Source organism: Hevea brasiliensis, chromosome 10, assembly GCF_030052815.1.
Source record: "Hevea brasiliensis isolate MT/VB/25A 57/8 chromosome 10, ASM3005281v1, whole genome shotgun sequence".
NCBI classification, from domain to species: domain Eukaryota; kingdom Viridiplantae; phylum Streptophyta; class Magnoliopsida; order Malpighiales; family Euphorbiaceae; genus Hevea; species Hevea brasiliensis.
The window spans coordinates 89,743,347-89,815,435 of NC_079502.1; the positions used below are offsets into that span (position 1 = coordinate 89,743,347).

General features: G+C 37.1%; 3 protein-coding genes across 5 annotated transcripts; 1 reads left to right on the forward strand and 2 right to left on the reverse strand.

The window, feature by feature from the left end:
- Positions 1-26,700: 26,700 nt before the first annotated feature.
- Positions 26,701-27,651, forward strand: LOC131169401 (uncharacterized mitochondrial protein AtMg00810-like). Its single transcript, XM_058128623.1, has 3 exons — positions 26,701-27,197; positions 27,429-27,552; positions 27,637-27,651. The coding sequence occupies exons 1-3, from the start codon at positions 26,701-26,703 to the stop codon at positions 27,649-27,651; spliced, it is 636 nt and encodes a 211-aa protein (XP_057984606.1).
- A 4,600-nt stretch (positions 27,652-32,251) lies between these two features.
- Positions 32,252-34,816, reverse strand: LOC110662945 (40S ribosomal protein S6). Of its 2 annotated transcripts, XM_021822119.2 has the most exons (6): positions 34,657-34,815; positions 34,496-34,560; positions 33,598-33,655; positions 33,392-33,500; positions 32,932-33,204; positions 32,252-32,766 (listed from the first exon to the last, which is right to left on the reverse strand). In XM_021822119.2, the coding sequence occupies exons 1-6, from the start codon at positions 34,660-34,662 to the stop codon at positions 32,528-32,530; spliced, it is 750 nt and encodes a 249-aa protein (XP_021677811.1). In that variant the 5' UTR covers positions 34,663-34,815; the 3' UTR covers positions 32,252-32,527. The 2 variants fall into 2 exon arrangements, with proteins under 2 accessions (XP_021677811.1, XP_058010333.1); XM_058154350.1 differs by having other exon boundaries at positions 33,392-33,655; positions 34,657-34,816.
- A 26,972-nt stretch (positions 34,817-61,788) lies between these two features.
- On the reverse strand, positions 61,789-64,590 carry LOC110659191 (serine/threonine-protein kinase SAPK1). 2 transcript variants are annotated; one of them, XM_021817055.2, is made up of 9 exons: positions 64,217-64,590; positions 63,843-63,941; positions 63,232-63,333; positions 63,075-63,128; positions 62,891-62,983; positions 62,713-62,805; positions 62,506-62,610; positions 62,330-62,428; positions 61,789-62,244 (listed from the first exon to the last, which is right to left on the reverse strand). In XM_021817055.2, exons 1-9 carry the CDS (start codon positions 64,334-64,336, stop codon positions 61,966-61,968), a joined length of 1,044 nt encoding a protein of 347 aa, XP_021672747.2. In that variant the 5' UTR covers positions 64,337-64,590; the 3' UTR covers positions 61,789-61,965. The 2 variants fall into 2 exon arrangements, with proteins under 2 accessions (XP_021672747.2, XP_021672748.2); XM_021817056.2 differs by having other exon boundaries at positions 63,843-63,917; positions 64,217-64,587.
- Positions 64,591-72,089: the final 7,499 nt, after the last annotated feature.

Sequence of the window (72,089 nt, forward strand, 5' to 3'; positions counted from 1 at the left end):
CGAGATTGTGAGGGGTTCAGGCAAGAAGTCCGGAACTTATTGTCACTCAAGGTTCTGAGATGCCAGACAAGGCTGAAGACGGAAAAAGGAGTGAACACCACTGGATACAGCCAGAACGCTTCTACCTCCAAACCCAGAATCACCTTCTCACCCCTGGTAGCCTCACCGCCGGTAACAGTTATCCAAACTCCACCTCAGCTCCCCATCACCAATACTCACGCTGTCCCTTGGAACTATAACTTCCAAGTTTTCACTCAGGGAGCGTTAAGCAGTACATCCACTCTTAGTCTTGCCTCACCTCCGGCACCACCAAAACCATGTTTCGCTCCTCACGAGCACTTCAGAATGACTTATGCTGGACCTGCTAGCAACATTACTCCCCAAACCAGTTCTCGGCCCGTTATTGCAACAAAATCCTCTCCACCTGAGCAAGAAGTCGAGTTTATAACTCGAAGTGGGAGGTGTTACGGGAACGAAGAAAGAGAGAAGAGAAAAGGGAAAGTAAAAATGGGAGAGTCATCAAGAAACACGGAAGAGGAGGTTGAGAAAGCAGGGGAAGCAGAGCCTATTGAGCACAAGGAAGATGAAGAACTGCTGCTCCAAATAATGAAACAGAGCGAGTATGATGTGGTGGAGCAGTTGAGAAAAACACCCGCCCGGATTTCACTGTTATCACTGATCCTGAGCTCGGAAGTGCACCGACAAGCCTTACAAAGAATCCTGGATCAAGCCTTTGTGAACCCCGACATTACTCCGGGGCAATTTGAGAAGATAGTAGAACAAATCCAGGCATCCAGCTTTGTAGCCTTTTCTGAAGAGGAGGTAGACCCCGCAGGCTTAGGGCACAATAAAGCTCTGCATGTAACCGTGAAATGCAAGGGTTGTATAGTGGCCAAGGTCCTCATCGATAACGGATCAGCCCTCAATGTACTGCCTAGCGCTACCTTGGCCAGGCTGCCGGTTGACCAATCTGATATACGTCAAAGTGCTATGGTGGTGAGAGCCTTCGACGGTACAAGGAGAGAAGTGCTGGGAGACATTGACTTGCCAATCCAAGTCGGTGCATGTACTTTCAACGTCACGTTTCAGGTGATGAACATTGAGCCGGCCTACACTATGTTGTTGGGGAGGCCTTGGATCCATTCTGCGAATGCTGTTCCTTCGACTTTGCACCAGAAGATCAAATACATTAAGGACGGCAAAATCATCACTGTGAGGGGCGAAGAGGCCATACTGGTCACCAAGCCGCAATCACTTCCCTATGTGGAAGCGGCCGAGGAATCGTTGGAGAGTTCTTTCCAGGCCCTTGAACTGCAAGATACCGGGAAGGAGGGGGCTATGGCTATGGTAGCCAAAGTGCTGTCAAAGAACGGGTATGAAGAGGGTAAAGGCCTAGGCGCCACATTACAAGGGATCGTGGAACCCATACCGGCTATTCAGAAGGTGGGCCGTAGTGGTTTGGGATATGAGGAGGATGCCCTCGTGGATGGGCGATTCTGGATGAGGAAAATACTTCGGGATCAGAGGTTTGACCAGAAGATGGGAAAGATGAAAGTAGTCCCGAGAATCACGAAGATCTTCACCAAACCGGTCGTTCAACATCCGGCAAATACAGAAGAATCACCCGATGATCCATCCATCAATGTCATCCAACTGGACTCCTTGTATGAGGCCCTAGTCTCGCCAGTGGTTGAGGGGCAGGAGCTGAACAACTGGACAACGGAGGATATCCCTGTACTCAATCTCGAGTAAAGTACCTCTGGTTATCTACACTTGATCACTTTGTCCATGGTGACAAGTGTAATACTGTAAATGGACCTTTTCTTATGGCATTAATATTATTAATGAATTGATAGCGCATTTTTAAATCCAACACTCTCTTTCTTTCCTTTTTAAATTCCATCCTTATAACATGTTCTATTCTTTATTCATTCAGGACCATTCATCAATTAACACCTAATAATCCAATAGACTCAGAAAATCCTCTGGTTAATTTTAAAATCCCCATAACTGCCATTACTTCAAGTGATTTTGAGGAAGACCTTACAGAAGAAGACGATGAAAAAGATGAACCCTCCCTCATGCCTTGTGAAAACGAAACGCGCACAATAAACTTAGGCACGGAGGAAGTAAAAAGGGAACTTAAGGTAGTGGAGAGTGAGGAATTGGGAGATATGATCGGTCTGCTTAAAGAATTCCTCGATGTGTTTTCCTGGAGCTATGATGATATGGTGGGTTTGGACCCTCAGATAGTAACGCACAAAATTCCCTTAATCCCAGGAACGATTCCGGTGAAGCAGAAACTAAGGAGAATGAATCCCGACACACTGCTCAAAGTTCGGGATGAAGTCAAGAAACAGTATGACGCTGGATTCTTGGAAGTGGTCAAGTATCCCCAATGGGTGGCTAACGTCGTTCCGGTAATGAAGAAAGACGGGAGAGTCAGAGTGTGCGTTGACTACAGGGACCTTAATAAAGCTAGCTTGAAAGACGATTTCCCTCTCCCCCACATTGATGTGTTAGTTGACAATGCTGCGGGATTGGGCAGGTGTTCGTGTATTGATGGGGCATCAGGGTACAATCAGATCCCAATGGACGAAGAAGACAAGGATAAAGCGCTTTCATCACTCAATGGGAGTATTACGCTATCGGGTCATGCCCTTCGGGTTGAAAAATGCAGGCTACTTACGGTAGCGCAATGGTCACATTATTCCATGACATGATGCATAAAGAAGTGGAGGTGTACGTGGATGATATGATCATTAAATCCAGGGAGAAGAGAGCCACGTTCGGTGATGAGGAGGGTATTGAAAGGCTCAGGAAGTACCACTTGAAGCTGAACCCTGCTAAATGCATATTCGGAGCTAAATCGGGAAAGTTGTTGGGATTCATAGTAAGCGAGAAAGGGATAGAAGTAGATCCAGACAAGGTTCGAGCTATTCAAGAAATGCCATCCCCAAAAACAGAAAGGGAGGTGCGCAGTTTTCTGGGAAAGCTGAACTACATTTCGAGGTTTATTTCTAATCTCACTGCCAAAGCTGAGCCTATTTTCAGATTACTCCGGAAAAACAACTCTACTCAATGGGATTCAGTTTGTCAAGAGGCTTTTGAGAAAATCAAGCAGTATCTGTCAAATCCACCAGTATTGGTCCCGCCTGTGGCAGGCAGGCCTCTGATCCTGTACATGGCAGTCCAGCAGAATTCAATGGGATGTGTTTTGGGACAACATGATGATACCGGCCGAAGAGAGAGGGCCATTTATTACCTAAGCAAGAAATTCAACGATTGTGAGTCAAGGTATTCTTCCTTAGAAAAGACTTGCTGCGCGTTAGCCTGGACAGCAAATCGCCTCAAGCACTACATGTTGAATCACAAGACATGGCTCATCTCCAGGATGGATCCTATCAAGTATGTATTTGAAAGCCCATTCGTGCCAGGAAGGATAGCCAAGTGGCAGGTTATACTCTCCCAGTACGACATAGTCTACATGACCCGAAAAGCGGTGAAAGGTAGCGTGATCGCTGACCTCCTAGCGGAAAATCCTATCCAGGATTATGAAGCTCTGGATTTTGAGTTCCCTGACGAGCATATTAATGAAGTAGACTGCGAAGAAGAGGGGCCCGCCGATGTATGGGAAATGTATTTTGATGGAGCAGTCAATTTATCCGGAAACGGAATCGGAGTATCTTGGTATCCGGACGGAAAGCACTTCCGATAGTTTGTCAAGTTGAGGTTTGACTGTACCAACAATGTCGCAGAGTATGAAGCTTGTGTGATGGGTCTACAAGCTGCTATCAAAATGAAAATCAGAAAGTTGGAGGTGTACGGAGACTCGGCTCTGATAATTTATCAAGTCAAGGGAGAATGGCAAACTAAGGATCCCAAGTTGATCCCATATCAGAAGTACTTACTGGAGCTGATCAAGGAATTCGAGGAAATCTCTTTCACTCATCTTAGCAGGGACAAGAATCAATTTGCTGATGCTTTAGCTACTCTGGCCGTTATGGCTCAAATGGAAGAAGGGCAGACAACTCAAGCATTGAGGGTTAAAGCAAGGGATGAGCCAGCTTATTGCTTTATGATTGAAGAAGAGCCCGATGGAAAGCCCTGGTATCATGACATCCTGGTCTACTGTAAAACCAGAGAATTCCCTTTGGGGGCAAGCAGAAATGAAAAGAAGATGATTCGGAGATTAGCATTGGGATACTTCCCCAGTGGAGAAACCCTATACAAGAGGAGCTCCAACGGCGAATTACTGAGATGTGTAGATGCAAAAGAAGCAAAGAGAATCCTCTTTGAGACACATGAGGGAAATTGTGCGACCCATGCCAATGGACACATGATGGCTAAGCAAATCATGCGACGTGGGTATTTTTGGACCACAATGGAGAGGGATAGCATCGAGTATTTCCGGAAGTGCCATAAGTGTCAGATTTATGCGGATCCAATAAATGTGCCACCTCACAAGTTATTCAACCTCGTCTCACCTTGGCCTTTCGCAATGTGGGGCATCGATGTGATTGGTCCCATCAATCCCAAGGCATCCAATGGGCATAGATTCATCCTTGTGGCCATCGACTATTTCTCCAAGTGGGTCGAAGCAATGTCATACGCCCACATCACACAGAACACTTTTCTCAAATTCTTCAGAAGCAATATCATCTGCCGGCATGGTCTCCCGAATGAAATTGTTACTGATAACGCCAAGAACTTGAATGGTCCAAAGATTCAGGAATTATGTGATCGGTACAAAATCCGGCATCTCAATTCCTCCCCGTACCGTCCCCAGATGAATGGAGCAGTGGAAGCTGCAAACAAAAATTTAAAGAGGATAATTCGGAAGATGACGGTCACATATAGGGATTGGCATGATATGCTCCCTTACGCTCTTCACGCATACCGGACTTCCGTGAGGACTTCAACCGGGGCAACTCCATACTCGCTGGTCTATGGTATGGAGGCAGTATTGCCCATTGAAGTTGAAATCCCTTCCCTAAGAATCCTGAAGGAGTCAGGAATTGATGAGTCAGAATGGATTCAGTCAAGGTTGGATCAGTTAAACTTGCTTGATGAGAAAAGGTTAGCAGCGGCATGTCATGGGCAATTATATCAGAGGAGAATGGCTAGGGCATTTGATAAAAGCGTTCGCCCACGCGAATTCCAACCCGGGGACTTAGTTCTGAAGAAAGTGCTGTCGAACCAAAACGATCCACGGGGCAAATGGTCACCAACATACGAGGGACCCTATGTGGTTAAAAGGGCATTTTCCGGAGGAGCCTTGATCTTGACCCAAATGGACGGCGAAGAGTTTCAGAGACCTGTGAATGCCGACACTGTCAAGAGGTATTATGCATAAACGAGTGAAGGATGAAAACCCGAAAGGGCGTCCAAAAAAAAAAAAAAAAAAAAAAAAAAAAAAAAAACTTGGGGTGAAAACCCGAAAGGGCATCCCAAGAACCAAAACGGAGAAATAAGGAAGGGGGTATGAAACCAAGGATGGAGACCGTTACGACAGGAGGCTTCAGAGAACCTGAAATAATGGCAGTTAAAAGACTTCAAAACCAACTATAAGGATTATGTGAAATCTATCCTTGTACCTTCCCTTTCAAAGTCTATCCATGTTTCTCTTGAAGCCATAATAAAGTCATACTTTATTCCTTCTGCTTTTGTTTTCCTATTTACTCACCTTTTAATACTATCCTTGTTTAATGTGCTATTAATTAGTTAAATTTTTGCCATAAGATTTGAATTCAAAAATTGATAACCTCACGTACTTTATTATGAGATTTGCAGGGAATGGCCGTTCAAAAAAAAAAAAAAAAAAACTAGAGGTGAAAACCCGAAAGGGCGCTACAGTTAAATGGACGGAAGAAAGTGAAAACCAGCGCTTTCCATAGAATAAGAAGAAAATCGGGAACAGAAGAGGGGCATTTGAAGAAAATGGGGTTATAGGTCAAGTCTTGCAACTTCTTTTCCGTTAATCATCGGCCTTCGGTATCTTGTTAAGTACACTTCGTCAGGGAAAGAACTTCATGTGTCAGGGTTAGACTTGCCTTGTAAGTTGATTTTGATTTCCTGCAATTTTAATTTCCAGCAATTTATATTTCCACCATCAACCTCTGGTTCCTTGATCTAAGTTGATTTTAATTTCTTGCAATTCACATTTCCACCATCAACCTCTGGTTCCTTGATCTAAGTTGATTTTAATTTCATGCAATTTACGTTTCTGCTATCAACCTCTGGTTCCTTGATCTAAGTTGATTTTAATTTCATGCAATTTACATTTCTGCTATCAACCTCTGGTTCCTTGATCTAAGTTGATTTTAATTTCATGCAATTTACATTTCTGCTATCAACCTCTGGTTCCTTGATCTAAGTTGATTTTAATTTCATGCTATCAACCTCTGGTTCCTTGATCTAAGTTGATTTTAATTTCATGCAATTTACGTTTTTGCTATCAACCTCTGGTTCCTTGATCTAAGTTGATTTTAATTTCATGCAATTTACATTTCTGCTATCAACCTCTGGTTCCTTGATCTAAGTTGATTTTAATTTCATGCAATTTACATTTCTGCTATCAACCTCTGGTTCCTTGATCTAAGTTGATTTTAATTTCATGCAATTTACATTTCTGCTATCAACCTCTGGTTCCTTGATCTAAGTTGATTTTAATTTCATGCAATTTACATTTCTGCTATCAACCTCTGGTTCCTTGATCTAAGTTGATTTTAATTTTCTGTCATCAACCTCTGGTTCCTTGATCTAAGTTGATTTTAATTTCATGCAATTTACATTTCTGTTATCAACCTCTGGTTCCTTGATCTAAGTTGATTTTAATTTCATGCAATTTACATTTCTGCTATCAACCTCTGGTTCCTTGATCTAAGTTGATTTTAATTTCTTGCAATTCACATTTCCACCATCAACCTCTGGTTCCTTGATCTAAGTTGATTTTAATTTCATGCAATTTACATTTCTGCTATCAACCTCTGGTTCCTTGATCTAAGTTGATTTTAATTTCTTGCAATTCACATTTCCACCATCAACCTCTGGTTCCTTGATCTAAGTTGATTTTAATTTCATGCAATTTACATTTCTGTTATCAACCTCTGGTTCCTTGATCTAAGTTGATTTTAATTTCTTGCAATTCACATTTCCACCATCAACCTCTGGTTCCTTGATCTAAGTTGATTTTAATTTCATGCAATTTACATTTCTGTTATCAACCTCTGGTTCCTTGATCTAAGTTGATTTTAATTTCCTGTTATCAACCTCTGGTTCCTTGATCTAAGTTGATTTTAATTTCATGCAATCTACATTATCTGGTTTTAAATTTCATGCAATTTACATTTCTGTTATCAACCTCTGGTTCCTCGATCTAAGTTGATTTTAATTTCCTGCAATTTACGTTTTCTGTCATCAACCTCTGGATCCTTGATCTAAGTTGATTTTAATTTTTATTCCCCGATTCTTTGATCCAAGTTAATTTGGGTCTAACTTCTGTTGCCTATTTCTAGGTCATTAACTTAGGTGTGCTTTAGTTCCTTAACTTCAAACACCTAATCGTCCAAAATATGAGTCGGAATCTTTACATAATTCCTATACGGAAAATTTTCCTTTAATAGAAATTATGTAAAGAGGGCAAATCGACACCATATTTTGGCCGACCCTAGAATCAATAAAAATTCTTCTTTGAACAGCTAATCACGTTTCCGATCCCTCTTTGATAGGCGGTCACATTTCCGATCTCTCCTCACAAAGGATTGAATCAATGCTAAGTCCTCATATTCATTAAAGCCTTGCCGATCTCTCAAATCATTTACCGACCTCTCAAACCCGTTGTCGAACTTCCGGACCTGTCAAGTATATTCGATCTCTGTTGATAAATAAAATGAACCGGCACTAGATCTTTTCCTACCGCTTTAGTGCCGACCTCCTTTCCGAAGGTTTAAGAGCTAAAGTTTTAGTTCGATTTAATGAGGATTCCGATCTTAAGTGTTCGAGTTAAATTTTCAATCAAGTTCCGTTCAGCATTTCTTCCCTACCGATCTCATGCTTAAAGTGCTTTCCGATCTCTCATACTTAGATTAATAATCACATTTAGTTTTTGTTTCTTGTGCTCATACAATCAAATACTCGGACAAACAATGGTTTAAAATTTTCCGATCACAATCATTCATTGAACAAAGAGGCATTCCATTTCATGTCATAATCAGTACAAGTTATTGGTGGGGATCACCCCACTGATCTACATTTGGATCACTCTCCCTCTCTCCCTCACCTTGGCTTCCTCCTCACTATCTTCGCAGTCGCCCTCGGAGCCAGTCATCCATCCAGAGAAGTCCTCTTGGTAGTGCTTTTGGAGTTCGGCCAAGAGATCCTTATGAGCATTCACATAGGCTCCGGCTATTCCTGACACCATCTCTTCATCTTTTTCCTTAAGCTCTTTGCCTTTCTCTGTAAGCTCCTTATCCTTCGCGTTAAGCTCCTCTATAAGTTGAGCGACTGAGCGGCCGTTGGCTGAAGTGCTGGACTTCTCCGAGCCCGTTCTCTTTCGGCCAGTCACGAGACTTCTCGGCGGTGGTCTTCATGGTACTTCCGTCCCTCGACTTGAGATATATAATCCCGGCGGATGAGAGTTGGGATCGGAGGAAGCCAATTCTGATTTTTCTTCCCGACCTCCTTACAGACGTTGAATCTTTTCCGAACCATGGTCCGGTTCACGGACACTCCACATTCAAGCTCATGGTTCGAGTCAAGATATCATCGAGACCATTCCGGATAGCCTGTCCGATCCTCTTGAAAGAAGATGGTAGATCCGGGACTTTGGCAAAATCGGAGTTCTCCTAAGATCAGGTTATTCTTCAAGCGATCGATCGATGTCGGCGCCACGAGAAGAGGTCCTCGAGAAGATTGAGAAGGCTCCTTTCGCGCTTGGAATAGCGAGAGAGGCGGGCTGCTCTTCCGATCTAGGAGGAGATCGACAACCGATGGTCGGCGGACCGAAGGTTGAGGCGGGTCTCTTTGTATCTCCCAGTTCGTGGCCAGGGTGTTTGAAGTCGTTCAACGCTTCATCTCTTTTATCTTCCGAGATCTCTCTTTCTTTCTTTCGTTTCCTAGAACCTTCACCACCCGCCATACCGCAGTAAAAGAGGTTAGTGAGATCGCTAAGGTCCCGAATCGAGATATAGAAAATACCAATGCCGAGTCGAGAGCGGAAGTTCGCGATCTCGGCCGGTGATCGATTGCATGGTCCAATGGTGCGATTCGGCGATCACGCATTTGGACAGAATATTTTAGAGTGGCGGCGACTTTTCAGCTCCATCACTATTAAGCTTTCCTCTTGACTCGTGGTAATGTGCTTGAGCGAGGGCCCTGGTACCACCAAATACGAGGAAAGTCCTCAAAGCGGCTCGGATCTTTACTCCTCGGAATGAAGAACCGGTTCTTCCAATTCTTAAGGGATGAGGCAGATCGGAAAAGAGTCCGCAATGAGGCTTCACTGAAAAGAACCAGTGTTCGTCATCCTTTCGTGAGTTAGTGCATGCGGCTCGGCGAACACCTTAGCCGTAGGTCCGATTCCCTTAGCTCGGCATAGACCTCGGAAAGCTACCAAGATCCGCCACGAGTTGGGGTGGATTTGAACAATGGATGCTCGGTGAAGTTTTAGGACCTCCTTATAGAAATCGGCTAGAGGGAACCTCAGACCGGCCTTTAACTGTTCCTCGTACACCATGACCATGTCATTCTCTTCAAAAGAGTGATCGACACGAAGATCGCCATGGCACTTGATCAGCTCATATGAATCAGGACAAATATTGTATTCTTGAACAAACGATTGCAGATCGGATTCTCGAAGAACCGACGGAAGCTCGTCTATAGGAAGGGTCTCTCTCCTTGAAGAAGGTGCGAGCCTCGAGGGTATGACCCGCCCCCGAGTTGGAGCGGAGGCCCTGGGAGGTTCTTGTTGAACGCTTGGCCCGACTGCCTCTTCTTCAGACGATGACCACGAGAACTGAATCGAAGGAGGGCTCGCCGCTCTCTGACCTTCGGCACCGTTCATTTTCAAAAGAAACAAAGAATTTAAATTAAAAGAGGATCAAAGCCCTTACCGGAGTCTGATCGGCGGCTAAGAACTTGAGAAAACGAGAGAACTTGAAGTTGTGAGCAGGGATTGAAAATGGAATGAGAGAACAACCGCTAACCCTCCCACCCCTATTTATACTAGTCCGAGCATTTAATGCTCGCGAGGTTCTAGGCAGCGCATCGATTGGTGGAACTCGACAGCTGTTCTGACACTTCTCTCAAATATCTGAATGTTCAGAGATCGGTTAATTAGAGATCGGCATAATGAGCTAAATATTTTGAATAAAGGATCAGTTAAGTGTCATTCAGGTAAAGAACCAGATCGGATAACCACATTAGAGATCGGAAAATAATCAATGCAAAAATAATAAGATGATAACCGACAAAATAAAGTCTTTATTTTCAAAAGTTCGGATTACATCATTTGGGCGATCTCTAGGATCGGATTACACTAACATTGGATCACATCATTTCTGTGATCTCTAGAGATCGGATTGCATTGAAAATAAAATACATCATTTGGGCGATCTCTAGGGATCGGACTACAATAAAGGTCTAACTACATCATTTGGGCAATCTCTAGAGATCTGATTACATTTCAGGATTACATCATTTGGGCGATCTCTAGAGACCGGTGGAACATCCTATCTAAAAGGCCTATGTCAAAGCCTAGTCTTGTGGCTGAATCAAAAGATGTGTTTGACCAGGAGACCGGCTGTTGGCATCGGATAGATGTGCAGCTCAGATGGGGTGACTATGACTCCCATGAAGATGAGAGACATCGTCACCGAACATCCTATCTAAAAGGCCTATGTCAAAGCCTAGTCTTGTGGCTGAATCAAAAGATGTGTTTGACCAGGAGACCGGCTGTTGGCATCGGATAGATGTGCAACTCAGATGGGGTGACTATGACTCCCATGAAGATGAGAGACATCGTCACCGATGTTACCACTCGAAACCGACCCGCTGTCGGAACACCCAATGTGGAGGAAAGACGCTGTCGGAACACCCAATGCGATGAGAAGCCGAATGAACTCAGTTGAGCGACTCGAGATCGGTACAACCAAAGTCCGCAATACAGATCGGTCAAATCCAGTCCTCTCACCATCATCAGTAAAGGTCATTCGATCACCGGGATCGTAAATTTTCAGTCGGTAAGTAAAGAAGTTCATCGGAAAAAGATCAAAGCCACAGTTATAGCCAAAACTTCCACCGGAGCAGCTAGAACAGGGAAAGTAAGAAAAGAAGAGAGGAAAGTCAGATGAAGAAAATGTCTCCGTCAGCGGTATATATAGGAAATGGGCATTTAATGCTGGCGGAAAGCAGCGGGACGCTTGAGAATCGAGATGTAATTAATGCTTGACTGAATCGGTCGATTAAGGGATAATAAAGATCGGAGATAGGAGATCGCATGAGAGATCGGAATAGGAGCTAGGGGAGGATCGGAAGACAAAAAGAATAAGACAAATCCCAATAACCGTCGCCGAATCGTGAGAGGTAGTTAAAGCGTGGCAGACGAGATCTCCACCGCACGCCTAAGAATCGCCCGCAATGCTGACAGGTGCCAGGGTATGTCATGACAGTCCTGTACATCCCAATCTCCACCGTTGATCCCACTTGTAAGGACAAACCCGGAACCCTTAGATCAAGAGAGAAGACGACAATACCAGCGTCTTTCACTCTTAGCCCTCGGATCGTTCCGGACAAGGAAATTTGGGACCGTCAGATGGAAAGAAGAAAAGGACAAATATTATGAAGAGTGATCTCAACCATTCATTTTGATTCTCTTTAATTCCTGAACCTCCGATCATGTCCTTCGAGATCTTGACCCTCCATCTCCCTCAAATAAATCCTGACCCTTCACGAAGAGCACCCGATTCCTATAAATACCGGCATAAAAACTGTTCAAGGGACGGACGGAAAAATAGACGAGAGGCTGTTATTATAGCAAGAGGAACTCTGAAAGTTCATTTAGTTTGTTACTCTGCTATTTAGAAGTGTTGATTAAAAGACTTTGGAAACTAGTTTTCTGAAGTGTTTTCTTGAAGAGATTTTGAATACTGGAACTCTATATTTCCAGTTTGTTCATTATCTGGTCATACTCTCACTTCATCTTTTATCATCTCTGTTTTCACTGCCCAAGATCAACTTCATATCACTCATTTCTTTAGCTAAGTACCCTCCAGTTCACGAAGAACACCACCCTCAGGTTAATCAGTCTACTGTCTCATCCCTGTTTGCCACCCCGTAACTATTTTAGTAGACCCGGCTCCTCACAGGTAAGAGTTCATACTGCTGTTTACGTTTATTTTCTGCACTTCCTTTGTTCTTCATACATCTGCAACTTTCTTCAAGATTATTTTGTACGAGAGAACCCAAGAAAAAATGTTGTTGTAAGAGTTCATGCTACTGTTTTATTAAGTGTCTACGTTTATTTCCCGCATTTTCCTTGTTCTTCTTACATCTGCGATTTTCTTCAAGATCATTTCTGCACAAGCAATCCCAAAGAAAGTCAATCTCAAATCATCTTTTTAGTGATCAGTTCATTTTATTGATCTCCGTCATTTCTGAAAACAAGAAAAATGTTGTTGTAAGAGTTCATGCTACTGTTTTATTAAGTGTCTACGTTTATTTCCCGCATTTTCCTTGTTCTTCTTACATCTGCGATTTTCTTCAAGATCATTTCTGCACAAGCAATCCCAAAGAAAGTCAATCTCAAATCATCTTTTTAGTGATCAGTTCATTTTATTGATCTCCGTCATTTCTGAAAACAAGTTTTTCTAACTCCTAGTAGTATGTAAATGGTTGGGCAAACGTAGGTAGCTGCAACTTAGGGGTTTCTTTTAAAAGAGAGAACATGAATAACACGTCAGGAAGATAGCCAAACTGTTAGGCTGACGTAAACAGCAATTCGGCAAGATGTCATAAAGCGAAATAAAACCAAAGTAAACGAAACAGAATAGGTCGGGCATCAATAGATACTGGTAAAATGAATACATGGGAGGTCGGTAAATCAAGTCTAGTTTTCCCCATCTAGCCAAAAGGTATTGAGAAATCTTATCCTCAACATCTTTGAACTTCAGGACCCTTATTTTTAGGTTCTTAGGACACCAAAATTCGGGACATCGGAAAAATCCCTTTCAGGCTCCTTTCTAATTTAAAAGAGATCGGAGGAGAGTTCTTATCCGGTCTCAATCCAAAATTTTAATAACTATTAAATAGAGATCGGAGGAGAGTTCTTATCCGGTCTCAACTCAAAACTCTAATAAATATTAAATAGGGATCGGAGGAGAGTTCTTATCCGGTCTCAATTCGGAACATTAATAAATAACTCTAAAGGAGATCGGAGGAGGGTTCTTATCCGGTCTCCCCTCAAAATTTTAATAAATAACTTAAAAGAGATCGGAGGAGGGTTCTTATCCGGTCTCCCCTCAAAATTTTAATAAATAACTTAAAAGAGATTGGAGGAGAGTTCTTATCCGATTCTCACACCCGTTCACTAAGGTTGTCTCATTTACTTATGTATCTGGGTGATCCAAATTTAGTGAAAAATCAAATATTCCTTCTACCAAAAGGATTAACATAGCCGTCTAAGCCCTCCTAACTAATTTATAAAGGACGCAGAATTAAATCTACTTACCCTTATTAAGGGACGAGGTGGGGTGCCTAACACCTTCCCCACCCGTTTACGGACCCCGAACTTAGAATCTCTGTTTTGAAGTGGTTTCATTTTTAATTTAACTTCTCAAATGGTTTTCTTTAGTTTCCCTCAAAACTAAGGTGGCGACTCCTCACTTTTTCCCACTTCGGTGAGTGATCGTCCAGGCGACCGCAAAATCCCATTGCGACAAATGGGGACCTACTACCAAAGGTAAATAATCATTAACTTATTGTATTTGACCTAGTAATCATTGGTACCTGTGTTTGTCCTGCTTTAGGTGTTTTGAACAAGCCAAATAAACAGAGGAAGGCACAGTCTACTTCAAAATATACTCCTTCAGTACGCCTTTGATACCAGCAAAATAGAGGAGATTTTCGATTTCATATTGAAGGAGAAGTTCATTAATCTTTCCCTTGACCATAAATAGCCGACTATAGAAGAGATGAAAGGAAGATATTACTATAAATACTACAATTCTTGGAACCATAACACTAACAGTTGCTAAGCTCTTAGGGAAGTGATCTAGGATCATATCAATAAGGGAATTCTAAAGTTTCTTGAGAAGAAAGAAGCAATGTTAATTGATGAAGACCTGTTCCCTCTTTTGGCTCCCATCGATACAGCCACTGTGGATTTAAGGGGTCATTAATGAATTGAGAAGATTGCAGCTTCAGACTGAGGTAGTCGAGAAATCCAGAGGTTCCTATCGTAGATATTCAACATATGGCACTCTCCCAAAGGTTGCTAGGGGCTCAGTCAAGAGATGTCTTCAATATGAATCACCATCCAGGAAGTGGCTAGGGGATAAGTATTGGATGACAGGTACCTAAGTGATAGGTACTAATACCGAAGTTCTAGCAAATACTTAGGTTCCAGGGGAGCTAATAGGAGAGCTGGTCACCAACTAGATCACGTTCCTTAAAAAGTCAAAAATCCCACACCTGCCACACCTGCATTAAAATTTCAAAAGAACCAGCTCAGGTTTGTGGCACCATCTCTGATATAACTAAGCAAAAAATGGCAAGTGATACGCCATCCTAAATTCCCACAGCCACTAAGCCGAACACAAAAGAGAAGACTTCAGAGGCAGAGAGCAGCAGAAAGAAGATAAGAAGAATATGAAAAAGAAAAGCCTCTGCTAAAAAGCAAATTCAATAGAAAGGCAACAAAGGATTTAGAGTCAGTGGGTAGCTCAGAAGAGGTACCAGACTAAGAAAAGCAAGGTAAGAAACTACCTATGATTGTGATGTTACTTGCTTACTATTACTATTGCTTTCTAGAAGGTGATGATAGAGGTACTTGAGGAGGTTCCAGAGAAACCAGTAGATCCTTTGGAAGCTGAAGTGTGTAGTATAGTTACCATATAATAAACCAACCCAGGGAAACCAAAGAAAATCATAATTGATAAGCCATTTGAAAGGATGACCAAGCACCTACGTCCCCTGTACATCATGGCTCATCTCAATGGCCGTCCACTTTCAGGGTGTTGATTGACAATGGGTCGGCAGTTAACATTATGCCACTCAGGATGTTGCTGGCCTTGGGGAAGACAAAGGAGGACCTGATCACAACGGATGTCTCAGTATCTGCCTTCATTAGGCTTTTATCTAAAAAACTTAGTGTCTTCCTAGTAGAGGTAACTGTAGGGAGTAAGTCCTCTAATACTACATATTTTATTGTACGTTCTACTATAACTTATCAAGCTTTCTTAGGGAGGGATTGGATACATGCCAATTGGTGCATTCCTTCTTCTCTTCACTAATTTTTATTGTTTTGGAATGGAAATGATATGGAGGTGGCATGGGCAGATGCTAAGCCTTTTGTGACTAATTTAAAAGAAATTGAAGCCTAATACTATAGCGTTGATATTAGTCCCGTCCAGTTTCTTAAGAAGAAAGCTCGAGGGGCACCAGCTCATAATGCCCCTAGAAAAAGTCATATGGTGTATGCTAAGACTACAACAGCTTCCTCACCTGAAGAAAAGAAGTAGGAGGAGGAATCAGAGGAGCTAATAGAAAAAGATGAAAAGTCACTTGCAATGGCACCTTACCATTAGCCGATCAAGGAGCCCTTAATTGAAGAGCTCTAGGATGAGTAGCAAACACACTCAGGGGGGGTTGGCAATAACTATAACTACCATATCTAGAACACAAATGCAGTAGCTTTTTAACAGGATGGAGATGGAAGGGATCCTGGAGGTTAAAAGAGCCGAGTTTATATATGAAGAAGAACCAAAGGAGGAGGAATTTGGAGAACTGCAACTTCAGGACTTGGACCCAGCACCTACAAAGCTGGATGACATATTGACTGCTGCACAAGATCCTTTAGAGGAGGTAAATCTCAGCTCATCTAAAGAACTAAGGGTAACTTATATCAATTCTTTGTTAAGGGAAGACTTAAAACAAAAAATAATTTCTTTACTTCATGAATACAAAGACTATTTTGCCTCGGATTACCATGAGATGCCAGGTCTTCAGAGGAGCTTGGTGGAGCATAGGTTATGAATTAAGCCTAAGTACAAACCTCACCATTAGGTACCTAGGAGAATATCAAGGGAGGTAATTCTAAAGGTGAAAGAAGAGATAGAAAAATGTTTTAAAAAGGGATTCATCAAACCAACCAGGTATCTAACATTATACCTATAGTTAAGAAGAATGGAAAATTAAGGGGGACCTAAATGTTGCAACACGAAAGGATATGTATGTAATGCTAATTGAAAACATGCTCATTTATGCTGCAGCCAAGAATTAACTACTATCTTTTTTGGATGGCTGCTCAAGCTACAATCAAATCTTGATTGCGTCAGAAGATGTGTCTAAGATCTCCTTCAGGTATCCTGGCTTTATTGGGACATTTGAATGGCTGGTCATGCCTTTTAGTCTAAAGAACGCAGGTACAACACACTAGAGGGTGATGAATGCAATATTCCATGACATACTGGGACACTTCATTAAGTCTACATTGATGACATGGTGGAGAAGTCTAAGAGGTCTAATGAACACGTAGAGCACTTGAAGAAAAGCTTCCAGAGGATGAGGTAGCATCAACTAAAGATAAATCCCCTCAAGTGTGCATTTAGTGTCAAAGCTGAAACTTCTTAGGTTTCTTGGTACATCAAAGGGGAATAGAAGTGGATCAGAACAAAGCCAAAGCCATACAGGAGGCAAAACTACCCCAAAATAAGAAACAGTTACAGAGATTCCTAGGGCAGATAAATTACTTAAGAATATTCACATCTAATCTTATAGGTAAAGCAAAAGAATTCTCTGACCTGTTGAGGCTTAAACAGGAGAGTGAGTTCAAATGGGAGGATAAGCACCAGTAGGCCTTTGATAAGATCAAGAAGTACCTCACTAACTATCGGTACTTGTTCCTCCAAGGTATAGTGATCCACTGAAGGTTTATCTATCTACAGCATTTGATTCGGTTGGGTGTCTACTAGCAGAAGACAATCAAATGGGACATGAGCAAGCAGTGTACTACTTGAGCCAAAACCTAACAAACATAGAGACAAGGTACTCTCTAATTGAGAAGCTCTGCTTGGCTTTGTATTTTTCCTGCACAAAATTAAGACATTATTTAATAGGTTCCCGGATATATGTAGTTTCACAAACAAATTTAATGAAATACATGTTGTCTAGACCACTGATTACTGGGAGAGTTTGAAAATGTTTATTAGCTTTGTCAGAATTCACCTTGATTCATTTTCCCTAGAAAGCTATGAAGGGATAGGTACTAGCAAACTTCTTGGTTAATCACTCATGTCTAGAAGCAATAGACTCACTAAAGCAAAGGCTCAATGTTTACAACACAAAGAAGGTACCATGGTCCCTATGGTTTGATGGCTCTAGTACAGAGGCTTTAGCAGGTGTGGGAATCATCATTATGTCACCTGCTGGTATAGGATAATCCTTCCCTCAGTCTAGAATTTCAATATACTAACAACCAAGCTAAATACGAGGCATTAATCATCGGCATAGAGATCCTCAAAGAATTAAGAGCAGAGGAGGTACACATTATGAGGGATTCCCAACTGGTCATCAAGCAACTTATTAGAGAGTTCAAATGAGGTAGCTTCTCCCTTGCCCCTTATTTTACTACTATTGTACAAATTTTGGATTGCTTTAGGAGAGTTTCTTTCACACATGTGCTAAGGGAAGCCAACTGGGAAGCTGATGAGTTGGCTCAGCTTGCTTCTGGCCTGAGAATGTGCTTCTGGGAAGCTGACATACAAGATGATTATAGTAAGAAAGAGGAAGCATCCTTCCATAAAAGAAAGAGGTATACCCATTGATATATTTGATACAGACTTGGTTGTTATAAATGACTAGAGATCTCTATTGAAGAGGTACCTGGAGTCTCCATCAGTTAAATTACCCTAGCACATACCCCATCACATCAAAGTCAAAGCTATGAACTATTTTTTTCTTAAAGGAGAACTCTTCTGGAAGGGCTTTGATGGCTTATTACTCAGGTGCCTTAGTTCCCCTGAGGCTATGAAAGTTATGCAGCAGGTGCATATAGGGATTTGTTGTGAGCACTAGGCAAGTATTAAGATGAGATGACTCATTAGGAGACAAGGCTATTATTAGCTGAAGATCCTCAAAGACTGCATCACTTATGCAAAAGGTTGCCAGCAATAGTAAATGTATGGTGCAGTGAAAAGGAGACCAGCTGAAGAGATGCACCATATCCTGAAACCATTTCCATTCAGAGGTTTGGCTATCAACCTCATAGGTAAAATTCATCCACCATCAACTTTTATTATTATTGCTATAGACTATTTCACCAATTGGGTGGAAGCAGTACCTGCAAAGGAATGGAACAGAGCGACATGATTCAGTTCATCAAAGAACACATCATCCATAGATTTTGAATCCTTTAGACCTTCATGACTAACCAGGGAACAATGTTCATTGGTTAAGATATGAAGGACTTTGCAGAGGATTATGGCATAAAACTGCTCACCTCAACTCCATACTATGCCCAGGCTAAAGGGTAAGCAGAAGCATCTAACAAGGTTTTGATTGGTATCCTGGAGAAGATGATAGATCAAAACCCAACAGAATGGCACTTGCTCTTATCAAAGACCTTGTGGGCATACAGAACCTCTAAGCAGGATGCAACATAGATAAGCCCTTTTGCCTTGACTAATGGGTATAATGCAATGCTCCTAATGGACTCAGTAGTTCCTTCACTCAGAGTCTCTCTACAAAATGGCCTCACTCTAGATAAGTACATTCAAGCTATGGCCATGGAGTTGGAAGACTTGGATGAAAGTTCAAATGTAGGCATTCAATCACATGGCTGTATAGAAGAAGAAAGTGTCAAGGATCTACAACAAGAAGACCTAATTTGGAAAACCATACAACTTGGTGGAGCTAAAGATAGACAGTTTGGCAAATGGTCTCCAAACTGGGAAGGTCATTTTAGGGTGCATCAGTTACTCAGAGGTAATGCTTATTGGTTCACAAGTCTTGTAGGAGAGCCACACAAGAAATGGCAGGTACTTGAAAAAAATATTTTCCCACTATGTGAGAAATGCAAGACAAATAAACAGAAGATAATAATTAGGGCCTGACCCATGGTCTCATTAAAGCCGACCCCACGGCTAACATAAGATTCCTATAAAAATAATGTAATTGAGGGCCAACATAACGACTAGACAATCAATGTAATCACATGTAAAAAGTCAAATTTTGTAATCAAGGTTGGCTTTTAACCACCTGCAGCACATATAAATAAATAAAGCCAAATACATGGCTTATCATTCAGAGCATAATTATTAAAATCAATGATGTCATAAAATGAAATAATTGTAATAAAACTATAATTAGTATGCTTGTTCATAAAACCAGAAATCAAATTTATAGATGAGAAAGAATAGAGTCATAGGGGACAGCTCAACAGCTCTGACAAGAAGATAGGAAGTCTGAGTAGGACTGATGCTTCCGAATCTTAGGCTCTGTATGCGCAGTTAGCTCCCTCAGAGCCTCCCCCTTGAATAGAATCACACCCCTATCTATGATGTGCTCGACCAATAGGTCATCCTCTAGCCACATAAGAGAGACCTATTTGGCCTTCAACTCTGAGATTTCTGCTTGCAAGCAAGATATCTATCCCTCTAAGTCAGCCACCTTATCCCTGATGGCTTTCACTCTGTCCTTTCTCTCTCTCTGGCCTAGACTATATAAGATTGAGCCTTCTGAATAAGATATTTCTACTCATGATGCCTGGTGGTGAAGGTGGCAATAGAAGCAGAAAGAGATATAGAAGACCAGACCTTCTTAGCATAGGCAAAAAAGATCTCAGTAGTCTATGTTTAGGCATCTTGGAGTGATGTGCCTACTGCAATCAGGGAGGATAGAGCAAAAAGAAATGAAGAACTCTACTTCTCACTACGAGAACCACACTCAATGGATAGCAAATAGCATAGCTAGTTTTTAGCCACTGTGACTGTGGTGTCAGATGGCCTAATTGTAAGGTGAGCACTAGAGTTGCAAGAGAATTGGGCCAAAAAAGAAGTTAAGATCCTGGAAAGGAACAACCACATCAGCTAAAGGGGCAACTCTCTGGCCTAAAACAATAGAGGTACTCAGGGTGGAAGAAGTTGCAGGAGCTAGAACTGAGATAATGGGTACTTATAGAAAAGAAAGTAAGCACCAGCTCAAATTATAAAAGTTATAGTAAGTGTATACCTCAGGAGAAGTGGGCGAAGGAATATCTCTTTGAGGATCATCATCATCTCTAATATTCGCTACCTCCTAGGTAGCATGGTCACTCTAAGTGGCTAGGCCCTATGCCTCCTCACCAACTCCAGAATATCTTTTAGAAGAGGTACTGCCCGTAAAAGATGTGTCTGCACCTGAAGGAGTCTCTAGGTCAGTATCACTAGCATCTGAGACCTTTATTGGAACTGCAGGAGAAGCCTGAGGCTTCTTAGCCTTAGGAACATGGCGACTAAAATGCCTAACTGGAGGAAGAGAAGAACTGCCCTACCTTTTCTTCTGAGGTGGAGGGGACTTCCTGATTTTGGGCTTATACCTCTTAGATGGTGCTTTGGCCTTTTTGGGTGGAGGATTTATGTCTGGGAAGGAGCACTCTCCCGCTTCCTAGAGGGAGGAGTAAGTCTAGAAGAAACTGCTTTCAAGGCTATAGCAACAAAGGGGGTAGTAGGAGTGCGTGGTAGAAAACCTAGAGAAACTAGCAGAAGTTAGTAAAATCACAAGTATAACAGAATATAAATAGTAAAATAGTAGATACCGATAGCTAGAGGTTTGAAAATAGCTTCATGAAACCTAAAAGACCACCAACTTTGAAAGGTGTAGCAAAAAGAATTAACATCCTCCATAGGAATCATCTGGCATACATCCTATAGCTACTCAGGCTTGTAACTATATTTACCCATATCTGTTGGGGAGGATAGGCTAATCTTACTTCCAGTAACTAGGTTGGCACAAATAAGGATGCCAGAAGGAACACCTTGAATGAAACCCAGTTGGCAGTACCAGAGGAAAGGGATGTATAGCTCTAGTTCTGGCTTCACTATGCCTAGAAAAGTACCAAAAGTGGTACTAGTATATAGGTTCCAAATAGCTGTAATGACTGACAACATCATCTATGAAGGTAGCTTTGGAGCGTATAAGCTAAGTGGGGAGTCCAACAGATTCAAAAGCCTCTGTGTCATCAAAAGGAGTGAAGCTGGAGAAGTCCAGTGTGGGAAACTAGAACAAGTGCCTTAGTACCCAACTTTCATCTTAAGTGCAAGCTAGAAGGGCAACACTTATGCCAAAGACACTATTAATAGAGACTAGTAAAGTGTCTACCATCTTAGGGAAGTAAGAGAGTAGCTACAACTAAATAATCCAAAAGGCGCCACTCACCTTGCTCAGTGGCGCATCTGATACCATAGTGGATAAGGCTCGAAAAATAGAATTCACCAACATCGTACCAAGAGCACTAGGTTGGCCCAGGGCAAGAGAGCAGGCTAATAGCAAGTACTCAGTAGAAGGTGCCTCGAAGAAGGGCGAAAGATGAATCTACAAATCAAACACTAAATAAACAAAGTATGATCAAATTGACCGATGCCTGTGCTATGTTAAATAAGGGCATTGTAGGAGGTGAATTTGTCTAATTTTTTATATCTTGAGGGCAACTCTGTAAAGGAACTGGGAATCTTATTACCGATGATAGGCAGGCCTGTTAATGTCCTTTAGTGTAATAGACATAGGCCCCATTAGCAAGATGAAAGAGTTGCAGGACTTGAACCATAATCTCAAGGAGCCGACCAGCAACCCAGGGCAAAAAGGTGGACCGTATCTACTCAACTTGATGAAATCATATATGCCCAATAGCTTCAAAGTGTGAGAGAAGTGGGGCTAGAGTCGGTCTATCCATGCCTTCTAGTTGGATGAATGCTTCGGCCAAGACTTAATGTCACATGAATGAGAGAGGGTTGCAGTTCACAACTAAGTAACAACTCCTAGTAGCTTCACAGAGGGAAAGGAGGTAGTGGGATGTCATATGGCAAAGCAAAAGGGCCAATGGTAGTAGCCCCTGCTATAAGACCCTGCAAGAAAGGGGTAAGTAATGTCAGGTACCTAGACAAAGAATTTGTGTTAGATAAAGCAAACGAATAGAGAAGCATAAGACTCATTGAAAGAACCCTACTAGAGATGGCTTCTATAGGTCCCGAAGTGTTGACACCTATTGGGTCAAAAGAGCTGGTACCTGGTAAGATAAAAATTAGACAGAGTTTATTCTATAAAATGAACGGACAATTCTTCAAATTCAATATATAGTCAAAAACAATGATCAAACTTAACCTGCAAAAAGCTCACATGTACAGTAAGCTTAGAAATTACCTACAGCAGCTCGAGAAAACAAGTTAGCACTAGGCAGGGGAAAGCCAGTGGACTATAAACTCATAAGGTAGTGGATTATAAACTCGTAAGGCAGTGGAGGTAGCACTCAATCCAGGAACGCCACTGCTAATGGGGAAAACCTATGGTACCTCTGGAGCCGCTAGTACCTGCGAGGTGGTAGGTACTTGGGTCAGTACCTGGGTAGATACCTGAATACCAGTCGTTACCTGTGAACTAGAAGAAGGGTCTGATGCCATCTCTATGGATACAAGGGAGATAATGAGTATTCACCAGCAACAATAGCCGACCAAGAAAATGCAAGTACTAACATACAAATACAACATTCATATTTAAAAGATACAAGCAAATTATAGGTACCATCTTTAGATACCAACCAACATAAAGCAAGTACCTCAATAGGTACCTACGAAATCCCTAAATCCAGGAACAATTGACAACACCCATTCATATTCTTAACCATTACATAGCAAATTAACATCAAAAAGTGGTAGGAACCTCAAAATTACCAATTAAAGCAAAGAATAAGAATGGCTAGAAAGAAGAACACGTGAATTTGTTGCAAAGTAGTTCAAGTTGGCAATAATGGAGAACGCTTAGTTGAGGTCAACATCAAAATGAACTGGCAAAGGAATCGATGAACGATGACTTAAAGGAATGATGGCCGATGAGCAAGGGCCAATGGAACCGAAGATCATGATGGTAGAAAGCTTGATTCGGGTCATATGGCCGTGAATGGAGGACTGAAGGAGAGTCAGTCGATGAAGGAAATCAGTGATGATAATCGCACCGATGAGGAAGAAGAAAGAAGAGAGAAAGAGGGAAGGAGAGAGAAAGAAAGTGAGTAAATGGGTTTCTTTCGATTGATGGTGGTGGTAGTGAGTCTTAAGTGTCCTTGGGAAAGTAAATTTGTGGTAATTAAAAGCTTACAGTGATTAGACTTCTATCTGAAATGGAACTCTGACTGGACAGAGTTAGCTTGAATTTCAAATTTCCAAAAAGATAACATGGATTTTTTTTTTTTTTAATTTTGAACAGCAGAAGGTGAGTTAGAATTAGTTATTGTCCATCTAGAATGGCTTAAATAGCCAATCCAATAGGAGGAGGGGGGCACAATTGTTTACACTAAAAATAATTAAATTATTTATTAATTATTTTTAGGCCTAAAGAATTAATTAAATTAATTTTTGTGAAATTAATTAAATTTTATTAATTTAATTAATTTGTGGCCTAAGATAATTAATAATTTAATTAAAGGTGATTATTGGAGATAAGGAGGTTGACAGCAGTTGCAAGCAGTTCTAAGCGATTTCAGGGAGTGATCAAGTGATTGCAGGTAACTGTAGAACGTGGTAGAATGGGTTCCATAGTCTTTCAGGAGTCTTCCAGATACCAATAGACAAAACTATAAAAATTAGATACACTGCAACGTGAAAACCCTCGACACCCAACAACATTAACAACACAACTCAACTTGCAGTCTTTTGTCTTTACTTTTATCAGTCATTTATTTTTTCAAAGTTCTTACATTTAATTTCAAGCATTGTATTCTCTTTCCAATTAATTTGAACATCCTTTTGATTTCCGAATTACGTGCCTTTTTAATTTTTGGAGTGAGATTGATGAAACTATGTTCAGTATAGTCAGTTTCCACGATCGCTTGGTTTAGAAGTCAAAGTACAATCCAGGTGATATACTCAGTATTTGGCACGCCTGCACAATACTAAACTGTGTGATAGCCAAATCATTTTCTAAGGAAACACACTCACTAAAGGGCGTGGAGGAAAAAGGATGGGCCTTACTAGACAACAAGCTAATGTATCTGAGGCTGTGAATCTGTCTGAAGATACTACCACTACTGAGATGTTTTCCAATGAAGAGGCACAGACTCTAAGGCGTTTGCTATCACAACTTGAATCACAATCCACCACAGTTGCCTCTTCTAACTTCGTCAACTCAGGTAATGCTTTTCTTGCTAATCTTGTAAATTCTTTTTGAGTTATAGATTCTGGAGCAAATAAGTATATGACAGGCTCTTCAAATAAATTTATATCCTATTCTCCATGTTTAGGAAAAGAAAAAGTCCGCACTGCGGATAGATCCTTATCTAGTGTTTCTAGAACAAGTTCTATTAAATGCACCCCTAATATAAGTCTAAGTTTTGTTTTACATGTGCTTAGCTTTCCTATTAACCTCTTGTCTATCAGTTCAATCATAAAAGCTCTAAACTGCAAAATTGAATTTTTCCCAACTCACTGTGTATTTCAGGAATTTACGACAGGGAGAACGATTGGCAGTGATGGACTGCAAGATGGGCTATATCTCTTGAATGATTATGTTAGCTAGGCCATGTTGGGGCAATCTATGGGTGCTAAGGAACAAATTATCATGTGGCATAGGAGACTAGGACATCCTTCATTTATTGTGTTAGAAAAACTTTATCCTTTTCTGTTTAAACAATGCAAAACTGACTTGTTAGTATGTGATGCTTGTGAGTTAGCTAAACATACTAGATAATCTTATCATGTAATAAATAATAAGGTTTCAGTTCCTTTTATGACTATCAATTCTGATGTATGGGGGCCTACTCAAACTGTGTCTTTATCGGGTTATAGATGGTTTGTGAACCTTATTGATTGTTGCAGTAGGTTAACTTGGGTATATGTGATGAAAGAGAAAAATGAAGTTTTCTCTTGTTTCTAGCAATTCCATAAAATGATTAGTACACAGTTTAATGCTCATGTTAAAATATTGAGAACTGATAATGGTACATAATATATGAATGGAGTCTTTCAGGAGTATTTGAAGGCACATGGGATTTTACATCAGACTTGTTGTGTTAATACTAGTTCACAAAATGGGGTATCTGAGAGAAAAAATAGACACTTACTTGAGGTTGCTAGGTCTCTTATATTTACCATGAATGTTTCTAAACCTTACTGCGGGGATGCTATTCTTTCTGCTGCATATCTTGTTAATAGGATGCCTCTTCGGACATTGGAGTTTAAGAGTCCTTTAGAGGATTTGCAGGGTAAAAATTCATATACCGTTCCTCCAAAGGTATTTGGTTGTGTTTGCTTTGTTCATAAGCTTAATAGTGAGAAATTAGAACCCCGAGCCCTGAAATGTGTTTTTGTTGGTTATTTTAGCACTCAGAAGGGATATAGGTGTTATCATCCTCCTTCACGAAAATATTTTGTGAGTATGAACGTTACCTTCAGGGAATATGAATCTTATTTCCATCCACCTCTTCAGGAGGAGCATAGGAAGGAAGAAGTGTATTTTCCTTCATCCTCATCCTCTCCCAACCTTCAATTTTAGAAGGAGAATCTGGGTTTAGAGCCTATACCTAACAATGAAACTCAGGGAGAGTCACCTAAATCTCGAGAAAGACTGAAAAAGCAAGATTTGAGAACATATACTCGACAAAACAAAACAGATATAGCCATCGAGCAGGAGACTGCTGATCAACCGGAATCCATGGATTCAATTCCTAGACATCTTGAGGTATGTGATGAGTCTCCTTGGGCTCCTGATGAGTCTAATCTTCTTTCTTCTGATAATGATCTTGATATTCCTATTGCTCTCCAAAAAGGTATTAGGACCTGTACTAAACATCCCATTTCTAATTTCATCTCCTATAATTCTCGGTCTCCATCCTACAGAGTCTTTCTACTCTCTGTTTCCTCTATCTCTATCCCACAGCATTAGAAGAAAGCTTGCCTCGATCCAAAATCGAGGGCAACTATGGTGGAGGAGATGAAAGCTTTGGCAAAGAATGAGACATGGGAACGGGTTACTCTCCCACTGGAAAAGAAGCCAGTTGGATGCAAGTGGGTGTTCACTGTGAAGCACAGAGCAGATAGTTCAATTGAGAGGTATAAGGCCAAACTGGTAGCAAAAAGCTTTACACAGACATATGGAGTAGATTATCAAGAGACCTTTTCTCCTGTTGCTAAAATGAATATCATCAAAATTCTGTTGTCATGTGCAGCGAATCTTGAGTGGGACTTGCAGTAGTTTGATGTTAAAAATGCCTTTTTACATGGTGACCTAGAAGAAGAAGTGTATATGAAAATTCCTCCAGGGTTTGAGGATGAGAAGACCATAAGGAAAGTTTGCAAATTGAAAAAGGCTTTGTATGGTCTAAAACAGTCACCTAGAGTATGGTTTGATAGGTTCAGTAAAACGATGATCTCCTTTGGATACTGCCAAAGCAATGCTAATTATACCTTGTTTATGAGGCATCGTAGAGGCAAAATCACTCTACTTACTGTCTACGTGGATGATATTGTGGTAACTGGTGACAATAAAGAAGAAATGGCTCTTTTAAAGGAGCGCCTAGCACAGGAGTTTGAAATCAAAGATTTGGGAATGCTCAAGTACTTTCTTGGAATAGAGGTTGCCAGATCAGATAAGGGAATCTTTATTTCTCAAAGAAAGTATATCTTGGATCTGTTGGAAGAAACAGGAATGCTGGGCTGTAAACTGGCAGAGTCTCCTATTGAGGCCAATCATAAAGTGCAAGCTGGAGTTGGAAAATCAGTGAATTTAAGGAGATATCAGAGGTTGGTTAGCAAATTAATTTATCTTTCGCACACTAGACCGGACATAGCATATGCGGTTGGTCTAGTGAGCCAGTATATGCATAATCCTCGTGAATCTCATTTGGAGGTTGTTTTCCGCATCTTGTGATACCTAAAATCTACACCTGGGAAAGAACTTTTTTTCTCAAAGCATGGTCACCTTCATATTAAAGCCTTTACAGATGTAGATTGGGTTGGGTCTCTTGATAATAGGAGATCAACATCAGGATACTGTACCTTTGTTGGTGGTAATCTAATCACCTGGAGAAGTAAGAAGCAAAATGTGACGGCTAGATCCAGTACAAAGCGGAATTTAAGGCAATGGCTCAAGGCATCTGTGAGTTATTGTGGTTACAAAAGTTGATGGAAGAATTAAAATTGTTTGATGCTAATGGTTTGTTTTTGTTTTGTGATAACAAAGCTGCAATCAGTATAGTTCATAATCCAGTTCAACATTATCAGACCAAGCATATAGAGATCGATAAACACTTCATTAAAGAACAAATTATGAATAGTTCCTTAAGTGTCTCTTACGTAGATTCGAAAGATCAGTTAGCTGATGTAGGGGTGGCCACGGTTCAGGAACCGCCGGTTACGGTTCCTGAACCGCCGGTTTAGGTTTAGAGAAATATTGAACCTGAACCGAACCGCTAAGAGACGGTTTGAAGGGCGGTTCGTGAACCGCCGGTTTCGGTTCGAGCCCCGGTTTAAAACGGTTTAATAGGCGGTTTGGAGTTGGGCGGTTTGGAGCGGTTCAAGAGGCGGTTTAGGGCGGTTTGGGGGATGGTTTATGACGGTTTGATCAAAAAATGGGAGAAAAAAATTTGGTAAAATAAATATTTCAAAAAAAAAAAGAAGAAAATGATATTATTTGTATTTGTAATAAAAATTAATAAGAAATGTATAGAGTTAATTTAAAAAAATGATAGAAATTAAAAGAGATTAAATTAATTTTAGTTAAAAAAAAAAAAAAGGAAAAAGGGCTTGAACTTAATTTTGTAGAAATTAAGTTGCCTACGTATCCTCTTGGGGTTTAGAGGAATCAAAGCCCACGTAGTTCTCTTACCTTCTATTTAGAGTTAGATAACCCCCTTACCCTAATCACTTCCACAACCGCTCGATTCCGTTGTTGTTCCATCGGTTCCTATGTCATATAAATCTTCATTTCCTTCACGTGTGATCTCTTGTTGCCTTAAGGCTGCCTTAATCCAATCATCTAAACATGTTTGAGCTTCTAATGATTCAGGAACCATATTAGATCGTGTCTCATCTAATATACTACCACCTGCACTAAAAGCTTGTTCAACTGCAACTGTGGAGACTGGTGCTGCTAAAATTTGTTTAGCAATTAGTGCAAGGGTGGGAAAAGTATTTGCATGTCGACGCCACCAATCAAGTACTGGAAATTCTTTACCTGCACTATTATCACCAAACTCGAAAATAGTGGTTAAATAAATATCAAATTCAGAATTATTACCAAGGGATCCTCTAGGCCTTTTTTGCCTTTGTAATAAGGCACGATCACCCATGCTTATTCTAGAGGTTGGCTCATTCTGAACTTGACTAGAAGGCTGAGATTGAGAAACTAATTGTTGACTAGAAGAACAAAATTCACTATATAAATCAAAAATTAATTTTCTAATTTCAACAATTATTGCATGAATATCAAAATCAATCTCATCATCAAGATTTAAACATGAATAATAAAGAGACAAATAATCATTTAAACCATCTAATTTACATCTAGGATCAAAAACACAAGCAACAAGATAAAGTGGAGGAATATTTTGAAATAATTCAACCATTTTTTTTTCATGCTAGAAATGCAATCTTTTAAATTAACATCATTTTCATGGTCTTGCAATGCACCAATAATATTAAGACATTCAATCATAAATAAATGAGATGTAGGATAATAAACACCACTCAATGTATATGTAGCATCATTAAAAACTTTTAAAATATCCAAAAGTTTTGTACAAATGTCCCAATTTTGTGGATATAGTTGAACTTGTGGCACATTATTGCTAATAAATGTGCACAATAAATTTCTATATCCAAATGACTCATTTATTAATTCATATGTAGAATTCCAACGAGTGAGAACATCTCTTGGAAATCTTTTTAGTCTTCCGTTATTTATTTTATAAAATCTAGCACATTCTTTCATAATTTGTGGATGTCCCCATAAAAATGAAATTGCTTTTTTGATGGGAGAAATAAATTCATCAAGGGTTCTTAAACCATCTTGCATACACAAATTTAAAACATGACACGCACACCTAATATGAAAAAATTTTCCCCTAAAACTGGGTTGAAAAATTTTCTTAAGAACATTAATTGATGCAGAATTTGCAGCAGCATTATCAAATCAATTGAAAAAATTTTATAAACTAATCTATATTCTTCTAAAATATTTTTAATCATCCTATAAATATTATTAGTAGTATGTCTCTCATCAAAAACACGAAATGCAATTATTCTTTTTTGCATGATCCAATCATCACTAATCCAATGACATGTTATGCCCATATATGAATGCATTTGCCAATGATCACTCCAAATATCACTACAAATAGAAACTTGTGCACTCATATTTAAAAAAATTTCTTGTAATTCTTTTTTTCCTTTTTTAAATAAAGAAAAAACACTTCGTTTCAAAGTATTTCTAGGAATACGTTTTGCATTAGGATTTAAAGCATTTTGACAATAATTAATAAAACCAAGTTTTTCACCAAAATTAAATGATAAATGCTCAACACAAATCATTTTTGCTAATTCTTCTTTATTTTTTTGATCAGAATATTGAAATAAAGATTGAGATTTAGAATTTGTGTACCCGGATATTTGAGTTTGAGACTTATCATACCCAATTTTGGTCGGATGCTTTTGCTCCAAATGCCTATTGAATGTGCCATATCCACCTCCCATTTTGAACTTGTAGACTTGACCACAGTAATTGCAAATTACATCAAATGTATTTTCAGATCTTCGTTTTTTTGTAAAGTGGACTTTGAAAATGTCGAACGTGAGTGCTTTTTTTACTTCAACTTTCTCAGCTTGTTGATTTTGGCTTTCTTGAGTGTGGTGGAATAACTCTTGAACTTCAACATCATTATCATCATCCCCAATTTGCTCCATTATGTTGTCTAAATCAACTGCGGTAAGCTCATTTGGATTTGGGTATGTTGATTCACCAACCTTACTTTTCCCTTTGCTACTTGATGAACTTCCAAATCCACTACTTGCCATTTTCTAAAAAAAAAAAAAGGAATGATACTATGATAAAATTTGAAAAAAAAAATAGTATAGAGATAACAAAAAATAGAAGGTACTAGAAATTTGAAAAAAAAAGTGTAGAAGATAAAAAAAAAAATTAAAAATTTGCAAACAAAAAAATAGTGTAAAATTTTAAATTAAAAATTAGAGATAGTGAAAATTTTTATGAGTATATAAAAAAATAGAGTAATAAAGAAAATATTAAATTTTAATGATAGTATAAAAAAATAATAATAGAGTTATGGAATAAAATAATAGGATATAAGAAATTTTAATGAGTGTAAAAAAAAAATAAAGTGTAAAAATTTAGAGAATATTGAAAATTAAAGAGAGATTTGAGAATAATTGTGTAGAAAATTTGAGAGATTTGAGAGATTGGAGAGAATTTAAGAGTAGTGTGAATGAATTAAGTGGATGAATTGAGGTATTTATAGAGTTTTTATAAATTTTTTATTTCCAAAATTATCCCCAAAAAGTAATTATTTTTTTACTGTTATTAGGGACTAAAGGGTAATTTTACAATTAAAATAAAAAAAAAACAGTAACGGTAAAATTATTTACCGTTTGAGATTAAAATAATAAAAATAATTGATTTTTAAATTTAATAAATGATTTTGAAATTTAATAAATGATTAAAAAAAAAAAAAAAAAAAAAAAAAGAAAGAAATGACATTGAATAGACGTTTGCAGGGGTAGGAGGCTGCTGTGGGTGGCTGTGGCAGTGTGGGCAGTTGGCTGCAGTAAGGCACTGCCACTGCCACAGCAGTGTAATTTACTGTGTATGTTCTAATCGAACCGCCGGTTCGATTCGAGTTAAACTGACGGTTTTAATTCGAATCAAACCGACGGTTCAACGGTTTTGTAATATCTTGAACCTGAACCAAACCATGGAGGAACGATTTAGGTTCGATTTTATAACGGTTTCGGTTTTGACCGGTTTCGGTCCGGGTTTGACCGGTCCGGTTTCGGTTCGGTTCCGGTTCCAAACCGGACCGTGGCCACCACTAAGCTGATGTATTCACTGAAGGGTTAAATTGTAAAGGGTTAAATTGTAAGGTGTTTCATACCCTAGTTTGCAAGTTACGTATGTGCAACATATATGAACCAACTTGAAGGGTAATGTTGAAATCCCTTAATTAGAGCATTAACTATAAATTAAAATGTAAATTAGTGATATTAGGAATATTTGTATTTATTAACTTTTATTTTCTTTCCTATTAAGGCTATAGCCTTTGTGTATAAATTTGAATCATTGTAACACTGTGAAATACATCAAGAAATTCTTTAATTCTCTCTGATCTCAACACTTCTCTAGTCTCAACACTTCTTTTACTGGATATAGGCCACTTGGAAGTAGATAATTTTCCTGGGAAGCATCAACAAGTAATAAAATAGAACAGCTATTCTGGTATTCTAATGTTCACATAAAACTCACTCGCAAATATATCATCATTGTCGAATGCCAATGCTGCGAAGCTAGATCATTGATTAGTAAATCTAGTAAAAGTAACCAATTCTGGTAAATATAGAAGCTCAGAAGATAAAAGAGAATAACACATAGGTACAACGTAGACTACAAAAACCACAGCTTCATTAGGTGAGACGTACCTAATGATAAAGGTTCTCCAGAACATAAAGAATTCTTAACCCCAGATGATGATTCAACATTCCAGCTCAAAGAATGAAACAATCAACATCCATTAGCTGAAATTACACTTCGAAAAAGATCTATTTTGCTCAATCACGAGGGGGCAAAGTTGAAAAAGAATAAAAAGAAGAAACCTCGACTGTGCAGCAAATTACGCTGTCAACATGTATAAAACATAATCTACCATGAAACCAGGACTTAAAACAATTGAAAAAGAGACCACAATGAAATGGTTAACAATCCCATGACATATTAAAATGAAACCAAAACTTGCAGATGTTTGAAATTGTTATAAATGCAAGAAACATTTTAAGTTAATTCCCAAATTCTGAAGACCAATCAAACCTATTTAAGAAATAACATTACTCAAAGCAATATGAAAAATCTATGCCACAACAGAAGGCTTTGAGGCAGCAGATAGTCTAGATCTCTTCTTTGCCAAGCTCTCACTGCGGCGGTCACGCTGCTCCTTCAACCTGGTGGCAAGGAGCTTCTGATACTCAGCTGCCTCAGCCTTGGCCTTTGAAATTCTCTTCTTCTTCTCAGCTATTCTAGCACGCTTCCTTTGCAAAGTCAAGGGAGTCACCAACCTCTGAATTTTGGGAGCTTTGCTAACTTTCTTACCTGCCAACCCAGAAAACAGCACCTTATCAAATATATTTTTCAAAACTTCTGGTCTAAAGGAATCCACAATTATTACTTGTTTAATTAAGACAGTACTTTGTTCTCAGAAGAACATATCAAATTTAAATAAAATAATAAAAAGATAATCATGATATAGCTACTAACCAGATTTGGTTGTAAATGTTCGGCGGTAAGTGTTAACGTACTTCCGGACATCGTCCTCCTTTGAGAGGTTAAACAGTTTACGGATCTTTGATGCCCTCTTAGGACCTCTCATCCTAGGCTTCTCAATGTCTGTCAATCCAGGCAGATCATTCTCACCTTTCTTGACAATAACCAAGTTCAAAACTGAGAGATCTTGGCTAACAATGCATCCACGAACAGACTTCCTTCTACGCTCTCCATTTCGCCTGCCATATCCACGAAAGCAAGGGGTACCTGTCCACACAAGCATCATATTCAAATTGGTTCATCAAGTGAAAAACCAGCATCTTCTTCAAGAAAAGGCACACAAAACATGGCAGCATCTAACGATGACAACCACTGCCCCCACCTCCCCCTCCGACACAAAAAAAAAGGACAATAACCGCAAAAATACCACAAAACCAGGTATATAGCCACAAACCTCTGTGAAGCAAAAGTCGAACACGGCCAGGAGTTAGAACTCCTTGTTTCATTGGAAAACCCTGTTTGTCACAACCTCCCATTATCTTAAACACATAACCCTTGAACTCCTGAAAAATACATAAGAATGGATCAATATTGGGAACACACAGAATAGCATCACTATAAAACACTAGCTCAGACAGCAAACTGCTGGCAATATCATACCTCACCCAGGGCATCCCCACTGACTTCTTGTGAGATCCGTTTGTCAAAAAATGCACGGCTGTCATAAAAAACCTTAAACATGAGTTAAACTGAACTAGGCTGCTAAGATTTATGACTACCATTGCTTTTAGTACATAATGAAGTTACTCAAAATAATACGTTATAGAAGTTACAGCCATTTTCTTATTGTTTGTTATAGAAGTTGGAGCCATTTTCTTATTGTTTGCTTTTAGGTAAGATTAGCCAAGTCAGAATACAAAATAAACCATAGATGCACTTCAAGAATGAATTTTAGCATAGACAGAGAATTGAAACGTTTGAAATCCACCAAAACAATATTCTCTTGAACGTCTTATTAATTACTAAGCTAGCACAAATTAACCTGATAACCTCAGAAGCACAAGGGTAGAAATCATCTGTCATGTTACTTTAGGTTACAAATCACATTGGACACAATGCATACATTAATTTCCTAATAATTGACAAGCTTGTTGATTATGTTCTTTCCCTTTGTTTCTTCTAAGTGTACAAAGCAATAAAAATGGAAGTCCAACTGATAACTTTTATATAATTAACAAGAGCTGAGGCACACAATACATATTGAAGTTTTACCATTCCAGTAACCATGTTAAGACTACAATTTGGAAAATACAAGAACCAACAACCCCATTATACAATTCTACTACATTCAATTGGCTCATACAATTAAACTAAACAATGTAAGCATTTAGGCTGAATTAAACAAAGCTAGCTCTTTTCCTGAATCCAAACAACATATTTAAACCCATTCCCTTCCAGATACATAATTTATAAACGTTCTTGATCGCATAACTATTTTACTTCCACCATCTACAAGTGCAAATAACAACAACAATATATCAAAGAAAGAGATCCATACAGTTTCTGGTCATCATCTATCTCGAGCTTCTTCTGACACCCAGTGGTAGGATTTGCAATATTGAACTGTGAAGAGAGGGAAAGAGAAAGCAGATTAGCAAAATTGAGAGTTACAATTTTTGCTTAGGAGACAAAGAAAACTCTTAAGAGCACAAGAAAGACCTTCATTTTTTCAAGCGCAGGTTCTGTGAGGGAAGAGAAATTGTCCTGCTGCTCTAGTAGCTCAAATCCTCCCTGTCCCTGTGTGTAGCAAATTAGGGTTTTGGGTCCTTTATATATAAACAAGCAAAATTATGGTGTGATTCACAAATCTGTTTGAATGTGTGAGTGTTATTAACAAGCTAACACGTGTAATCATGATTGGTCTGTGCGTTCGATGGGGAATAGGAATGGCGCTCAGACTCGGTATTATGATTACGATTCTCGGTATTATGATTACGATTCTAACTGATGTACAGTGGATTGCCTCCCTTTATAGCAAGTGTTCAATGGGCCTTTTTGGGCTCCCATAAGTAAATTTACTTTGCGTTAGAAAGCCTAAATAGAAATTATTAAAGGGTTTGTGTGGTATTATTATTGGATAATTATTAAAAAAATTATATATTAATTAGAGAGTATTAAAAATTAATTTAAAATTAAATTTAATATATTATAATAATAAAAATTTTAAAATAATTGAATAAATTTTTTTGATACTATTTAAAATATATTTTTTCTAAAAAAATATTTTTTTATCAGAATTTTAATGCCAAGCCCTAACCTATATATATTATTATGTTATTTTAACAATTTAAATATGTTATTTCAATATTCTGATTAAGAATTTTATTAATGACCTATGATAACATAAAAATTTTAACAATCAACATTAACTTATTCTATTTCCACCTCGCAGATGGCCTGAAAATGTTTATGGAGTTAAGTTGATTGTGAGTTGTGTTGCTCTTGTTGATTCCGAGGTTGAGACTCATTCCTTGTGCTTCGATCATAGTGATTCTTCCCTGCTCGCTGTTGGCTCGGTGCCTGCTGACAGCAAAAGTTTTTCTTCTACATCGAGTCTCATCTGTAAATCTGGGCCGCCCTGCTCTAGAGCTTCCAACTTGTGGTGCTTATGGGCATTTTGGTTGATGGCCTAGGTAGCTTTTGTAGATCTGTGCTTCCTTGTATATGGGCCAATGGCCTACTATGTGCTACTTTTCAGCCCATCGATGAATTATTATACTTGATAAAAAAAAAAAAAAGAGAATAAATGATGACAAATTATTAAGTATTCTAAGTGCATATGCACTCTCACTCATCGAGTTATAAGTCTTACACTCTTAAATTTAGAAAATAATAATTTTTTTTAATAATAAATATACTATTTTTTAGCACAATGAGTACACCCACTATCTCTCTTTTTCTTTTTCCATCTCTCCCTTCCTTTCACTTCTTCCCCTTCCACTTCTTTGTTCCCTCTCCTTCTCTTTATGCCTAATAACACCACATTCTTTTATTGTTCTTTGGCGTCTCTTCAAATGCACCTCTCTTACGTCTCCCATCTTCGCCTCTGTCATCCTCTTATCCCTATCTCTCTTTCCATTTATGTTTCTCTGTCTCTCTCTCAATCCACATTCATTTCTCTTTCCTCTTCTTCTCATTCAAAATTCTCCCTCATCTCCATCTTTATCACACTTTACCGATAGACATTTAAAATATTTTTTATATTTTTTAGTATTTAGAGTACTCATAAAAATGAATTAATAAAAAATATTTTTCTGATCAAAAGGAAAATTAATTATTTAAAAAAAAATAAAGAAAAAGTCATTTTTTTATTTTTTAAATTTTTATAATTTAAAAAAATATTTTTCATAAAAAATATTTTTTATATATAAATTAGTTTTTTAAAACAAATGAACCCTAAATTAAAAATTAATTATATAATTGAAGAACTTAAAAAAGGCCATTATTATGTAAATTTTTTTTAATCATCTTTCTGGTTTGTTGTGATTTGCGAAGGGTGACTACCACTAAACTTATTTCTCAATTATAGATATTTTCAAATTAATTTATATATATCAAAATAAAATTTTATTTTCATATAATTATAAATTTACATTTCTCTAAATTAATTTATATATTTATAAATATTATTTATAATATTCTTTTAACAGAACCAAATTCTAACTGATGAAACTATCTTTTAGTGGACGAGATAAATTATGATAGAACACTGTGATATCATAGTTGATCTCGTGTTAAGTCGTTGAAAGCAACCTTAGCCAACATCTTAGACATTGACAATTTTACATTTTCCTAAACTATTGGAACTGAGGTTTACACATGGCAGAATTCAACTAATTAGAAACTCCAAATTAGTAAAATGTATCCATCCACATCATATCATTAAATCATTAAAAACTATTCATCCACAATCCATTCTCTAATATTCCAAAAAAACAAAAATTAAAAAAAGAATAATTTCCTTTTCTCCATTCTTTTTTTTAAGTTAGGTATTTTTAAGTTAGGTGTGTTTACGATAATTTTATTATATCTATTAATTATAATAAATATCGTATAAATTTTATTAAAATTAGCAGTCAAATTTTATTTATTATATATATAATGATTATATAAAGTAAATTTTCACCTTATACATAAACTATACAATGAAATAAGAGTAAATATTACACGTAGTCACTCAATTCACGAGTGTTTTATAAAAATTATTAAATTTTAATTTATTTTATGAAATTAATTAAATTTTAATTTAATTTTATAAAAATTATTGTAATACCAAATTAAAGGTCTCTATATTAACCTAACTTATCCATTATTTTACAAACAAAATTATCTTTTTTTTAAAAAAAAAAAAGATGCACAAAATGTTCCAACTACCTCTCTCTCACTCTCAAACTCGTCTCCTTCTTTCGTTTCTTTTTCATCAATAACTATTGGTCAGGTAATTTTATTTATAAAATAATTTATAGGTTAGTAGATTAACTTGAAAACCTTCAATTTCTAGTTATAATAATTTTTATAAAATAAAATTAAAATTTAATGAGTTTTATGAAAATATTTATAAAATTAAGTAACTACATATAATAATTACTTAATAAAATAATAATCTCCTTCTTGCGTTATGGTGAAAATTCTAATTCAGATTATAATAGAAGTAACCAATATAAAACGAGATAGTGTCTGCTCAGGCTGTCACACATACGACCAAATTGAAGTAAACTATGAGATCATGGATTATATTATAATAAATTTTATAAGCATAGGTGTTCATTTTTCACAGGGGATTTTTTTTTCAATTAATTATGCAATAAAATATGGAGAAAATTAATGTTAATTAAAGTGCTTAACAATATCAATACCTTCGTCATTCCAATAAATTTATATGCCATTGCATATGGAAGAGTCCTAATTAATCCACCATCCACTTCAAGTCCTTGTCAACAGAAAAGAACATGAGATAAGATTAACATTAATTATATATATCCAATGAAATATGTGGGATGTGCTTAATTATAAAATATATATGCATGATGTAAAGATGAATAGATATTTTCAAGGTTAAAATTTATATAGAAATGAAGTGATAAGAAATTTGCAGTATATGTATGATTGCCTTACTGTACAGGAATGCCAATGCTGTAACACTCCTAATTTTTAAATTAATTATTTTATAGGTAAATATTAATATTTTATTTTATTTTATTTAAATTTTGAGAAATTTTTTGAATTTTAGAAATCAGGTTCAATTTTTCAAAAATGTGAAAATTTGATAATTTTTAAAAATTAATTTAAAGACAACGTGGTAAAACTAAAAATATATTTAGACTCTACGAATTTTTCTGAGTTTTCTGAAATTTTTTTAAAATTTTTGACCCTCGTTTTTTGTCCCATGGCAGAGTAAAAATTAAATTTCGGGTATTCTAAATCGGACCGGCCGAATCGAACCGAATCAGGTCAGACCGGTCAAATCGGACCGGCCCTTTTCTTTTCTTCTTCTCCTTCCCTGCGCGCACCCAACTCCCTCTCTTCTCTCGCCATTTTCTCTCTCCTCTCTCCTCCCACTGCCGCCCCTCCCTCCCTAGCTCGCCGGCATGCCTCCGGGGACCCTCCCTACCGCCGTCCGATGCCCCAGCTAGCCGAAAAATTGTGCCAAACTCCCTCCCTTTGTGCGCATGACATTTTGCCTTCTTGGGTCGATTCCGGAGGATTCCGTTAGATCGGTTCTTGTCCCAAAACCCATCTACACCTCGAGAGCTTTCCATAGACACCAAGAGCACCAAAATCCATCGAGCAGTTTGTCCAATTTTTGTCCCGAAAGTTTTAGCCCATTTCGATTTTTAGGCTAGATTTCTCATAAACTGTGAACCCCACGAAAAATCCGAGAGCACCGGAGCGGTCCCCTCGATGAAAGCTTCGTGGCAATACTCATTTCAAATTTTTCCAACACCGTTTTTTTGTGAGTTTTAAGAAATTTCGTAGTATTTTTTCGAGTATTAAATGAGCTTAATAAATTCTGTAAAAATTATGTACTAACCCTCATATTATGAGCTTCGTGTAGGTACTTTCAATTCGAAGAAATTCAATAGTTATTTAGGTCTGCAATTTCAGGCCGAGCAGGCAGGCAAGCTACAAAAAAAGTTTCAAAATTGGATCAAAATTATAGGCTACCCCACCATTTTTAGACATTCCGGACGCGTCCCAAAGGTTGGAATTGGCATAGGTAAACCCGAACCCTCATTTTTCTTAATTATCTAGTACCTGATTTCGATTAAAAATCTATAAAATATTCGTGGTAGGTTAGAAAATTATAATTCCTTTTACATTAGCTTAATAATATTGCTAAGGATTGCGGGGTAAAATTTTAGAATTTTTTAGAATTTTTGGGTAGTTTTTGCAAAAGGGGTAATTGTAGAGACTAAATTGTAATTTTTCAAATTATGATTGTTGACTGTTTGGATGGGCCCAGGAGGGGCCATGTGATGTGATTGAGTTGTTAATGTATGACTTGTGGATATAGAAGTGTATTTTGAACCCTTTTGCAAGTTGGGTAGGTCCTAGGTGTAGGGAAAACTCAGCCGGATTTTCAGCATAACTTAGGGCGTCTTTGGTCCTTTCTAAACTTGTATTGAGTCAAATATATTAAACAATTACAATGAAATTGTCAGGTGAGCCGGTACAGCCTTCCTCCTCCGCCCAGCCACTGTAGTGACCTCGATTCAAGTCTGTGAGTAAAATATTAATTTTAATTATAATTTTAATATTATTATATATTCAAGCATGCCCATGCATCACTTATAAATATGTATCTATATAGTTAAACATTAGGCACGTTTTATATTGCAATGAAGTGCCATGGATGTTGTTTATTGTAATTTGAAGCAGTGTGCGCGCGTTGGCGTGTTTGTGGTGTGTGGTTTTGGATATGGATAGAACGGGTAGACGCGGCTTGAGAGACACTCGCTGGCAGAGGTTGAATTAAAAGAGTCGTATAGAGGATCAGCTCCCATATATGTACTGTTTGAACATTATTGGGTGTGTGAGTGCTCCAAATTACCTTTTTATTGTTATGATGTGATGTGTATGAAAAATTTGATGATGTTGCATTCCACTCCTTAGGATGCATTAGCTCTAGGTAGCTATAGAAATTGTAGTTAAAATTGCTATTTTACTCTCTGAGTCAAATGGTCACTTTTGTTCACCTTATCTTTCCAGGCTACAGGAGGATTACTTGTTGTGACTAACCTACTCCTCTTTTTCGCAGGTCAATTAGTAATATTAATGTATTTTGTACAATTTAGCCAAAATTTTAGACTTTGCATGTGTTAAGAGTATTTTAATCAATTTGAGATTATAATATAATATTATGTTGAATTTGTAAGAACATTAAATGCATGTATGTGTGAGTGTGATTGGATTGGATGAGGGAGCTGAGCTCCCATTTGATTTATGACATGATGAGTATGTGGAGGGTGAGCTAAGCTCCCTAAATTGTTATATATTGTGTTTACAGGTCGGGCGAGTCAAAAATTTCCCATTGTATGTTCCATATTATGACTGAACTCTGTCCGATTGAATTCTTGAAATTAGGCCCAAAATGGGCCTTAGGATTGGGTTAAGGAATAGTTAGGCTTACTACGGGCCTCGGGGGCTTTACGCTGGCCCAGGTCCTAGTGCCAGTCCTGCCCATAGTTCGGATCATGACAAATGTGGTATCAAAGCCTAGGCTCCAGATTCATAGGGAATATATGTCTAAAGTTTTGGGAAGAGTCTAATAGGAGTCATGTGCGAAGAATAGGGTCCACATTCATCCTTGTATTGTCATCCTTGCTTCTAGTTTCTGCTTAATATAATTGTGTGTAAATATGAGTCTATACAACTGTGTAACATGCCATTTTGATATTTGTGAGCTAATACTGCTGAATTTCAGTAAAATAATGAGAAGCAGAAGAGCTACCACTGCACTAGAGCGGGATGTGCTAGACGAGATATCGGCACAGGATGAGGTGCCTGACCCAAGGAGGCAGGGCAGGAGACCTAGAGCTGCTCAAGTAGAAGAGCAACCGCCACTAGTACAGGAATAGTCTTTCGTGGCCTAGGGTCCTATGGACCCAATGGTAGCTATCCCAGCTAGATTGTAGAGAACTTTCGATATGATGGAGCAATATATAGTCTGCCCTCCATAACAGCAGCAGCCCACTACACTAAGAGGGGATCCTTATAAACAAAAAATAAATTTTAAGAAGTTGGTGCCTGGTATTTATGATGTGACTGATAATGCTTACCGATTTGTGGACTCTTGCAAACAGGCAGGGATGGAACTGCAGTTAACTGACAGGAGATTGGTAGAGTGTGTACAGCATGCATTGGGGCAAGTGCCAAGGCAGTGGATGATAGACTACGTACTACCTCATATTGAGGGATTTTCTTAGACCCAGTTTGTGGAACTATTCATCAATAGGTTTGTGCCAGAAAGCTTCAGAGACCAAAACCAGTGGGCCTTTGAGGCCTTAAGGCAGAATGGTAGATCCGTAGATGAATATGCTACAGAATTTTTAGAATTGAGTAGGTATGCGCACACAGCAGTGGCTACATAAAGTATTAAGGTAAAGAGGTTCCTAAAGGAGCTGGACAGGAAGTATGCAAACCTGGCCATGATGTATGATCAGTCTTTTGATGTGGTAGTTGATTGAGCCCGACAAATTGAAATCAGCTATACAGGAGATGATAGTGGAACGGTAAAGAAGAATAGAGCAGATAGTTCTTCAGGTGTTCCCTACATGGGTACCATGGATAGTGGAGGCCAAAGTCATTACAGAGGAAGAAGTAGAAACAACAAGAAGGGTGATTTTAAATACAGATCTCGAGGATTCAGACTAGGGTACGGCTCCAGCAATGGTCACAGTTCAGGTTACAGCAGTTCTGGGTTTGGTTCAGGGTCCTCCTTGGCACCCTGCACGTAGTGTGGAAGAGGACATTCAGGATCTTGTATGATGAGTTCAGGAGTATATTTCTGGTGTGGCCAGTTGCGTCACTTTGCTAGAGAATGTCCCATGTTCGGTGAGCCACAGATGGGGTCACAGGATTCTATTTGCAAATGTTCCTCATCAATTATATCATGGTGCTTCCAGCATGGCAGGCAGTCAGTTCAGTGGCCAACAGGGCTGAGAACAAGGAGGACATGGATTTGGAGGCAGGTCAGGAGGTAGAAGTCAACTTCAGGGTTCTGCAATGCAAGGCAGGGGTCAGGGTCGGGTTTTCACCTTGACCCACCAAGATGCTCAAGCTTCCAATGCAGTTGTGGTAGGTATTCTTCTAGTCTGTTCCTATAAGGCTAGTGTTTTGATAGATCCAGGTGCTACACACTCATTTGTCTCCCCTGTTTTTGCCATGAGATTGGGTAGGAATCCTACAACTTTAGAATGCCCCTTGTCTGTAGCAACCCCTCGTAGTGACAACATAGATGTAGATATGGTTTTTCTGGGTAGCCCAGTGGTAGTGGATGGAAGAATCCTCCCAGTAGACTTAGTTCCTTTACTAGTAATGGATTTTGATGTAATTTTGGGCATGGATTGATTGGCAACTCATTATGTCACTTTAGACTATAGGAACAAAAAGGTGTATTTTCATATACCTGGTGTGGAAGAGTTTAGCTTTGATAGTGATAGGAGTGTGGCTCCATATAACTTAGTGTCAGTAATTAGTGCTAGAAAGATGTTGAGGGGTGGGTGTCAGGGGTATTTTGTATTAGTGAGAGATACATATGTAGAAGGTGTTGACATCGAGAATGTTCCTGTTATTAGAGAATTTATGGATGTCTTCCCTGAGGAGCTTCCAAGGTTACCACCAGGAAGGGAAATAGAGTTCTGCATTGACATTGTGCCAGGTACAAACCCCATATCAATGCCACCTTACAGGATGGCCCCAGCAGAATTGAAGGAACTGAAGGAGCAACTACAAGAGTTTCTGAACAAGGGTTTTATCCTTCTAAGTACCCTCCCCCTGGGGCACTCCTGTTCTATTTGTGAGGAAGAAAGATGGGTCCTTAACGTTATGTATTGATTATAGACAGCTGAACAAGGTGACTGTGAAGAACAAGTATCCACTTCCTCGGATCAATGATCTGTTTGATCAGCTCTAAGGGGCTAGATTCTTTTCCAAAATAGATCTATAGTCAGACTACCGTCAGTTAAGAATCAGGAATAAGGATATGCCCAAGACAGCATTCAGGACAAGATATAGTCATTATGAGTTCTTGGTGATGTCTTTTGGACTAACTAATGCACCAGCGGCCTTCATGGATTTGATGAACAAGGTGTTCAGGCCATTCCTGGACCATTTTATCATCATATTCATAGATGACATTTTGGTATACTCTCGGACCGAGGAAGAACATGTGTGGCATTTGAGGATGGTTTTGCAGACTTTAAGGGAGCACCAGCTATATGCCAATTTTTTAAAATGTGAATTTTGGCTAGAAAGCATCTCATTCTTGAGACACATGGTTTCTAGTGAAGGCATTCAAGTGGATCCCAAGAAAATTGAGGCGGTAACTAATTGGCTTAGGCCTATAACAGTCACTGAGGTGCGAAGTTTTCTGGGCCTAGCTGACTACTATATGCGTTTTGTACAGAATTTCTCCAGGATAGCAGCTCCCCTAACTAAGTTAACTTGGAAGAATGTTCCATTCATTTGGACAGATGATTGTGAGGAAAGCTTCCAGAAGCTTAAGGAATGTCTAACTATAACCCCTGTGTTGACATTACCAATGAGTGGTGAAGGATATTTCGTGTACTGTGATACCTCCAAAGTTGGTTTAGGGTGTGTTTTGATGCAACATGGGAAAGTAGTGGCTTACACTTTAAGGCAGCTAAAGAGGCATGAGCAAAACTACCCATTCATGATTTAGAAATGGCAGCTATAGTCTTTGCATTAAAGATCTAGAGACACTACCTGTATGGTGAAGTGTGTGAGATATACACTGATCACAAGAGCTTGAAGTACATCTTCCAACAGAGGGATTTTAACTTGAGGCAGAGGAGATGGATGGAACTTCTGAAGGACTATGATTGTACCATCCAGTATCATGTTGGGAAGGCCAATGTAGTAACAGATGCTCTGAGCAAAAAATCTTTTGGCAGCTTAGTGCACATATCAGCGGTGAGGAAACCATTAATTCGGGAAGTACACGAGTTGATGGATCAAGGTATGATCTTGGATATTTCAGATGAGGGGGTATTATTGGCCTATTTTTCAGTAAGACCAAACCTATGAGACAGAATCAGAGTTTCTCAGCACAGGGACCCGCAATTAATGAAGTTATAGAAAGAGTACAGCAGGGTAAAGGTTGTGAATTTAGATTTGCTAGTGATGGCACTCTTATGCAAGGTTCCAGGATATGTGTGCCCGACGTGGACAACCTCAGGAATGAGATCATGCTAGAGGCACACTATACACCCTACTGTCGTAAGGACTTTACGGTCGTCGGACGATTCTCACCGAAGTGGAAAAAGTGAGGAATCCCCACTTTAATTTTAAGGGAAATTAAAGGAAACCATTACTGAAAACCACTTCTTAAATAGAGATTCTAGGTCTAGAGTCTGTTCACGGGTGGGGGAGATGTTAGGCACCCCACCTAATCCTTCAACAAGGGTAAACAGATTTAATGATGTACTCTTTATATATTGAAATTGGCAATTTAGGGTTAGAATGATAATGTTAATCCTTTGTATGGATAAATGGAATGTTTGATATTTCACTATTACAGGTTGCCTAAGAATACGAGTACATGAGATGACCCTTCAGTGAATAGGTATTGTATAATAAGTATTTTGAGGATTAATATGAATACTGAAGTTGTGATATTTTCAGGGAGAATTTTGCCTTATAAATATGAGTGCCTTAAGGAGGACTCTCCATCGGGCCTTAACATAATATTCGGGATACTTTGGGAGAATTCTCCCGCAGACCCGTCGTTTGGAACGTATAGAGAGTTTTGTAATAAAAGTATTGGGATTAGGAGGGAAAGGGCTCTCTCCTGATCTAAAGCATTTTATTAGAGTTCAAGCTGAGAAGTCGGGTAAGAACTCTCTCCCAATCTTTTACTATATTTCATTAAAGTTCATGCTGAGAAGTCGGGTAAGAACTCTCTCTCAATCTCTTAGTATATTTTGTTAAAAATTTAAGCTGAGAACTCGAGTAAGAACTCTCCCCCGATCTCTTAGTATATTTCATTAAAGTTCATGCTGAGAAGTCGGGTAAGAACTCTCTCTCGATCTTTTAGTATATTTTGTTAAAAATTTAAGCTGAGAACTCGGGTAAGAACTCTCTCCCGATCCCTTTCGTATTGGAAAGAATTACCGAGGAGGCAGGAAACCCCTGTGAAAGGCTTTTCCTGGTCTATGAGATTTTATAACCGAATGGCAAGTGTTGAGCCAAACTCCTTGCTGATCTTCGGCATGATGGCTTTATCCGAACTCTTTAGTTTCAAACTCCGTCCCTTTTTGATCGCTTGCCCGAGGTCCGAACTTTGTCTTGATTTTCGATCCATTGTCTTATCGCCTGGGCTCTCTCCAGGACCCTATCTCGTAACTTATTTTCTCATTTCAACCCCTTCAGCCTATTCTGACCCGTTCTATAACTACTCGAATTACACTCATTTTCCTATTGTTTTCATTTATTTGGACTAAAAACTACCGTGTTAGTACTTTTACCTGCATTCTTCAGAGTATTTACTAGTTGCCAATGACCCGAATATTCATTTTCGAGGGAAATGAAAAATGAGGTGATGATTAAAATGAAATTTACGAATGGTAAAGAAAAAGCAAAGATAATGATTATGAGCTAAAACAACCTATTCTAAGACTCAGTGTAACTAGATACTTAAAAAATACTCAAGAAAACGAACCGAGGATATTCAACACATGACAGGTTAGATGCTTACCTGTAGAAAGGTGGGACGACGGGTGAGCCTACACCGGTATCAGCAAATCTTAGGGAGCTAAAGACTGAGACGGCCAAAAAACTTGAGCTGACCCGAGGCGATGGGGACAAAATGGAGTGAAGTTGAGCTCACAGGGTAATGCACAGATACTGAAAATGAGAATCACAGGATTTAAAGCTCTTTTAAATGAGATACTTCATAAAACTGGTTTCTAAAGTTTTTCAAAGCTTTGAGAGCTTCGAATGACAGGCAATATGACTATATCGAAGTCCAGAGTCTTTCCAAGATACCACCTTCTCCCCTTTCTACAGTATTGCATGTAGGTATTTATAGGGAATGGGTGCTCAAAATGGAGGGTCAGGATCTTATCAAGAGGAGACGGGAGGCCTAGATTCAAAAGGACATAATCTAATGTTTGGGAATTAAAGAGAATCAAAATTGAGGGTCGGGATTCCGTTCAGAATTTCTATCCTTTCATCCCTTAATCCAATGGTCAAGGGTTTTATCTTACAAAATGGATCCAAAGGCTGGGAACAAAAAGCGTCGAATCTGTCATCTCCGAAGGCTCCAAATCCATCGTTACAATTATAATCAACGGTGTAAATCGAGATGTACTGGGCTGCTTTAACCGTTTAGAATCTGGCGGCTAGGAGTGCGTCCTTATAAACGAGATGTGTGGCGAGGATTAGACCATGCTTGTAATGCTTTAACTAACTCGAATCTAGCGATAAAGGGAGCTAATTAAAGGTCATAATTAGAAGTTATTCAACTCCCTGAGTTTTTCGATCTCTATAGGTCGTCCCTCGCTTTTCCAGTCTCTCTTATTTTCTGATCTCTACCCTCAATCCGACCTGTATCGGTCAAAGCAATAAATTCTTCAGTTATCGATGAGTCTGCTTTGAGTTCTGCTTACAATAAATGCCAAGGCCCCATATATATGCTGACGAATTCTTTTTCGCATACTCACAATTTTCTTTCTCCGATGAATCTTCAATGTTTCATTTCTCAGTTCTTGGCTTTTTCGGTTAGGATTCTTCTCACGACAACCACTTTAATCTTTTTTCGGATGTTTTCTTTGTTCATCTCCTGAAAATGAACAATTCCGGTGATCAGAGGTCCATGAAGGCATCATCTGATGATGGTGAGAGAACTGGACTAATTGATCGATCAATGTCGAAACTGACTACCGCGCCGATCTCGGATCAACCTATTGGTACGGCTTACAGATCGATCTCTGACAAGAGGACCGGTAATTTCAATCTTAATATCAGTGATCGCCTCTTGAAGTTCATTTGGCTCTTCACCACCTCGAGGGTCCCAATTGCAGCTCGGTTTTGGTCGATGACATCGACAATGACACCACTCAATATCATGAGAGTCATAGTCACCCCATCTGAGCTATACATTTGTCCAGTATTTTTTTGGCTTTCTGACTAAACGCATATTTTGATTCAGCCACAAGACTAGGCTTTGACATAGGCCAGCATTCTAGGCTCAAAAGTAGTCTAAGTTAGGTAGAATGTAGTGCTGATTTTGAGAGATAGCCCAAATGATGTAATATAATCTTTGAGAGATTGCCCAAATGATGTAATATGATCTTGAGAGATCGCCCAAATGATGTAATCTGACCTTTTGCAAATGAAATGAAATCTATTATTGAAATTTGGATCTGCATATTCTGTTTTTATTATTGCATTGATTATTGTTCTGATATCTGATAAATGTGCCCGATCTGATCCCTAGACGAATCGCCATTTAGCCGATCTATTAGTTCGGAACCCTGTTCAATCTAATGACCTTTGTTAACTAATCTCATTTATTCGACTTTTTACTATGTTTCTGGAATCTTCTTTCGACGTGTCATTGAAATGGCCTGGTTCCGCTAACCGATGCATCACTTGGGCTTCGTGAGCATTTAATGCTCAGGCGGGTATAAATAGGGAGGAGGTTAGCCATTTGTTCCCTTATGTCATTTTCAGACCTTCCTCTAGTGACTTCGATACTCTCCCTTGTTTTCTAGAGTTTTTCAGTGCCAATTTATACTCCGGTAAGAGTTTTGATCTTTTTATGATTGGTTTCACTTTTGTTCTCTAAAAATGAGCGGTACCGATGGTCAGAGAGCTGCTAGTCGTCCTTTCATTCATATCTCACGGACATTGGACGAAGGTGAGGTGGTCAGACTAAGCGAGTGACCCGAACCTTCTACAACCTCTGTCCCAGCCCATGGTCGGGCAACTAAATCAAAATAAGCATCTTCTTCAAGGAAAGAGAACTTACCCGTAGATGAGTTGCCATTGATTCTCAAGGAGACTGATCTCCAGTCCATTAACCAAGAGTATAACCTTCGAACTGACTCCTTCGAGCTTATCAGATGTCATGGTGATCTCCGAGCTGATCATTTCTTTGAAGAAAATGACCTGATTATGGTATATAAAGAATAATTGAAGGCCGAGCTTCGGTTTCCCTTGAACAAATTATTTAAGGCCATTCTGAAGTTCCATCATATATGTGTAGCCCAAGTGCACTTGAACTCCTGGCAGACTCTGGTGGCTTTCAGAGGTTTATGCCGAGCTAAAAAGCTCAAGCCTACAACAAAGGTTTTTGCTAAGCTGCATAGGCTCACTCGGTGAAAGGACAATGAGTATTGGTTTTTTCAAGCCAAGCCAAACTGTAGGCTTTTCACCGATCTCCCTTCTTCATTGAAGAATTGGAAAAATCGGTTCTTCATATTAAGGAGTAAGGACCCGAATGGCTTGGAGGGTATCCCGTGCAGTTGGCAGCATTTGGTTCCTTCAGTTCCAAAGAAGATCGCCCTAAACAAAGATGAGGATGCCATGGTAAAGGAATAGAAGGATCAGGAGGCCACTCACAAGTATTCATGTTTTGATGCGGTTATAGCCGAACTGAAGTGTTGGCTAATGCAAATGATCGCCCATGAGGATTATGAGCTGCAGCTCTCTGACCTTAGACTCGGGATTGGTATAACCTAAATCTTCAGTCTCCTAACCTTGGTGATCTCACTAACTTATTCTCTATGCAGGTATAGCGGGAGGCGATAGCGCGAAGGAGAGCTGTAAGCGAAAAAGGGAGGTCGCCTGGAAAGTGTGAGAAATGAAAGCTACTACTGCCGCTCAGACGCTGAGGCAGGACTTGGTAGAAGTGTCGAGCTCTTCGTTCCGACCTCCAGAACAGCTAACCCCAGAGGTAAAGATAAATCCTTCCCCTCCTCGACAAGCTGAACCACTACCTTTTCCAATTTCTTCAAGTGTGGAAGGAGGGTCTTCTCAACCAGCCATAAGGACCCTCTCTCATGGTGCTCAGGTCCTTATCCACTCTCTGAAAAAAAATCGCTCAGTTCGGGGGAATCTTGACTTGGCCAAGGTCCTGGGTGCCACCATCTATTTTTAGGAAGATTGGAATAGACTGGTTCCAAATAGCATTGATGATCTCCTGACTCAGACGATGAGCTTGGGTGTAGAGAGCATTGTGAACCAACATATAATTAGAGAAAAGGCCCATCTCTTGAAATAGGAAATTCTGAAGGCAGTCCAGGACGCAGCTCTCGCCAGGGCCCAACTTTCATCTGCTTAGGACCACATCACCCAAATTGAAGATCGGACGAAGTCTTACGAGGATAGGATAGCTGAACTGGAGCGGAAACTTGAATATGCTTGGGCTTACCAATGTCACTCGCCTTATCGAGGAGATGAAAGTGAAAAAAGAACAGGCCGTGGTGAGAGAAGTTGGTCTTATGTGAATGCTCATGGCGATCTTCTAGCCGAGCTTTGAGGCGCTATCCTGAGGAAGACTTCTCCAGGATGGTGGATCTCATCCCCAGAGGTGAAGAGGAGAGCGAGGAGGAGCCTGAGAGAGAGAGAGAGAGAGAGAGAATGATAGAACTGATAATGTACTTGGAGAGCAGGTTAGGGGAGACCCTCTTGTCGAATGACTTGTATATTTTTATTTCAAAATAAATCTAAGTCTTTATAAATTTCTTGAAGAGATCGGAAAACATCCAAACCAAATTGCCCGAGTACTTAATCAATTGAATGCAGTTGAACATTAAACTCGAGATCGGTTATTAATCATAAAACATCAAGCTACTCCAAGAGATTGAAAAAACATTACACGTGAACATGAGATCGGACGGACCCGTGACCAAATATCGCATGAAACTTTAAAACATTTGAATAGGGATTTGATAGAATTGTAAAGATTTGAAAATTACTTGAGCTTATTAAGGTCGGAATCATTATTTAGGGATCGGATAAAAACTTAGCTCTGCTTGAAGAATGTTTAGACAATTCGAGCGAGATACTTGATCAAAATATCATGTGTTGATTTGGGATTTTGAGGTATTTGAACATAGAGGGATCAAAAAATAATAGCATGCAAGATTGAATGGTTCAAAGGTCCAATATCGATTTGGACACATCGGATAAAGGCCAAGAGATCGGAAAGCAATCTAACTTGAATGTGAGATCGATTTATTCCGAAGACAAGCCACTGGTGAGTTCGGAAAAGCCACCTCTGATCGGCTCATCAGTCGAGAACGGATAACATAATGAAATTCCAATTTTAAAAGAACCTTGCATTTGAGGGTTGACCAAAATATGGTGTCTACACCTACAGTGTTCACCCAGGCTCCATCAAGATGTACCATGATGTGAAACATAGCTACTGGTGGAATGGCATGAAGAAAGACATAGCAGACTTTGTGTCCAAGTGCTTGACTTGTCAGAAGGTGAAATTTGAACACTAGAGGCCATCAGGGAAGCTGGAAGAGCTCCCTATCCTGAAATGGAAATGGGAAATGATCACGATGGATTTTGTAACTGGGTTACCTCGTACCACGCGGGAATATGATTTGATATGGGTAATTGTAGATCGTTTGACTAAAACAGCTCATTTCTTGCCTATGCGAATCACCTATTCTATTGCACAATACGCCAAGCTCTATGTTCGAGAAATAGTCAGATTGCATGAAGTTCCTACTTCCATAATATCTGACAGAGGCCCCAATTCACTTCTAAGTTTTGGAGAAAGCTACAAAAGGCACTTGGCACACAGTTAAACTTTAGTACTGCCTTCCACCCCTAGACAGAGGGGCAGTCCAAAAGGACAATTCAGACATTGGAGGATATGCTTCGTATGTGTGTCCTGGATTTCGGAGGTCAATAGGATGATCAACTACCCTTGGTAGAGTTTTCCTACAACAACAGTTATCATTCCAGTATCGGGATGGCACCCTATGAGGCACTGTATGGCAGAAAGTGTAGGTCTCCTCTGTGTTGGACAAAAATGGGAGAAGCAAAGGTGCATAATGTAGACCTAGTGCAATACACTTCTGAGATGGTTCATTTAATCAGGGAACGATTGAAAACGGCTTTCAGCAGGAAGAAGAGTTATGCAGATCCCAGACGGAGGGATGTTGAGTTTGCAGTAGGCAATTACGTATTCCTGAAGGTTTCTCAGATGAAGGGAGTTATGAGATTTGGAAAGAAGTTTAAGTTGGCACCTCAGTATATTGGAACTTTTGAGGTTACTGACAGATTCAGAGCAGTTGCCTATCAGTTAGAGTTACCACCCAGCCTTTCTCATGTTCACCCTGTGTTTCATATCTCCATACTCAGGAAATACAAACCTGATCCTTCTCATGTGCTACATCCGGATACAGTAGAACTAAAAGAAGACTTGACGTTTGAGGAGTAACCAGTAACCATAATGGATTACCAAGTGAGGCAACTAAGATAAAAAAAGATCCCTATGGTTAAGGTTTTGTGGAGGAGCTAGTCAGTGAAAGAATGCACCTGGGAGTCAGAGCGGGACATGCGTAGCAAGTACCCTTGTTCAATGTGTAATTCTGTTCTTTTATTCTGCCTTGTGTAAAAAATTCGAGGATGAATTTTTTGTAAGGAGGGAAGAATGTAACATTCCTAATTTTTAAATTAATTATTTTATGGGTAAATATTAATATTTTATTTTGTTTAAATTTTGAAAATTTTTTTGAAATTTTTTGAATTTTAGAAATCGAGTTCGATTTTCCAAAAATGTGAAACTTTGATATTTTTAAAAATTAATTTAAAGATCACGTGGCAAAACTAAAAATATATTTAGACTCTACGAATTTATCTGAGTTTTCTAGAAATTTTTCAAAATTTTTGGGTCTGGTTTTTTGTCCCAGGGCCAGGTAAAAATTCAATTTTAGGTATCTTGAATCAAACTTGCTAAATCGAACCGGATCGGACCGGTCGAATCAGACTGGCCCTTTTCTTTTCTTCTTCTCCTTCCCCGTGCTAGCCTAACTCCCTTTCTTCCCTCACCATTTTCTCTCTCCTCTCTCCTCCCTTTGCCGCCCCATAGCCGCCTCTCCCTCCCTAGCTCGTCGACACGCCTCCAGGGACCCTCCCCGCCGCCGACCAAAGCCCCAGCTGACCGAAAAATCGCGCCAAACTCCCTGCCTTCGCAAGCGAAACTTTTTGCCTTTTCGGGCCAATTTCTGCCGATCCGGCCATCGATTAGATCGAGTCTTATCCTAAAACTCATCTATACCTCGAGAGCTTTCTATAGACACCAAGAACACTAAAATCTATCGAGCGATTTGTCCAATTTTTGTCTGGAAAGTTTTTAGCCCGTTTCAACTTTTGGGCTAGATTTCTAGTAAACCGTGAACTCCACAAAAAATCCACGAGTACCTGAGTGCTCCCCTAGGTGAGAGCTTCGCGGCAATACCCATTTCGAATTTTTCGGACACCGTTTTTCGGTGGGTCCCATGAAACTTCACAGTATTTTTTCGAGCACTAAATGAGCTTAATAAATTCCGTAAAAATTGTGCACTAACCCTCATATTGTGGGCTTTGCATAGGTACCTTCAATTCGAGGAAATTTAACAGTTGCTCAGGTCTGTAATTTCGAGCCGGACAGGAAGACTACCAAAAAAGTTTCATAATTGGGTCGAAATTATAGGCTATCCCACCATTTTCAGAAGTTCCGGATGCGTCCCAAGAGTCAGAATTGGCATAGGTAAACCCGAACCCTCATTTTTCTTAATTATCTAGTGCCTGATTTTGATTAAAAATCTATAAAATATTTGAGGTAAGTTAGAAAATTATAATTCCTTTTGCATTAACTTAATAATATTGCTAAGGACCGTAGAGCAAAATTTTAGAATTTTTAGAGTTCATTTGGGTAGTTTTTGTAAAAGGGGTAATTATAGGAACTAAATTATAATTTTTCAGATTATGGCTGTTGATTGTTTGGATGGGCCCAGGAGGGGCCATGTGATGTGATAGAGTTTTGGATGTGTAACTTGTAGATATAGATGTGTATTTTGATCCCTTATACAGGTTGAGTAGGTCCTAAGTATAGGAGAGACTTTGCAGGATTTTCGGCACGACTTAGGGCGTCTTTGGTCCTTTCTAAACTTGTATTGAGTCAAATATATTAAACAATTGTAATGAAATTGTCAGATAAGTCGGGACAGCCTTCCTCCTCTGTCCAGCAGCCACAATGACCTTGGTTTAAGTATGTGAGTAAAATATTAATTTAATTATAATTTCAATATTATTATATATTTAGGCATATCCATGCATCACTTATAAATATGTATGTATGTAGTTAAATACTAGGCACATTTTATATTACATTCTTAATTGATGAAGTGCCATGGATGTTGTTTATAGTAATTTGAAGCAGTGTGCACGCGTTGGTGTGCGTGTGGTGTGTGGTTTTGGATATGGATAGGACGAGTAGATACAGCTTGAGAGACACTCGTTGGGACCCAGTCCTTTATGGATAAGTCGGGGTAGGCACAGCTCGAGATGATCTCGCTGGCCCCCACATTTGGTTTATCAAGTGAAAGTCTGGCTTGAGAGACACTCGCTGGCAGAGGTTAGATTAAGACAGCTGTATAGGGGATTAGCTCCCATATATGTATTGTTTGAACATTATTGGGTGTGTGAGTGCTCCAAATTGCCTTTTTACTATTATGATGTGATGTGTATGAAAATTTTGATGGTGTTGCATTCCACTCCTTAGGATACATTAGCTCTAGGTAGCTATAGAAGTTGTAGTTAAAATTGGTATTTTACTCTCTGAGTCGAACGCTCACTCCTATTCATCTTATTTTTCTAGGCTACAGGAGGATTACTTGTTGTGACTAACCTGCTTCTCTTCTTCGCACGTCAATTAGTAATATCTAATGTATTTTATACAATTTAGCCAAAATTTTAGACTCAGCATGTGTTAGGAGTATTTTAATCAATTTGGGATTGTAATATAATATTATATTGAATTTGTAAGAACATTAAATGCATGTATGTGTGAGTGTGATTGGATTGGATGAGGGAGCTGAGCTCCCAATTGATTCATGACATGATGAGTATGTGGAGGGTGAGCTGAGCTCCTCAAATTGTTATATATTGTGTTTACAGGTCGAGCGAGTCAAAAACTCCCTGTTGTATGGTCTATATTATGGCCAAACTCGCAAAATTTGGAAACTTAAATCCTAATTCAATTATATATATAATACTTGAATTCGTCCTAAACTAAAAAAAAAAAAACTTTTTACTACCCATACCCATTTCAAACTCGTTTATCATTACCCAATTTGCATACTACACGAACCAAAATTTTTTTTATATAAACATTTCTGCAGAAATTTTAATTATACAGGAGATCTATGGATAGGGTACCAGCCCAAATGTTAAAAAACTATGGCAAAAGAAAATTTAAAATAATTAAACAAACATGTTAGAGCACCCACTATTAATCACCTGTTTAGCTAAACAGTTTCAAATAGCATGTATTCAAAGTATTATATGATTGGTATAAAATTTCAAATCCAAACCCACCCAAACTTGATTAAAAATTAATTAAACTTGTCTTGTTAGGATTCAACAAGATTAAGTACTCATAAAAACTCGCCTGCTTATCATTCTTGTGTGCCTTATTCTCATGACACAACACTCCCCCCCCCCCGCCCCCCCCCCCTCCCTCCCTCTCCATTTTCCCTTTGCTCTCTCTCACACACCCACATCTGCCTCTATTCTTGCAATCCAATCTCTCCACCTCTTTTAGCTTTCACTTTTGTCTAGTCCAAAAGAAACTGCTTTTCCAAACTGACAACCCATACACCCCCTTCTCCCTCTATCTCACAACCCTCCTCCCTCTCCTTTAATGTCGCCTTTGTTGCTCCTAATGGTAGTGAAACTCTAAGTACCTTTTTTTAATAGACTTATTCAATGTCTACATTTGCTAGTGAGGTAGTAGGAGCTTGACGTGGTAGTGATATGTATCAAGTAAACTGTATTGAAAATTGATTTCTCCTTTCAAGTGCATCACTCAATTCAAATTAATTTTCATGGTTTATATTTTTTTTTTATTTTTAGATTTGATTTTGTGATTCCATTTCTCTGTGATTTGTTTGCGGCTTTGGTTTAAGTTTCCATCATTTGATTTTATGTTTGTCTATAATTTTTTTTTTTATGGATTTGGATATGGTTTTTGTGATTTGCCATTCTTTTTTTTTTGTGGTTATGATTTGATTTTCTAGAGCTTAATTTCCTATTTCTCTCTCTCTCTCTCTCTCTCTCTCTCTCTCTCTCTCTCTCTCTCTCTCTCTCTCTCTATATATATATATATATATATATATATATATATATATATATATAAACTTTTCTTGGTTTGGATATAGTTCCCAAAAAATTTTCTTAGTTATTTTAACATTATATGATTTGCCTTTTTGGTTTTTTTTTTTATTATTAGCAACAATGAGAGAGCTCAGTCAACTCAGGAAAAGATTTTTCCAACTTCTGTAAGAATTTTAAGTCACACTCTAACAAATCTTCATCTTGACTCAAAATACATCAATTATACATATATCAAATTGTTGGAATCCTGTGTTTTATTCCCTGTAGGAGTGTCTCAATTATTGTGGAGTTTGTATGTAATTGTAATTGCCTTTTTCCTTCTATAATTATTCTTCTAATGTAATTAGGTTTCTTTTTTAGTTCTAAAATTATTGTATAAATAGGAGGAAGTGCTTAGAATTTTTTAACACATAAAAATAAAAAATTTTTCTCTCAAAATACCTATTTCAACATGGTATTAGAGCACAAGCATTTATTTTTGGCATGAAACACTACTGCAACCAAAGTTAGGGTTTGCTAAGTGTAGGCTTCTTAGCACAATCATAGAAGGAGTTGACTATCACCGCCCATCCTAGAAGGAAGGACAACTGCCAATAAGTTTATCCTTGGAAAATTAGCTCTGTCCGGTGCCATTTGAATTCTCCCTACTGTTTGAATTCTCATTGCCGTTCACATGTGCTAGCACGTGGGTTAACTTTTAAGCCCCGTTTCAGGCCGACTCCTCCTCCGACGATCTTCCCACAGTCCTATGCCTCTACCCACCTAGTTTCAACCTTTGGTTTGCACCTGTGATCCCTGGATCTTTTTTTTTTCCCTTTAACTGTCACTGCTATTTTTGCAAATTGTTACTGTTTTCTTTTTTGGCTTGTTGTTTAACATATGGTTGAGGGAAAAGACCTAACTGAAGTAAGGATGAGCCCAATTGGTGACAATCCTTCTCTACAAATTAGTCCCATAAAGCTTGATGGCACTAATTATTTTGCATGGTCAAGATCCTGTTTGTTATTTATTCAGGATAGAGGACTATGAGGATATGTTATCGGTAATAATACAAAAACAGAAGCTGGTAGTTCTACTCATAGCTAGTGGGAATCAGAGAATTCCCTTATAATGTCTTGGCTAATTAATTCAATGCAACCACAGATAGCCCATGAATATTTACTTTTGAATAGTGCTGCTGCAATCTAGAATGCTGTGTCTCAAACATATTCCCAAATGGGCAATGATACACAGATCTATGAGATACGAAACAAGATTCATAATACAAAACAATGAGAGAGGACCATTGCTCAATACTTTGCTGAACTAAGCGGTCTGTGGCAGGAACTGGACTACTACCAAGATTTTCAAGCCACTTGTATTACTGATGTTGTTCTTTCTACAATATATCTTATCAATCGGATGCCCCTTCACACACTAAACTTTAAGAGTCTTTTGGAAGTTCTTAAAGGTAAGAGTTCTTATATTGTTACTCCAAAAGTGTTTGGGTGTGTTTGCTTTGTTCACAGGTCACATGTCGAGAAATTAGAACCCAGAGCAATAAAATGTGTGTTTTTAGGTTATTCTAGTACTAAAAAAGGGTATAAGTGTTATCATCCTCCGTTAAGAAAATATTTTGTAACCATAGATGTCAACTTTAGGGAATTTGAACCCTACTTCCAGTTACCTCTTCAGGAGGAGAATAATAAGGAAGAGGTCACCTTCCTTACTCATTTTCAGGGGGAGATTCTTATATTTAAACCTAATCTGAGTAGTGAGGATAGGCCAGTTGCTCCTCAACCTACAGAGAGACTAAATAGAATGGATTTAAAAACTTACACTCGTCGTGATAAGACAGATACAGTCATTGAGCATGATACACCTAATCAGTTAGAATCCCTAGATTCAGCACCTGCACATCCTGAGCCTGAAGAATTATGTGGTAAGACCCCTTTTTCTAATACTCAATCTGATTCTTCTGTTAATGATCTTGATATACCCATTACTCATAAAAAAGGGGTTAGGCCAAACATCCTATATCCAAGTTTGTCTTTTATGATTCTTTATCTCCTTTCTATAGAGCCTTTGTCTTGTCTGTTTCTATCCCACATGATTGGAAGAAAGCATACCTTGATTCAAAATGGAAGGCGGCCATGGTAGAAGAGAAAAAGGCTTTGGCAAAAAATGAGACATGGGATCTTATTGATCTTCCATTGGAAAAGGAACTGGTTGGATGCAAATGGGTGTTTACTGTGAAGCATAAAGTAGATGGTTCCATAGAAAGATATAAGGCCAAACTAGTGGCAAAAGACTTTACTTAGACATATGGGGTAGATTATCAGGAGACCTTTGCTCCTATTGCAAAGATGAATACTATCAGAATCTTACTGTCATATGCCATAAACCTTAAATGGGACATACAACAATTTGATGTTAAAAATGCTTTTTTGCATGGAGATTTAGAAGAGAAAGTATACATGGAGATTCCTCCAGGATTTGAGGATGAAAAGACTAAAGGAAAAACATGTAGATTGAAGAAGGCATTATATGGCTTGAAGCAATCACTGGGAGCATGGTTTGACAAGTTTAATAAGGCCAGGATTTCCTTTGGGTACTATCAAAGCAATGTTGATCACACTCTATTTATGAAACATCATAGAGGAAAGATCACACTGCTTATTGTCTATGTTGATGATATAGTTGTAATATGAGATAATAAGGAAGAAATTGCTTATCTAAAGGAACGCTTGGCCTAGGAATTTGAAATTAAAGACTTGGGTAAATTAAGGTACTTCCTGGGAATAGAAGTTGCCAGATCAGACAGAGAGAATTTTATTTCTCAAAGGAAGTACATATTGGATCTTTTAGATGAGACGGCATGTTAGGATGTAAACCAGCAGAATCTCCTATTGAAGCTAATCATAAGTTGCAAACAGGAGTTGGGGAGTCAGTCGACGCATGGAGATATCAGAGATTTGATGGGAGATTGATTTATCTCTCTCATACTAGACCAGACAGAGCATATGATGTAAGCTCAGTGAGCCAGTACATGCATGATCCTCGAGAACCTCACTTAGAGGTTGTCTTTTGCACCTTAAGGTATTTAAAATATGCACCAGGAAAGGGACTTCTTTTTCAAAGTATGGCAAAAGCCTTTATAGATGTAGATTGGGCTAGATCTCTTGATGATAGGAGGTTAACATCAGGTTATTATACCTTTGTTAGTGGTAATTTAGTCACTTGAAGAAGTAAGAAGCAAAATGTAATAGCAAGATCCAGTGCAGAAGCAGAAAACAAAGCTATGGCATAGGGTATTTGTGAGTTACTGTGGTTGTAGAAATTGATAGAAGAAATGAGACTATTAGAAACAAACAGATTGTCCTTGTTCTGTGACAATAAAGCTGCTATCAGTAAAGTCCATAATCCAGTTCAACATGATCGGACCAAGCATATAGAAATTTATCGATACTTCATAAAGGAGAAAATAGTGGAGGGATCTTTATGTGTCTCTCATGTTACTTCAACGGAATAAGTGGCCGATGTGTTTACTAAAGGATTATCCAGCAACTTGAGGGGGAGTGTTGGAATCCTATGTTTTATTCCCTGTAGGAATATCTCAATTATTGCAGAGTTTGTATGTAATTGTAATTGACTTCTTCCTTCTATAATTAGTCTTCTAATGTATATAGGTTTCTTTTTAAGTTCTAAAATTATTGTATAAATAGGAGGAAGTGTTTAGAATTTTTTAACACATAGAAATAAAGATTTTTCCTCTCAAAATACCTATTTCAACACAAATTATTGGGTATCTTTAATAATCAAATTTTTATGCTTGAACTTAAATCCTTCAAAATCTTCATTCTTCAACTCATCTCGGGTGTATTTACTTATTTCTTCAAATTACTCTTCACTTCATCAACTTGCTTAATTTTACATCAATAGCACCATTTTAATTTCAACTCTCCACAAAACCTTGAGCTTAATCGCGAATATTGCATGTATAACTTAGTTCACATATATCACAATAACTCAACCTTTGACCAAACTTGCTAGGATCATTCCTTAAAGCTCTGATACCAATTGTTACGATCAAAACTCACCTTGTTGCTATTACGAAAGCGTGTAATCCATAAAAAAAAAAAAAAGCAAATATAACACAAGCAATATTTTATGTGGTTTACCTTCTCAATAAAGGGTTACATTCATAAACATGTCATATTCCATTATCAATCAAATGTTACAAATACATTAATAAGATTAAAGCATCACTATGTCCATTAACTCAATTAAACACAAATAATATACATAACACTCAAGTTTATCCGTCACATTCTTCTCTACACATAATTAATATATTTACTACTTTAACATCATAACAGCCTGCTAATAATAGATAAGAGTCATTTCTTCTTGAACTCTATGCCTTTCTTCATCTATGGACCAAAGTCAAATAACCTATATTGCAATACTTGAATTATAGTGTTAGTCTTCAATGCCAATCATATCAAAAATCACAGTTAAATCAAAATAATATTAAAATAAGAGTCTTACTCTATACATGAAGTAATTTTCTAACCAATTAAGAAGTAATTCTCTTAGTCAAATTAGGAAAAGATTTTTCAAATTTAATAAGATTTTTAAGTTAAAATCCAGCCATTAATGTATATATGTGTGCGATAAGAAATTTCCAGCACGTGTTTGCCTTATTTTACAAGAACATCAATGTAAATGATGCTATCCAATCGCTTGAATGCCAAATCCGTTGTGATCTAAAGCATTTACTCGCTCCCAAAATTGTTACTCTATAACAAACCTTAAATATAAGGGTAAGGCACATAATGGCATATGAGGTTTGGTGATAACCATGATTTAGTCCCCACTATTAAAAAAAAATAATTTACTCCTCTAAGTTTTGATTCTTAACAATGATAAAAGGGAGGCAGAGAGAGAGAGGGGAGGGGGGGGGGGGAACAAAAAGAGTGCATATGTGAGAGAAAATAGACTAAGAGACAAAGACATGGCAGACAGAGGGGAAATGAGCATAACAAAAGAGGGTTATTTTGGTCTTTTCATATCTAATTAATGACAATTTCTCTTTAATTTCGATGAAGAAATGAATTTATTGACATAATTAAACTTGGAGATCAAATTGTTTCATTTCCAAATATAAAAGACTAAATAGTGACTTTCATTTGATCTCAAAGATCATTATTTGTTTTTTAATCAAAGATAGAATATTCATTTAGGGAAATTCAATACAAAGGCCCAGGCCTTAAATAGTAGGCCCAAATACATAAGCCCAAATTACAAACCTACAGACACAAAAAAAGCCCAAATATGTAGACTAAAGCAATAAAGCCCATCGGCCTCGATAGCCACAAATCCTATGTCTAACAAGGAGAAACAAAAAAACGAAAGTAGCAATACCAACTTCACTGTCGTCTATAAGAGAAACAAGCCTTCAAGCAAGAAGAAACATGCAAATCTAAAAGGTCATCGCCATTAAAGCTCAATCTTCTAAGAAGCAGCACCAAGACCTCAAGACAACGAACCATCGGATTTAAGCTCCATGACTTGCAGGGAGAGTCGATAGGCAGAGCTCAAATGGCTACTTCATCTTCATGGGTTAAACAACCATCAAAAGTATGTTGGCTATACAACCCTTAAGTTACCCATCCTCATAGCGACTCAAAGCACCCTCCCGTAAGGCTAAGAACAAACAGTCCGGCCAAACCATATGCTCCTTATGCCAATAGAAGAACATTAAATGTAGGTGACCAAATAGATTCCTCTGCAATAACCACAATATACCTGCAACCAAAGATTTAAAAAAACCTATCTACAACCCTGCTAGAAAGTAGGGAGGGAGAGACCCATATTTGGTGGTGGGAGCAAAGCTATCCCCAAAAGGGGCAAGGGACAACTATAAGGGGCGATAGAAAAAAAGAGAACTAGGTCTCTAAGAAAAGGAAAATGAAAGAAAAATTCTCTATAACAAATAGAGAGAGAAAAACACAAACAATCATTTCGTAATTTACCTATCATAGTAAAGGATATGAAAAAAATTCAACATGAAGCATACATAATATGTGCATCATTCTTTTTTTTTTTTTTTTTGCTTTTTACGAATTATCATACCTTTTAAAAACTATAATGTAATACATCATACTTCTCCTCAATATCTTTATGATGTTGTTTTTATTATGACCAAAAATAGGGAAAGAGAGAGAATTTAAGAGAATTGTTAGAAAACTAAGAAGAAATCCAAATAAAAAGACAAGATTGTACACAAATCCAAATAAAAAGAGGAACACAAGCTTCCATGCCAAGGAAAATCTCAATAACACCACCTCCTATACATGAAAAGAATGGCATTATACGGCCATTTAATTTCAATTTTACTTATAGATCACAAACAAAATCTCCACTTGTCTCTATGTCATCTATGTCAGCATCATCTATATCATCAAGATCCATGCTCCCTCCAATTAAAAGTCCACCTAGTTTGGGACCCTCTCCAGAATTCCTGGCCTCTTGAATTATCGTTAATATTTCTTCAATGCTCTGGGAGTCTTCACATTTTTCGTTGTCTTGCAAGCTACCTTCCTCCTCTTCCATGAATTCTATAGGCAAGTTCTTTAGCAACCAAGGATGCTTTTTAATTTCTGGCATTCTTATTCTCTACAATAGAAAGGGTAAATTTAAAAAATGAATTTACACTCCATGCGCTGCATAACAGAATAATAACAAAAATTGTTGCCATTACCTCTTCAGGATTGGCTACAAAAATCCTAGATAGAAGATGTTTACATTCTGTGGAAACTCTAACATAGTCTGGAATGGAGTAGTGGACACTAAGGATCCTCTGCAATTAAGCCAGTAAGCATTTTTATTAAGGCATATAAAAGTGGGGTACTAAATGTAATTAATGTTATTAAAGACCTGAATGGTTTTTCTGAAGTTTCTTGGATCTTCTGGATCTTCAAATGGATAACCACCAACCAGCATCACATACAAGGTAACCCCACAAGACCAAACATCTGCTATCTATATATTTCATTGATCAAAAGAGCAATGCTGGATGTTAAGTGACTGTTCCTGAAGTGATAGATATAACAATATGAAGATTCAAAGCAATCAAATGAATACCTTGCCATCATATTCTTTTCTAGACAAGACCTCTGGTGCAATATAGGCTGGTGTTCCCACTGTAGACTTGGGTTGAGAATGTAATACAGAAGACTACATAAAAACAGGTAAAACAATCACGATTTAGATTTCTACTTATAAATATAGTTTCACATTGAAAAATTAACAAGTTCATTGCCTTGGAATAGCCAAAGTCGCATATCTTAAGACGCGGCGCTGAGCTGCTGTCTAGTAGAGTGTTTTCCAGCTTGAGATCTCTATGGCAAATTTGCTGTAGCGTACAAAAAAATGTCATTAATTATAATCAGAGGTGAAAGTAGGCTTAAGAGTCAAATAAGCATGGAGACTGGGAGAATAGTTACCATAGAATGGCAGTAGCTAACCCCTGAAATGAGTTGTTGAAAGAAAAATCTTGCCTGATAGAAATTTACAGAAGCAGACAATGAAAAAGATAAATTTAAGCTCCACATCAGAACGAGTGAAGATTAAAAATTATATGCTTTAACATTGTACATGTACCTCATCTTCACTGAATCTACCAGCATTGCAAATTCTCTCAAAAAGTTCTCCTCCAGCTGCATATTCCATGACTATGGCTAAATGAGTGGGTGTGAGAAAGACCTGCACAACAAATTCACAGTTGAATCTGGTTCCCAAAACTACTGAAGCATCACCAGACCAATTGGATAGGTACTATCCTATCTTTCTTTTATCTCTTTCTTATATTCTTGAAAAATTGACACCAAAATTTGTTTCTCTTTAAACCATCTTGTCACATGAGCAGAGTATAAAGCAGGGGTCAGCCAGGCATATTTGTATGCCATGGCCTTTCACTTTGACAACTTGAAATTATAAAAAAGTGGTTGAAGAAGGCTATTTATGGGAAATCCCAAACTTGGAAATCCTCTTTGGCCTCTTCCACTAAGCACAGAAATAAAAGTGGAAAACAGAATAAGTCCGATTGTGAAATATGTTCTGTTCATAGCTACCATACCAATAAGTCTTCTTGTTCCTTCAAAATTTACTCTTTGATTTGAAAGAAAAGTAGAACCGTGTAGACTCATCATTTAGCTAAAAGACATGGGTACACAAAACATCTCCATTAAAAGGGAAATATGACACTTAATTACCTCTTTGAATCTAATTATGTTGGGGTGCTTCAACGACCTATGGTTCATGATCTCTCTCTGCACATGTTCATCAATCTGGAAAACCAAAAAGAACAGACCCTAAAATGATTCCATGAAACAAGACAAACATTAAAAACAAAATAATACAATCCAAATTATCATATGAACAAAGCTAACAGAACCCAGGCAAGTTCTTGATGATAAAAGAAAAACAATGCAAAATTTCCCATCTTATTCAACACAGAGCTGTTACGAACATACTATTAGAAATTTCACCCCGATCCCTTCTCCACTCAAAAGCAAACAAAAGCAATGAAACAGAGAGTGAATTGAGAGGGAAAAAAGTAAGAAAAAAAATAAGCTAAAAGTAGTACCTTTAAGCCTCTCTCAATATACTTGACAGCAAAGAGTTCAGCACTCCATTTATCTTTAACAAGCTTAGCAACTCCAAAGTTTCCTGATCCAATATCTTTCAATATCTCGTAGCGATCCATCTTTCAATATTAATTGACTTAGAAGAAAAGAATGGAACAAAAGTCTACATATATATAGAAAGAGAGAGAGGGAGAGAGAGAAGTGCTTGTGTTAAAAATTTATGGTTTCTTGAATAATGAAAGATGATTGCTTGACTTCTCTTAGCACCGTCCCTTTACTTGCATGCATTGAGAATCTCTATGGGTTTCATGACCACGAATGCAAAAGCTGGAAAAGCCAATGTGAGGTTGAAGTTGCTGCCCTATTGGTCTGTCAAAAATTTATGTCTTTGGAATGCTGAGAATGGTGTCAACGGACGAACAGGGACAAGAGGAGAAGAGCTTATATTACACGTAGCCTCTTCCTATTTAAGTTGGTAAAGAATTTTAGCCAACCCTAAATGGGATTTTTCATGAATTTGAAATATAATATACAATTAAATTTATATATAAAATAATTAAAATTCATATATATATATTTTAAATTTAAAATAAATCAAATTTAGATAATTTTTTTTTAATTGCTTGTTGCCTATTCATGGACCATCCTCTATAGGAAGCTTTCACTCACCTACTCGCCCACTATGTATATTATGCAGTTCCTTTCTTTGTTTATTTGTTACAACCGATATTTAAATAGTTAAATGGAGACTTTATCAATTTGACTCTACTAAATTTTAAGTCAAAATCTCAAAATTTAAATATAAAATAAAATTTGTTAACTATTTTATTTAATTTTTAATTACTTTTATTAATTATTACTAATTAAGGGGTTGATTATAAATTTATATTAGATTTCAATGAAATTGATTCAATTTGTAAGACTCATTCGATACCCTTATGATTTATAAATATTAATAAAATAATTATAAAAATACTTAAAATTTTAAAAAATTACATAGATTTCGCTATTTTAATTTAAAAGAAAATTTCTATGTGATAAAATGTATATTAAATATATTTTATAATTTTTTTCAAAAATTAAATGTTTTTGCACCTCTAACAAATCAATCCAAACTCTTATAAAAAAATAAATAAATAAATAAGTCATTATAAATTGTAGTCTAAGTTAACTAATTAAACAAATTACTTGGTAGCTATCATGAATCTATTTGTGCTGACATATTTTTTAAAATAATAAGTTATGAAATTTTTACTTAAATTTAATTTATATAAATAAATTTTATTATGTATCCTATGACTTAGATTTATACTCGATTAAATTTAAATAAAAAAATTTAAATAAATAAATAAATATATATATATAATAAAAGACACATTTAAGAAGAAAAATAGCGTTTTTAATTGTTTATTTTTATATTTTTTATTATATTTATATTATGATATTTATTAATCGATTACAAAATTTTCTAAAAAAACAAGGATGTTGAATTTTTTTTTAAGAAAATAATATAAAAATTAACGATAAAAAAGTGTGGATAAAAAGACATCAGAGCATCGGGAGATGAAAAATGTTGTGAGAAAAGTAGAAAAATAATTCAAGAGAAGATGATAGACAGTGGCAAATAATTGGACCCCACCCCAATAAAAACGTGGCAGGCACGGCAGTGAGAGGGCCACAGGGTGGCAAGTTGCCAAGTTGGCAACTGAACCATTATCCAAGAAGGCTTTGAATTAAATTTAAATTTTATATATTAATTATTTATTGTTTAAATTAATTTATATAAATATTTAATTAAATATAAAATATATATTTTTATAATAATATTTATAAATTTTATATATTTTATTTTATATAAAATAAAATTAAAATATTTTATAAAATTATTAAATTTTTAAAATATAAATTATTAATAAAAATAATTTTTTATATAGATTATTAATTAAAATATATAAAATTAAACTGATTTAAGTATTTTGTGAATAATAATAATCAGGTGAAATAAATTTGAATAATTGAGAATAAATTTTAATTGAGTTTAAAAAAGATTCGATTTTTGAGAATATTAATTGAGTTTAAATTTATTTTATGTAATTTTCACAAAGATTCTATCCGTTGCCAACAAATATAAAGTTGTGAATTCATCTTATCTATATACTTATATTTTTTTTTACAAAAATTACAAATATTAATCACTATACTTAATTAATTATAGTTTTGATAAATTAGAAATTATTATTAATTTTAACGGCTACGTCGTTGGTTAAAGCCTACTAATGGTAGGCTCAAGTGCGACTTGAAAATGGACTATTTCAATTTAGGATGTTTTTAGTACAAGATTAAAAATTTAAAGGTTAAGTGTTAACTTATAAAATTTAAAGAAATAATTATTAAGGGAGTAAAAGATGATTAATGATATAACAATTAATGATATTTGATACAAGAATAAAAAATTGAGCTCACATGAAAATATATAAATATTTATTTTTATATTTTAATAACAAATATCAAAATTATTTTTTTTATTTATTTTTGATAATATTATTTTTTATTTATAAATAATTTAATTTAAAAAATTTATTAACTGTATTTTTATTATCTACCATAATATTATTAAGTTCTCTTTATTTTACCAACTTATATACATGTAAAAACATACTAGAAAACTTGACAAAAAACTGTATAACACAAAATACAGTTTGAAAGTTTGACAATATAAATAAATAATATCGATAGAAAAAAGAAAAAAAAAAGTCATATATATCCATGGTTATAATCCTAGCATAATTTATTTTGTAAAAAAAATTATATCTTCTTATTGTTTTAGGAGACGAAGAGTTTTTTTAAAATAAAAAGACTAAAAAATAAAATAAGTTAAGAAGAAATAAGAAAAAAAATATATAAATAATGTATTTAACTTCTATTAACCTACTCATCCCAAAGTTAACATTTAAACCCTAAAATGAAATTAAATATTAATGAAATTAAAAATTAACCTATTCAATTTAAAGCATTCAAATAGTATTAAAAATTATAAGATTAATTATTAATCATTATTAATCTCGTACCAAACATATCCTAAAAAATAAGACAAGGTTTGGAGCTGTTATTCGAAATGGTGATGGTCAGGTTGTTTTGGGCATCCCAGGAATTCTTCCTGCTTGCTATGATCCCCATTTAGCTGTAGCGCTAGGTCTATCAACATTGATTGGTTGTGCATTTCACGTGTAATATCGACGTAGAGATGGATTGTTTGGAGCTTGTTCAGGCTATGGCAGCAAAAGATGAGGACTGGACAGAGTTTGGTGCTGTTATTAGAGATTGCCAGTCCCTCTTTTATAATCCAAAGGCAAGTTAATAAGGAAAATTATATAATAAAATAGTGATTCCATATGGCGATAGCAGCAAGTAAAATAATTATTTTATTTAAATTTGAATCCATCACAAATTTTATTAAAATTTATTTTTAATTACTTAAATTTATTTTAAACTCGATTATTACTTAAAAATACTTAAATTCATTTAATTTTATATATTTTAGTTAATAATTTACATAGAATTTATTTTTTTATTAATGATTTACATTTTAAAATTTTAATATTTTCAAAAAATTTTAATTTTTATTTTACTTAAAATAAAAAATATAAAAAGTCATCAAAATTATTATGAAAAATATATATTTTATATTTAATTAAGTATTTATATAAATGGATTCTGGTAATAATAGATATACAATAATTAAAATCTGAATTCAACCCTAATTTGTCACAGGTATTATTCTTCAAACTTGAATTCTTCTCAAAATCAATTATATACTATCCGAACTGGACCTATTAGAGTTTAATTAGATTAGGTTCTCGAAAAATTCGATTTGTTGCCATTCCTAATTCCATGTAAAATCTGTCATTAATAAGGTTGTCGATTGATTAGCTAGGATACATTAAAGATGATAAATTAGGGTTAATGTTTGCATGGCTCTCTCGTATTTTTCTTAGTCACTAGGACTTTTTTTCTGCCGAGTTAAGTCGGCCGTCTCCTACCCCTTCTGGCAGGGGACGACCCTCCTTCCCCCATCCGTCGTGGGTCTCCCCTCATCTCGTTGGGTAAGAATGTATATATTTTTGCGTTTGTGTTTTGACTGTTTAATGTAGGTTTGGGGATTGAATATGAGGGTTTGAATGGAACCTGCAAGAACTTTGGTTCTCAAGTTCAGCGACAGATGGCTATCTCCTCTATGGCTGCGACTTTGCATGGTATGGGTTAGTCAGATCAAAGGCTTTGTTCCTAGACTAAAGCCAGGAGCTACTTGGGATCGACGCGCTTCATGTTTAGACTACGTGGGTACCTCATGAAAATGTTACCAATGCCATTCTCTTTGGCATCCAGTCTCTCAAAGGCCGAAGATGTAAAAGAGCTCTGCCCCACAACTGGGTGTTCCCCTTGGCTCAAATCTGTTCTTCACCATGTCTCTGTGTTCTTGTCACAACAAAGAGGTCCTACGAGATGCTTTCTTCAGGGGACAAAGCTTTGTATTTGGAATCACTTTGCATTGCTGCTTGTGGTACCTTTGAGCTGTTCTATGCTGATTATCGCCTGCTCCAAGGAGTCTCAACGATGGGAGGTTAGGTGTTGGGCAACACCATCATTTGCTATAGCTGGATCCTTCTTCTTCTTTGTCTGGTCCTTCCTCAGGCCAAACCAGACTAGGGATTGGTTTTGTTTGGGCCTTATGGCTATCTTGGGTTTGATTCTGGCTTGGGCAGCTCGTTAGGGCCCTTTTTAGTATGTCCAGATCTTAGTTAGCCTTGGGTTGGGTTGGTAGACTTTATATTTGGTTAGATTAGATTGTTTGGATCTTCCCTGTTTAGTTGATCGAATGCTATGTTGTACTGGGCCTAGGCCTATTCTGCTCATGCAATGAAATATTATCTTTGACAAAAAAAAAAAAAAAAAAAAGCTAGGGCGTTTTTGTGTCATGCTAACCTTATCCGCTGGAATACATGGAACTTGAAAACTCGAATTCAAAATTTTACTATTCTAAAAATACTCAAATACTACAAACTTAACGGAGTGAGAAAACTTTTCTTGAAAGGTTTAATGTAGTGACGAAGCTATATACTCTTGAATGTGGTTAATTAATTAACTCAACTTTATAAAAAAAAAATTAAATGTATATAATATACATAATAATTTAATAATTTTCAATAAAATCAGTAAAAATATATATATATATATATAAGTGTCAATTTTATATTTGAGTTAACTATTTTCTAAAAAACTATATAACTTATTTATGAAATTTTGTTTTTAATATTTTAAATGATATATAAAAATTTGAAAAATAGATAAAAAATATTTTACGTTTACATTCTATAGGCAATATGGGTAAGAAGAAAAATACTCTTAATTTGTAATCATTATTTTAATATTTTAATGTGCTAAAAATTATAAAACATCTTGATTTTTAAAATTTATATTTTGAAATTAATTTTTTGTTTACAACTATGGTAAATTTTAATTGTGATTAAAAATTATATATATGCACACACTTAAAATTAACTAATAAAATAAATGGCTCTACTAAATAAAATTTATAGGCTGCCATCAAGTTATATGTGAAATTAATTTAGAAAATGATTAATTACATTCATATTTTGAAGGAATCAATATTATATATTAATTAAAGACCATAATAGAGTATAGTTAAACTAAAATATTTTTGGAGAGTGTTAATATTATAAAAATTTATTAAATATATGATGAAAAATAAGAAATTTAAATATTTCACATTATTTATATTATAATAAAAAAATATTTTAGGGATTAATAATTAAAATAATATATATATATATATATATGGCCATGGCTCCCACTAGCCTCTTTCCTTTGCCTATGAAACTAAAGCTTATTGGTTGAAAAGAGGTATTTAGAAGTTATAGTTTTGAACCAACAATATTTTGGTGTTGGCTTGCCTATATTGTAACATAAAGAATACATAAACATCAAATTTATTTAGATAAGAGAGATAAAGAGACTTAATTAGGTAGAAAATAACTATTCTATCTTTATTAATTTCTTTTTTTTAATAGCGGATTAAAAGGAGTGTGAATTTAAACAATAGTCTACACAAATCAGCTCTGGCAAAAAAAAAAAAAAAAAAAACCCATACAAGTAAGATTAGGCTCTTAATTAATTAATTAATTAACTTAAGGGAAGATCGTAAAAAAAAAACCTCAATGTTTGTAAATTTTTACAATTTTATCTTTTTTTTTTTTAATAATTGCACTCTACCTTTTGGGAACATTTAATGTACCATGTCATTAAAGGGCCGTTAATGGCAGAGTGTGATTAATTTAATGTCAAAAGATAATGGTGTAATTTTCTTTTTTTTTTTTTAAAAGGATGGGGTATAATTATAAAAAATTGTGAAATATTAGAGTTTTTTCAGATATAAAAATTTTGAAAAAACATTTTTTTACAATTTTTTTATTTTTTCTCTAAATTGGATAAAAAAATAACATTTATTTTTCTCTCTATTTTTTTTCTCTTCTTTTCTAAATAAAAAAAATATATATACATCCCTCTTTATTTTTTCTAAAGTTATTTTCTCCTTGATTTTCTAATTTAGTATATGTCACGACTCAACCTATGAGTCGGACCGACACTAGGACCTGAGCCAGCCTAAAGCCCCCGAGACTCGTAATAAGTCTAACTATTCCTCAACCCATGACCAGCCCATAATTTAGGGCCCAACATGCATATAAAATACTTTAAATTAAACTGTTATAATTTTATTTCGGGCCAACTTAGCCCAGTAATTATCAGAAACTAAAATTAGGGAAGCTCATCTCAACCCTGTTACATCTTTTACAAACTATTTAAAACTCATAAAAAATTTTCATTTGTTAATACAAAAACTTAAATTCATGCAGTCCCTGACATGATTAATGCTACTACTAGTACATGCGGAGTTTTAAATTACAAATTTAGATAATAATAATACAGTTAAGTAATTTTTATTTTCATAACCTACGAGGAAAGGAACAGGTTATTCTGAAAAATGTCTTCTCCTGTAGCCTGAAAAAATATGGTGAACAGGAGTGAGCGTTCAACTCAGAGAGTAAAATATCAATTTTAACCATAATCTCTATAGCTATCTAGAGCTAATGCACCATGTGAAGTGAAATGCAACATCATCATAATTTTCATACAAATCACATCAAAAAGGCAATTTAGAGCACTCACACACTCGATAATATCAAGTAATACATATATGGGAGCTGATCCCCTATACAACCCTCTTAATCCAATGTCTGCCAGCGAAGATCTCAGCTGGACTTTTGCTTAATAAACCAAACACGGGGTCCCAGAGAAGATCTCAAGCCGTGTCTACCCGTCCTGTCCATATTCAACACTATATCACACGCACACCAAAGCACGCACACTACTCCAAATTATCACAAACAACATCTATAGCACTTCAACATTTATGAATACAATGTAAAATGTGCCTAGTGTTTAAATACATAGATACATACATATAAGTGATGCATGGGAATGCTTGAACATATAATAATATCAAAATTACAATTAAAATTAATATTTTACTCACAGTACACCGAGGACTATTGTGGCTGCTGGATGGAGGAAAATAGCTGACATCGATCACCTAAATAATTATATTATAAATTTATTAGTGCTAAGTCAACATAAAACTCTAAAAAGACAACAGACAACCTAATTTATGCTGGAAATCCGGCAGAGTTTCTCCAATACCTAGAACCTACCTAACCTGTCAAAAATGGTTCAAATAGCACTTCTAAACTCAATCCATATCTCATCATCATTATATGGCCCCTCCTGGGCCCTCCA

Bases quoted from the DNA above. Each gene is read 5' to 3' on its own strand.
- LOC131169401 (XM_058128623.1), top strand. From the start codon at position 26,701: ATGAAAATTCCTCCAGGGTTTGAGGATGAGAAGACCATAAGGAAAGTT. The intron at 27,198-27,428 runs GTTGGTTAGCAA...TCTTGATAATAG, and splicing joins AATTTAAGGAGATATCAGAG to GAGATCAACATCAGGATACT.
- LOC110662945 (XM_058154350.1), bottom strand. The intron at 33,205-33,391 runs GTTTGTGGCTAT...TTGTGTGGACAG, and splicing joins TCGACTTTTGCTTCACAGAG to GTACCCCTTGCTTTCGTGGA. The intron at 32,767-32,931 runs GTTAGTAGCTAT...CTGGGTTGGCAG, and splicing joins AACATTTACAACCAAATCTG to GTAAGAAAGTTAGCAAAGCT.
- LOC110659191 (XM_021817055.2), bottom strand. From the start codon at position 64,336: ATGGATCGCTACGAGATATTGAAAGATATTGGATCAGGAAACTTTGGA. The intron at 63,334-63,842 runs GTAATTAAGTGT...TTTGTTGTGCAG, and splicing joins ACATAATTAGATTCAAAGAG to GTCTTTCTCACACCCACTCA. The intron at 62,429-62,505 runs GTCTTTAATAAC...GCTTAATTGCAG, and splicing joins ACTTCAGAAAAACCATTCAG to AGGATCCTTAGTGTCCACTA.